The 57,926-nt window shown below is 42.4% G+C and overlaps 1 protein-coding gene across 1 annotated transcript; it reads left to right on the top strand.

Annotated features, from left to right (window-relative positions):
- Nucleotides 1-3,392: 3,392 nt before the first annotated feature.
- On the top strand, nt 3,393-40,024 carry LOC125488080. The gene is made up of 5 exons (XM_048620902.1): nt 3,393-3,667; nt 14,244-14,397; nt 17,256-17,366; nt 28,049-28,232; nt 39,108-40,024. The coding sequence occupies exons 1-5, from the start codon at nt 3,393-3,395 to the stop codon at nt 40,022-40,024; spliced, it is 1,641 nt and encodes a 546-aa protein (XP_048476859.1).
- Nucleotides 40,025-57,926: the final 17,902 nt, after the last annotated feature.

The raw sequence follows: 57,926 nt of genomic DNA, 5'->3' as shown, positions 1-57,926 counted from the left end.
TCCTCTCCACCTGTCCTCTCCTCTATCCATCTTCTATCCGGCTCCCATTCTCTCCCTATTTATTTCAGAACCCCCTTCCCCTCCCCTTTTTCTGATGAAGGGTCTAGGCCCGAAACGTCAGCCTTTCTGCTCCTATGATGCTGCTTGGCCTGCTGTGTTCATCCAGCCCTGCACTTTGTTGAAGAAACTCACAAGTCTGGCAGCATTTGTGGGAAAAAAGCGAAGTTAAAGTTTTGAGTGCACGGATTCTTCACCAGAACAGTTCTGATGAAGGAATTGAAATATGAAGTCTATTCCCTTCTCACAAATAGTACCAGATATGCTGTTTTTTTTTTATTTGTTTCAGTGAGATTTTCCCACACTAATTTATGAATAGAGATATCCTATAATTGCTTATATTCATTTGTGTTTATGCCTATTTTCCTTCATATGGAAATTTTTCTAATTGTGGGAAATGTAGCACCCTGTATTCCATATTTACCTGCTGAAAAGTGACTATTAGATTACAAGTTGTAGGAACAGGCACGTAATCCATATAGCTCTACAAATATTTTGTAAAATTTATGACAGATTTTGTGCTTTGAAACAGTGTATTTAATTTTAAAACTGGACGTGATCTAACTCCTTCTAGTTAAGCTTTGTTGCGAATACAGCTATAAGTCTCTAATCCTGCTCCAAACATCGAACTCTTGCCGCTGATTCTATCCAATACGTGTTCATTGTTGGCCATTTCCACACTTGTGCTACATTGTTGGATGTCTGGCTTCCATAAGTTCTCCACACTACAGATAGCCCTTTCCACCTCCAGAAAATAGTATTTTCTGTCCCTGGTTCCATCTATTTTCTGCTGAAATTCTTTTTTAAAAGGATTCTGTCTCTCGAATTGACAATTCCCATGTTTTTTTTTCAATCAGGTCTCTCACAAAGTATTCATAATCTTGTTGGTATAGAGTTTCTTCCGATGCGTACAATGTGTCCATTTCCTCTCTCTCTGATTGGCCTGTGTTTAGGTAACTTCATGGCCTCGTTCTTGTGCACAATTTGTCCTCCAAATCGAAAACACCTGCAGTTTTGTTGCCCAACAATCTCCAGGTAAGACGCTGTTGCTTGTTGCTTGGCCTATCTCTCACCCCACCAGTCTCCATCTCTTCCCCACATCCAATCATTTCGCCAGCAAAGCCACGTCTTCAGTTGCATCGACCTTCTCTAAAGTATTTTCCTCTCGGCCTATTTTGCTTTTTTAACCTGGTCCTCAACCTCACCTGCTTTTGTCACCTCTGTTGTCATATCTTGCTCTGATTTTCAGTTGAATGAGGACTCGTTTGAATGTCACAGCACTGTAGGACGGTGTATTTTATGATCATAAATGATCTGAATCAATTGTACCAATGTATCAACTGAAGGTCTTCGCTCCAATGAAACCTTCCATATCAAGCATCTCACTCTTTTGTGGATTAGTGAAACTGGTCTTAACAGAACAACTGTTGAGATATGTCTATTTAACATCAGTATGTCATTCTATTGGAGGTGAGAATAGAGAACAATTCAGATGTATTTTTTTCACATTGTTTTTTCTACTTTCTTTCTTGTTGGGCCAGGGATCTGCAGCAACTTCTTTCTATAAGCCCACTGGTAATACAACTTGATGAACGTCTGCCCATTTTCATTCACCTAAATAAATGATTATCTCAGTTTCCTCATCATGGCCTCATTTATTCATCTTCTGCGTACAGTTTTTGGTATAACTACCTACACTTTGTATATTTCTGTTGTAATTCAGGTAATTTCTCTCAAAGAAAAATATCCAATTTGTCCTCCACATTTTTTCGTTTCTTCTTAGCTATTTGATCAAACATATCTTCTGAAAATTGAAGCTCAAATTCTTTACATTTGTTCTTCGGTTTCTCCTTCTGTTTCCAAATATGACTTGAGAACTTGCTACCAGACTGTGAGGAAAATTCCCAGGATATAATTCTTTTAACGACTCAGTTGCCTTATTTTCCACTGACTTTTCAAACCAGTAGGCATCACTCTCGTCTATGACCCAGCAATATCATTACCAAGGATAAACTGCATTTCTGGAACAGAGAATTTCTCTATTGCTCCACCATCACCACCTTTTCCACCGACTTCTCCAACTTCACTTTTTATAATAGAACACGGATCTTCTCACAACGTATTCCACATAATACCACCTTTTCAGGCAATACTCCTTCTGAATTACATATCTCCCCATCTCTGACTTTTCGGGATGCCCTTGACTGAGCACCACAAAATGGTCGATGGCTGCCCAGCAGAACATGGCTGACAATACTTAGAGAGCTTAGGAAAATATTTACTTAACGTAGCCTGCATAAGTTTGAACAATAATAACTTTGTGAACCTCATCTTAAGACAGAATTGAGATAGATTATGCAGCCGCAGTTGCTTACGCATAAGGCATAGATTAGAACAAAACCAGAAGTTGCTGGAAAATCTCAGCAAATATGGGAGCATCTGTGAAGGAAAATCAGTGTTAACGTTTCGCGTCAGGTGACCGTTCCTCAGAACCAGTAGAAGCGAGTTTTGCGGGGTTGCGGGACTATCAGCTTGCAGGCAGTGGACGTGGGTGGGGTGAGGGGGGTGGAATCACCTGATGAAATGTGGACAGTTACCGTAGTTGATACAATGGCCTGATGTACCATGCTGGGGCCATGGTCCAGGGCAAGATGGGAGGAGGTATCCGAGATCTGGCGCTCAGCCTCTCAACGTAGCCATCAATAACCCAGACTACAACAACACCACCCTTATCGACAGACTTAATTTTTTTAAAAAAAGTCAGGTTTGTCTCTTAGCGCATGGAGTGCAGTCAGTTTGAAGGAAGAAAGGTTTGATTGGGTGAGGGGGCAGACAAATTGAGGTGACCAATGGCAAGTCGATAGTGCTCAATGAACAGATCAAGTGCAGATAAAATGCCAGTGGGAGGGGTCCAGGTGGAGGAAGCGTGTTGGAGCTGGGCAAAGGGTCTGCGGGACGTGGAGACAACTGTTGTCCAAAGAAATGGGCACGGAGGCAAAGATGGCAGAAGAGTTTGACGTCATGACTTGCCCGAAATTCATTAAGGTGGGGACGCAGAGGGATAAAGCTGAGCCCAGAACGCTCAGCATTAGAGAGCGGAAGGTTAGGTGGGATGGTGAATACCCGACAGGAGGTGGGGTTGGGGGAGGGGATGGAGTCAGGGAAGGGAAGGGGAGAAAGGTTTCAGAGGGCTATGGGTACCTGTGAGTTGTTACAACTTGTGGGCCTTGATGCCACAAAGCAAAAGAAAATAAAAGTTTCTGGTTAGCCCAGTGAATGAGCCGGAGGATGAAGTGGAACTGCGGCGTAGTGCAGCCCTGAGCCAGCGTGATGCGATGTTGTTGGAGAGAGAAGTCGAGAGTGTGCATGTGACGCCACGTGGCACAGAGTGTGAATCTCAGCATGCCGCGAGAACAACTGCTTGTGGAGCATTGAACATCGCGGAGTTACCTGTGATTCTGCGTGGATTCAAAGCACGAGGCGTGAAAGATCATTCGGAATACAGGTGGAGTGAGTCTGAACGGGAGGCAGTCACTGGGGAATGTTATATGGTTGTGGATACGAGTTTTAGCAAATACCTGGTCAAATACGTGCGTGGACGAAAAGAAAGGTTAGAATGGTAATCCCGTCGGAGAGAGGAGCAGAACTTCTTCAAGGTGGGCATGCCGAGTAGAGATGTGGCTGTGAGTTAAATCCTAAATCAAAACCGAAAGAACTGTAGATGCCGTAAATCAGGAACAGAAACAATCGTTGGTGGAAAAGCTCAGCAGGTCTGGCAGCATTTGCGAAGAAAAATCAGAGTTAACATTTCGGGTCCCGTCAGCATTCTGAGGAAGGGTCACCGCACCTGAAACGTTAACTCTGATTTTTCTTCACAGATGCTGCCAAACCTGCTCAGCTCTTCTGCCAACTTCTGTTTTTGTTCCTGATTTACAGCATCCACAGTTCTTTCAGTTTTTTGCATAGACAAGAACATTTCACTCTGTATTTAATTAGTAAATCTCTATTTATTTAATCAATATTTTACAGTACTATCTGTAGGTTTTAGTTAGGATTCTCCAAATAATCTAGATACAGATTCTGAAGTAGTTATAGATTCACCTATGTACAAAAACATCACTCGAAGTATTAGAGGAAAAGATTCAAATAAAGTTATGAGAACGAACCAGCATGAGACACTAAAAACAGTTCCCATATCATTACAGGGAGAAATGAATCATACATACCGAAAGTAGCAGACTTCAGAATGCGGGGTGAATGAACAGACTGTAAGACACCCAAAGACGAAGGTAGAGGCATCTAGTAAATACTGCAAGAAAGAAACTGCTCAGAATTCGTTTGTTTAAGAATTATAACGTTCTGGGTTAGAACTGATTTGATAAAAATCGCAAAAATCTTTTTTTTTTTGCATTTTGAGCTTAGTAAGGCATTTAAACGGTCCTTAAGCGATAGGCAACAGTCCAATTCAATGGCAGTTAACACAATGCACCTGGCAAATATCTGGAAAGGAATATACTTGAATGCGGTGTCCATTGTGAAGAGTCCCAACAAGGGAGATAAGAGAATCTGATAGACAACACGAAACCATGAACCAATGGTTGAACACGACCCTGTCCATCTCTAGCTGTTCAGTCATATGTTTAGCTTAACTGGAAATATTTGTAATTAATTAATAATGTGATTGGTCTGTAAATGGTAAAGGCGGGATGAAACGAGCACATAAAAATGTATATCTTCCTTTGTTCTGGGTGAAGAGCTTTCTGGATTTTCAGAGGGTTTCTTCCCACCGCTGTAATTTCAATAAACTCTTCGGTGCTGGAAGTGAACCTCTATGTGTCGAGTGAATCATCTGGACATTCCACTCCAATAATAAGATTATGAGGGGCATGGACAAGCATCCGTTCTCCTCAATCAAGGGTTCAATGACAAGGCATCATCATTTTCAAGTCATAGACAAGAGAAAGGATTTCTAAATCTACAGGGTGGGTGCGATTGGTTGGGGGGAGAGAGATCTGTATTGCATTGTCTGGGACGTGGGCTTTGCAGGCAGGCCAGAATTTATTGCCCATCCCGAGTTTTTCCCATTGAGAAGTTGGTGGTCAGCTACCTTCTTGAACAGCTGAATTCCATGTGGAGTCGGTAGACCCTCGGCAGAGAATTCCAGGATTTTAACCCTGCAACAATGAAGGAATGGCGATATATTTCCAAGTCAGGATTGTGAGTGACTTGGACGGGAACTTGCAAGTGTTCCAACGTACCTGCTGCCCTTTTCCTTCTAGATGGAAGTGGTGGTGGGTTTGTTAGGTGCTGTCTAAGGATCTTTGACGAATTTCTGCAGTGTATCTTGTAGAAACTGCACTCTGTTGCTACTGAGCTTTGGTGGTGGAGAGAATGTGTACTTGCTAATGTGGTGCCAATCAAGAGGAGTACTTTGTCCTGACTGGCGTCAATCTTTTACAGTCTTGTTGAAGCTGTACTCATCCAGGCAATTGGGAGTATTCGATAAGACTCCTAACTTGTGTCTTGTAGATGGTGGACAGGCCTAGGGGAGTCAGGAGTTGATGTAAACGCCGAAATATTCCTATCCCCCTGTAACTACTGTCCTTATGTGGCAAGTCCAGTTGTGTTTTTGGTTAATGGTAATTCCAAGAATGTTGATAATGGAGAATCACACGTTTGAATTGCAAGAGGCTATGGTTAGATTGCCTCTTATCGGAGATGGTCTTAGCCTGACATTTGTGTGGCGTGCATGCTACTTGGTCCTTTCAGCGGAAAACTGGATATTGTCCAGATCTTGTTGCATTTGAAAATGCACTGCCACAGTACCTGAGTAGTCGAGAGTAGTGCTGAACATAGTACAAGCATTGGCGAATACCTCTACTCCTGACCATATGATAGTCAACAGATTGATCTCGGGTAGGCGGGTAATGTCTTATGAGGAGAGATTGAGTAGTTTGGGCTAGTACTCATTGGAGTTTTGAAGAATGATACGAGGCTTTAATGAACCATATAAAATTCTGAGGGAACTTGACAGGTTAAATGTAGAGAAGTTATTTCTGCCAGGAAGAATCTAAGACCAGGTTGGCATTTTCTCAGAATAAGACGTGATAGGCCGAAGGTCTTCTTCCGTTTCTGTACAATTCAATGACATTCTCCATGAGAAATGAACACAAAACAAAAGTGGTCATGAATGCAGTGAGTTTTATTCACACAAATGCAGGAAGTAGTGACCAAACAGCTGGGACACAATCCAGGAGACAATGCATTCAGCGTCAGGCAGAGCCTTGGGCTTGTCACTCTTATCCAATCGTATCTCACAAGTGCTTGCAACATTTCAAGAGCAAAAAACACTTCCCATTCTTTTGACTTTATTCTCTGTACACACTCTCAGTCTTCAGCTCCCAATTGCCCATGCCACAACTAAATGTTAAATTTGGTTCAAAAGAGAAGAAGAGATTCCCGAATGACAGAATGTTGTGGCATAGATCAGCCAATTGTGTCTGTGTTCCAGTTTGATTCCCTCAAGCCAGTCGTCTGCCTTCCTCTTCCATCCCTGCACATACCTTCTATCTCAATGCCATCCAATGTTCCTCTTTAATGCCTCCTTCATCGATGCACAGTGCTTCACCTTTCCACTTTGCAATCTGAACAAACTGAGCTACACAGAGGAGCAGGGCTGTGTGGCAGTCTATTCAAAGCCCTACCCTTTCTCCCTGTTATGCAGAGAGCATCATCTTGCCACGCAGCAATGAAGTACCCATTACCCGGAACTGATATTGCAGGCAGCCTAGAGCAGGTTTACCAAGGCTCATCCCAGGTAGGCAGGGACTATCTGATGAGAAGAGATTGAGCAGGGTTGAGACTGGATTCATCAGAGTTTAGAAAAATTAGATGGTGTCTTGTTGAAATACAGTAGATCCGTAAGGGACTGATTCGCTTTTCAATGAGACCATGGCTGATATGATCATTCTCAAACACATTTTACTGTCTTTTCCCCTCGATTCCCATTCCTGATTAAAACTCTGTCTGTCTCAGCTTTGACTATACTGTGCGGGAAAGAATTCCACAGATTCTCCGCCCTTTGAGAGAAGAAATCCCTCCTCATTCTATGTCTTAATTGGATGTTCCCTTGTTCTTCTGGTTCTAAACTTTGCCACAAGGGGAAGCAAACTCTCTACATCTCGTGTCAAATTCTCTATAAGTCATATTTGTTGAAATAAAGTCGCCTCTCATTCCTCTATAACCTAATGAGTCAACCTCTCCTCATAAGACAGTCCCTCCATGGGATCAGCCTCCAAAGCCAGTATATTTTTCTTCTTCTATAAGAGCTCCAAACCTGCTCAGGGTATTCCAGCTGTGGTCTGACTAGTGCCTTGCGCAGCTTTAGCAAAACCTTCCCACCTTCACACTCCATTTCCTTTGAAAGAAATGTCAACGTTCAACTTGCCTTCCCTATTTACTGCTGAATCTTGGGCGCCAACATGTTTTTGCAGGGGGAATTATGCACGAGGACCCCCAAAGTCTTCTGTAGGTTTTTCCAGGTTTTATTTTATTTAAATCATATTCATCTCCTTTATTCATCCTGCCAACATGCATTACCTCTCATTTCTCCACATCACATTTCATTTGCCAAGTTTTTGCCCACTCACGTAGCCTATCTCTCTCACTATGCAGATTATTTGTGTCATTCGCACCACTTGGTTTTCCACTCTTTTTTTGTACCATTCACCTTCGTGCATTCACCTCCCTCATCCAAGTCAGTGAAATACATTGTAAATAATTGTGGTCCCAGCACTGTTCACTGTGGCAATCCATTAGTTGCAGGTTAAAATCCTGAAAATGTACTTCCCCATCACAACTCTATCTTGTTTTCATTCGCCAAGCGTCAATAGAATGTAGGAGCAGTAGTAGGCCATTCGGCTTTTGAGCTTGTTCCGCCATTCAATGTGATCATGACTGATCATCTTACTCGGTACTCTGTTCAGACATTCTCGTCATAGCTTACTTTAACCCTAAGAACTATACAAACTCCTTTTTAGAAACATTCAAAGTTTTGGCCTCAACTGTTTTCTGTGGTGGAGAATTCCACAGGCCCGCCAATCTCTGAATGAAGACATTTCTCCTCATCTCCTCACTGCATCCTTAGACTTTAACTCTATCTTCCTACAGAACACTTTGTCCTGCAGCCAACCTACTGACTCGTCCGGAGATCTAGTGGTTGTACTCAGCTACATTTTGTAACAGTGTGAAGCATTTGGAACCGCCAAAGCTCTGGCACTACTGCCCAATACACAAGAGTATTGACAGATGATGATCAGTCACCATCCTTTCCTTAAACACACTCATCTGTATTCAGCCTAGAATATGTAAATCTTCTTTATCGTGGTATAACTGGTGCTGGAGCGAAAGAGTTAACGAAACCTGTTAGTTTGGAGCTCGTAATTATCACCAGTCTCCAGGGATCTGCATCGTGTTACTGGTCACTTTCCCTCTTATGTTTAAAAAGCCGCTCCTTTCAAGGAAATGTTCCATAGTGTGGGTGGAAGCATCATCTCCACAGTTCGAGGCATCAATGGTTCCAAAGATAGACACAGAGAGAGAGAGACAGAGAGAGAGACAGAGAGAGAGAGAGATCAGAATCTGACAGCAAGAGGCTGGAACTTCAGAACAAGTGATCAGAACCTGATAACAATCAATTGGAACGATACTACAACAGATCAGAATCTGGAAACAATCAATTGGAATAACATTCAACTTGGGGAGAATAGACTGGAATATTCCTTCAATGGATCAGAATCTGGAAACAACGGACTGGGCATTTACAAGTGATTTCAGGAGTCTATCTTGGTATCTTTTCATACTTTCCACGTATTATGATCGCCCCTCATTACGATCTCGAATACAATATCTACTATACATAATTGAATGTTATTACTATCCTATCATTGGTTTCGTTGGAATATCTGGTAAGTCTCTGTATCCAACTATTGCGTTTAAAAGAAAAAGCTACCTTTCAATTCATGAGGCTGTTTGCCACTTGCTCACTCTCCTGCACTCCCATGCAGCTGTCTCCTTTGTTTTGTTGACCCGTTGTATCCTGACATTGGATATGGAAAACTTCTGTAAACATAGAGCATAGAATATAGAACAATACAACACCAGAATGGGTCCTTCAACCGCGAAGTTGTGCCAAACACGACGCCAAATTAACCTAATCAATTCTGTCTTCCAATGGCCCATGTTCCTTAATTCCTTAAATATTTATGAGCTCGTCTGAAATTTTCCTAAACGCCCTTGTTGTATCTGCCTCCACCAACACATCTGGTAGCCTGTTCCCAACTCGTGCTCACTAGAATTAAATATTTCAACTCTGGAAGAAAATTATTCTGACCATCAAACTCATCTTTGTGTCTCCTAATTTTATGGGCTTATATCAAGTCTTCCCTCAGCCTCCGCCACTCCAGAGAATCAACGCGATTTTTTCATGTCTGTCCTTATAGCTCGTACCCTCTAAACCAGGCAGCATCCTGCTAAAATTTTTTAGCACCATCTCAAAAATATCCACATCATTCCTGTAATGTGGCTTCCGGAATTGAATGCAGTACTCTAAGTGTGGCCGAAACAAGGTCTTACAAAGCTGCAACATGAGAACTTGACTCTCGTACTCAACCCATGATCACTAAAGGCAAGCATGTCATACGCCTTCTTTACCATCCTAGCTGCTGCTTGTGTGGCTACTTTCAGGGAGCCATGGACTTGAACCCCAAGATCCGTCTGTACATCAGTGATATTCAGGTCCATTAACTGCATACTTTTACTTAACATTTGATCTCCCAAAATGCAGCACCTCACCCTTACCCGGATAAATCTCCATCTGCCATTTCTCCACCCAGATCTGCAAATGCTCCACAGTCTGCTGTATCTTTTGACAATCTTCTGAATGAACCACAACTCCAAAGATCTTTGTATCGTCTGCAAACTTATTAACTCACCCATCTAAATTTTCAACCAAGTCACTTATATACAACACAAACAGCACAGGCCCTAGTGCAGATCCATGCAGCACACGTTTAGCCATGGAGCACCTGCCAAAAAAGACACCCTTCCACCACTACCCTCTGTCTTCTATTGGCAAGCCAATACAGTATCCAAGCGGCCAAGTCACCATGGATCCCAATCATCTTAATCTTCTGAATGATTATACCACGAGGGACGTATTCAAAAACCTCACTAAAAGCTATGTAGACAACATAGACAAGTTTACATCGATCACCTTCATCACCTCCTCGAAAAATTCATTCAAGTCAATAAGGCATGACCTGACCCGCACAAAGTCATGCTGACTGTTGCTAATTAGGCCATTCTTTTCCAAATGCGCATAAATGATATTGTGAAGAATTCTCTCCAATAGCTTCCCATACAAAGATGTGAGGCTCGCCAATCTATAGCTTTTTTTGTTATCTCTATTTCCCTTCATAAACAGAAGAACAACATTGGCTACTCATTAGTCCTCCAGGACTTTTCCAATGGCTAGCGACTATACAAAGATCTTGGTCTGTGAAGTGCATGAGGGAGTTATTGTGTTTGGATAACCCCAAAGTCATATAAGCATGTTCTTTCATCATTCTGAAAAGTTTGATTCGTGTCTGCCTTTAATATTTACTTTTGGGTAGATCGAAGTTGTCCACATCAGAGCAGAATGTAACATTTGTTCCTTGACAACTGGCTCCAATCTTACTTCATTTTGAGCTTGAAACAGGCTGTTCCTATTCTTTATATTTGTATTACAGGCTGAAAAATCGAAACAGAGAAAATAGGAGCAAGAGTAGGCCAATCAGTTCTTCCAGCTTGCTCCAGCAGTCAGAATGATCATGGTTGATAATGCAACTCAGTCCTCTGTTCTCACTTTCTCCTCATACCCTTTGTCCCCTTCGGTCCTAAGAACTTTATGTAACTCCATCATGAAAACATTCAGTCTTTTTGTCTTAAACTCTTTCTGTGGCAGACAATTCCACAGGCTCACCACTCTCTGGATGGAGGCTTTTTCTCAATATTAGTCCTACTCTTTATCCTTAGAGTCTGACAGCCAGGACTCCCCGATTATTGGGAACATCCTTCCTGCGTTTACCTGTCTAGTCATTTTCGAATTCCACCCCCCAACCCAACTTTATTAACTCTAGTGAATATAGTCGCACCATCTCAGCAATTAGTCTCATATCGTCTCATATTCATTAATCTCATATCCTCTCCAATATGAGCTCGAAATTGTCACAGTCTTCTTTGGTTCAAAAACCAAATGAAACAACATCTGCACATTTGCAAACTCAAACTCAACTCTTTAGAATCTCAGTTGACCACACTTCAGTCACAAAGATGCATGAGCAAAACTCATCGAACAAATGGTCACCCCCCAGCTGATTAATGTTGTGTTCACTTGTCAACATTCATTCCCTCTGTGACTGTACCTCAATGTGAAGATCCTCTTTATTATTTGTGCATCTTTACAAATCCCCAATGCCAATCTCCTGCCCATTTTCAACATTCCTGTGCCTTTTGTCAAAATCGTTGTTTCTCTAAACATTATTTTTATTATTAGTTCTCTTCAAGATTTGCCCCACTTGGGGTATGCGCTGGTAAGGTGGTAATGACACAATTAGAACGATCTAGAATCCGAGCACAGGTTGGACATGAAATGACATGAAACTCACAATGACCATAAGAACGAGGAGCAGGAGTAGGCCATTTAGCTTTTGAGGCTGTTTCGCCATTAAACACCATCGTGGCTGACTTCATCTCGGTCACAATTCCACTTTTCTTCCCGTTCCCTTTTGCCAATCTCTCCATAAATATATGTCCACCTCCTCCTTAAATTCGGTCAGGATCCCGGTGTCCACCATACTCTGTGGTAGAGAATTCTACAGAATTCCCGTTAGGGGAAGCAATTCCTCCTCATCTCTCTTTTAAATTTATTTGCCTTGAGCCTAAAACCATGACATCTTGTTCTAGCCAGCTCCACAAGGGGAAACTTCCTCTCTAAACTACTATATCAATCTGTTTTAGCATCTTCTAGACATCAGTTAGAACTGCTGTCATCCTTCTTAACTCCAGACAGTATAGGCCTGAACAACTCAAAGCTCCTCATGCGACAAGCCCTCATCTCTGGAATTAATTGAATGAACCTCCTCTGAACTTCCTCGAATGCAATCACAATCATCCTTCAGTTTTGGGAGAAAAAACTAGACACGATACTCCAGTTGTTGCCTCACTAATGCCTTGTACAGAGAAAGCAACACTTCCCTATATTAATAGACCATTATTTCAGCAAAAACAAATACCAGAAATTACATTCTCACACTGCATGACCTTCTGTATCTGTGCACAAGTGTTCTGCAATTCATGATATCATGTTAGGTAGTGATATTTGATTTCGATAAAGACATGTAAATAAAGACTAGACTCATGGTCACCCTTTAATTATTGTCAACTATCACAAAATAACCCATCTTGTGCCCCACTGATGTACCTCAAGAACAGAAATGTTGTCCTCTTAACCTCACCTGCATCCTTAGGGAAGCGATTGAAATGATGGTCCCTATTGTTAATAACCCATGAGACATACAACCCATCATTAAATGGTTAACAACCTTTATTTTAACTTCTTTACTTTTCTTTAATTCACGGGTGGGACATTGGTGCGCCTGGCTAAACCAACATTTATTGCCTGTCCCTATTTGGCCCTTTTAGAAGGTGGTGGTTAGATGTTTTCTTGAAGCTCTGCAATCCGTGTTCTGTCGTCAGATCTGAAATGCCCTGAGGGAGGGAATTCCAGGATTTAGATCCAGCGACAGTGAAGGAAAGGCGATACACTTCCAAGTCAGATTGATGAGTGGCTTCGACAGAAACTTGGAAAGAGCTGTGTTCCCATCTATCTGCTCCCCTTGTCCTTCTCAATGATCATTATCCTGGGTTTGGTAGGTGTTCTATTGTTACAGCCTTGGTGAATATCTGCAATACATCATGTAGACAATTCTCACTGCTGCCGTTGAACCTGAATGTTGAGGGGGTGCGGGGAAATGTTAGTGGATGTGGTTACAATCAAGCAGGCTGCTTTATCCTGAATGATATCAAGGTTCTCGAGTGTTTTGGACTTCCACCCCTTCAGGCAAGTGGAAAGTCTTCCATCGCACTCCTGACTTGTACCTTGTAAGACGGTGGACAGGATTTGGGAAGGAGTCAGGAAAGGAGGTATTGTCTGCAAGATTCCCCGTCCCTGACCTGCTGTGGAATCTTTCACAACACAGGACTGCTGAGGCAGTGCCATTAAATGTACTTCAGGCTGATATCTTGGAATCAAGTGTTAAGGAGAAAAGGCAGAAAAATCGTGCTGAGGGTGATCAGATCAGCCACGATTTCACTGACAGTAAAAAAAAATGGGGAAGCAAGTGTTGACGATGACAAAGACACGTTCAGAGGGTGGGACAACAGCTGATAGATGAAATATAATGTGGGGAAATGTGACATATTGCACTTTTGGGAAGTGGAATAAAGGAGCTATATATTACTTAAATGGAGAGATTGATAGGCTGAATGCCTCTACTTGGTACCAACTTTATTGAAGACTTTCCACTTTAAAATGCTGCTCATCCAATCATATCCTGTTGCCAAATTCGATTCTATTGTTCCCCTGTGAACAACAGTTACTCCTTTGTACATGAACACTGGGTGATACCACAAAAGACAATTTGCCTCTTAAAATGCAATTGTTATGTATCAATATGTTTGCTCTGTGTCGAAACATAACACAACTCAGTAAGTCCTCGATTGAACTGATATTATTACCACTACCTGTATGTAATGTTACCGTCCTTATTTCCCTTCCTCGCAGTTAACCTTCTCACAATTAGGATTCTGTCTCGCAGAAGATGTGGTCTCTCTAATTGCATGACATGTTATCTGATGGCCATGGCAGTTTCAGATCTACTGGTCATTATCTTCGATCTGACTTTGAGACAGTTGCCAACACTTTATCGAAGAACGTTCTCCTCTCTGTTGGAATTTCCCGTATGCAACATTCATGCTGTCCTGCTTTATGCAGTCACTGACTGCTCTGCCTGGTTCACCGTCGCGTTCACCTTTGATCGATTTGTGGCCATTTGTTGCCAAAAGCTGAAAAGTAAATATTGCAGTGAGAAAACGGTGGCCGTGGTCCTGGGGACAGTGACTACAGTGAGCAGCTTGAAGAAAATTTTCTGGTACTTTGCATTAACGAGCGAGTATCAGCAAATGAACTTCCCCTGGTTTCGTGCTGCATTGGACAATGTTCGGTCGTCTCCGGTCTGGGTAACAGTTCAGTTCCTCCACAACATACTAACTCCATGTGTTCCAATTCTATTGATTTTACTCCTCAACATCTTCACAGTCAGACACATTTTAGTGAGCAGCAAATCCCGCAGGCAACTCCGTGCTTCCAGCAGTAAGGAAACTCACAAAGACGCAGAGATGGAGAGTCGATGGAAATCCATAATTTTATTGCTGGGTATTTCCGCCAATTTTATCTTGTTATGATCAACATTAATGATTTATTCTCTCTGGATGCGGATGTACAATTTAGGTTTAAAATCTGTGTGGATCGACAGTTATGTGCAGGAATTGGGTTTTATGTTGCAGCTCCTGAGTTGCTGCACTAATACTTGTGTCTACGTCGTGACACAGAGTAAATTCAGAGAATAGCTGAAGAATATGCTTAAATGCCCTTTCACCATAATTCTTCAATGCCTGCAATGAGGAGAGAAAAATTCTGAGAGAGGTGCCAGTCTTAAGCAACGGTTCTTGATAACTGTGTATTCACCTAAAATACTTTAACATCCTTTAAGAACCTTTAAGAGCGCTTTATAGGTATTCAACCATCACAAGGCTTCGGATCATTCATTGCACAACACCATAAGGCCATTGTAAGGCTATTCAGCCTTAGGAATCTGTTCCACCATTTGATATGAATAAACCTGATTTCATCTCGGTCTGAGCTCCACTTCCTTCCCCGCTGTCCACAACGCTTTAGTCCATTACAGATTAAGAGTCTATCCATGCACAAAATCAATTTACTCAATGTTGCCTCATTTCACCACACTCCAGAACAGTGAAGTCATTGACAACACATTGAGACAATTAATTCCGCCTCATCTTTTCTAAATCTACTGTCCCTTGTCCTAAAAGTACGACCTATTATTCTAGATTGACCGTACATAGGAAACGACGACTGCACATCTACTTTGTCAATCATATTTAGCAGCTTATCCTCCTCAATTAGATCGTAGAATCCCTACAGTACAGAAAAATGCCCTTTGGCCCAACAAGTCCACACTGACCCTCCGAAGACCATCCCACCCAGAACCATTTCCTTACCCTTTAATTCCCTTGGCTACACATCCCTGAACACGATGGGCAATTTAGCATGGCCAATCCACCTAGTCTGCACATCTTTGGGCTGTGGGAGGAAACTGGAGCTCCCAGAAGAAACGGGGACAATGTGGAAACTCCACACAGATATTCGCCCGAAGGTGAAATCGAACCCGGGTCCCTGGCGCAGTGAGCCATCATAACTCCACAGAGTACAGGTCTGAACTTCCTCCAATGCAGTAGCATGCTTTCTCAAATAAGACGATCAAAACTGTATACAGTACTCCAGATGCAGCCTCACTAGTACCTGGTACAGTTGCAGCAACATTGTCCTGTTTTTACATTCCAGCCCTTGAAAAATAAATCCCAACATTCTATTTGCCATTCTTATTCCTATCTTTTCCTGCATTCGAACTGTCTGCTGTCATTATGCCTTGTAATTCATTTAATTCACAAGAGGAAAGTAGGGCGTGTCATTTGAAACAAAAGAATAAAGAGCTTTTTCTTCGAATGAGACATCAAGGTCTCCGATTTTCAACTCTCAGTAACGCCGACAATTTCTAAATAATGTTTGATGAAAGACGGCTGTGGTGAACTTCCGGCTTTTTTTCTCCCATCACACTTGACCCCTGGGTCAATCTAAAGTCTATCTCTCTCGGACTTGAAGATACTGATTGACTCAGACTCCAGTTCTGTCCTTTTGAGGTGGGGTAGGAGAGGTGGGGAATGGGTTTGTGAGGGTGGCGTGGAGGGAAGATTTCAAAACACTCATGATCCCCAGGAGACGAGATATCGCCCCATTTTAATCTCAAGTTGCATTTCGAGCCTATGAATCGTTTTAGCCACTCGAATGTCTTGCCACCTAGGGCTCATCTATCTTTCAATCAGATCATGTCTGAATCTCTTGAGCTGCATTGACCCAGTTATGTCCAACCTTCGCTCATCAGGCAACCCCTACTCATCGGCAAATTAAAAGGGGTTTCTTCCTTTTGCAATGACCTCACCCAAATCTCAATTGCGTCTGCACTTATAGATAATCGTGAAATCGGCCGACTCAGAGTGTTATGACATACCTTTCGGAGCTGGTGAGACTTGAACCTGGGTTTCCTCGTCATGACATCGAAGCACTACCACTGCACTACAAGGCCTCCTCGGAGATGCAAGAAACGAGAGATGTCAGCAATGTAGAGGTGAAGTTGTAAGGATTTTGAATCAAACTCTTCGGATGTGTTGTGCAACATTTCCAGCACATATGCAAATTGCACCCAGGTGTTCTGCTTTGGAGACAGGAACACCACAACTGCGCCACAATCATTCGACTACCGCGCCTGTATGTTGACATTTGATGAATCGTGATCTACAAAGTTTATAAAATCATGAGGGCTGTAGATAGTGTGAATGATAGTTATCTTTTTTCCTAGGATCGGGAATTTCAAGACTTGGGGGTGTGCATATTTAAGACGAGACGAGAGAGATTTAAAAAAGATATGAGGAGCATTTTTTTAAACAGAGGATGTTTCTCGTGTGGAATGAACTTCCTGAAAAAGTGCTGTATGTCCGCACAATTACAGCGTTTACAAGACATTTGGATAAGAACATGCAAAGGAAAGGTTTAGAGGGATATGAAGGAGGCAGGTGGGATTACTAGAGCTTCAAATTATGTTCGGTGTGGACTGGTTGGACTGAAGGGTCTGTTTCTATGCTGTATGACTTTATTACTCTCGTGTCCCTCTGTACTGTAGCATTCTGCAGTTTTCCAATTAAATTATCCTGGTTGCCCCACTGTGTATGTCTGGTTGCAGCTCCACTCAGACCGCATGGATCAGTTAGAGGAGAAGTTGGAAGCGCTGAGGAGCATACAGGCGGCAGAGAGTGTGATAGATCGTAGCTTCAGTGAGGTGGTCACATCGCAGGTACAGTCAGGTAGATGGATGACTGCCAGCAGGTGGAATCTCCTGTTACTAAATCCCTGCTAAACAATTTCCAGTTTTGGATATAGGTTGGGGTTGGGGGCGGTGATAGCCTCTCAGGAGAAAATAGCCATGTATTTGGCACCATGACTGGATGTGCTGTAGAGCTGGATATGGAAAATCCAAAGCGAGCAATTGTGACAGTGGACTCTCAATCTGGGGCACAGAGAAGTGTTTCTGCAGCCGCAAACAAGGCTTCAGAATGATGTGTTGCAAACATCACCACCGCACCACCTCCACCCCTCCCCCCACCACCCCCCACCCCCCACCCCCGCCCAGTGCCAGGGCCAAGAACGTATCGGAGCATTGCACCATATTCTCAAGGGTTAGCGTGAGCTGCCAGAGGGCGTTGTACATGTTAATACCAACTACATAGGTGAAAAAAGGGATGAGGACCTGCAGAGTTAGGCAGGAGATGAGAAAGCAGGACCTCAAGGATATAATCTCTGGATTGCTCCCGCTGCCATGTGCTGCTGAGAATAGAAACAGGCGGATAGGGTATATAAATGTGTGGCACAGGAGCCGGTGCAAGGAGCAGGAATTCAGATTTGTTCGACCATTCGGATCTATTCTGGGGCAGAAATGACCTGTACAAAAAGGACAGGTAGCACCGCACTGAAGGGGGGCCAATATTTTGTTGGCAAGATTCGTTAGAATCGAGCAACTGGGGAGAGGGGAAACTGATCTAGCAGGAGGATGGGACCCAAAGCTGTCGTGAGGCAAGAAAGAAGGTTGACGATGGTACAGCTGTTAAGAGAGAAATTTAAGTAAATAAGGCAGGCAATAACGTGGCAGGGAACGAGTGAAGACTTCTAATTAAGATGCTTTTATTTTGATGCAACAGACTTGACAGGTAAGGCAGGTGAACTCAGGGCATGGATGCGAACACAGGACCTAGAGGTCATAGCTATTACAGAAATACGGCTAAGTGAGGGACTGGACTGGCAGCTAAATGTTCCGGGTGACAGATGCTATAGGAAGAATAGAAGGGGAGGCAAGAAAGGAGGTGGAGTCGAGTTTTTGATCATGGAAAACATCACAGCTTTTCTTAGAGAAGATATTCCTGGGGGATTCATCCAATGAGCTATATGGGTGTAACTGAGAAGTAAGATTGGGGTGATCAAATTGATTGGATTGTAGTATAGTCCCCTGAATGGTTAGCGGGGAATTGTGGAGCAACTATGTACGGAGACCAAAGGTAGCTGTAAGAAAAACAGGATTGTAAAAGTAAGAGATTTTAATTTTCCAATGGAGTCTGCCATTTGTTAAGATCTTGGACGGAGGAATTTGTTAAGGGTGTATATGAAAATTTTCTCAATCAATATGCAGATGACCCTAGAAGAGAAGGACCAAACTCGACCTCTTTTTTGGGAAATAAGGCAAGGCGATTGGCAGAGGTGTCTTTGGGGGAGCACTTTGGGACCAGTGACCATATTTTTATTAGTTTTCAAATAGTTATGGAAAAGGATAGGTCTGGTTCACAAATTAAACTTCTAAATTGGGGCAAGATCTTTTTTAATAGTATGAGACAGAAAAGTTCAAATGTTGATTGGACGGGTCTGTTTGCAGGTAAAGCAATGTCTGGCAACTAAGAGGCTTTCAAAAGTGACGTAACGAGAGTTCAGGGGCAACATGTTCCTGTCGGTGTGAAGGGTAAGGCTAGTAGGAAAAAGAAACACTGGTTGACTAGAGATATAGAGACGCTGGTCAAGAAACAGAAGGACGCATATGTCAGTATAGTCTGCTGGAATCAAGTGAATCCCTCTAGATTAGGGGGTGTAGGAGTACACTTCAGAAAGAAATCAGCAAGGTAAAAAGAAGACTTGAGATGGCTTTGGTAGATAAGGTTCAGGAGAATCCAAAGACAATCTACAATTATCATAAGGGCAAAGCAATAACTCGAGAGTGAATATGGACCCTTGAAGAACAATGAGATCGTCTATATGTGAAACTATAGGCGATGGGTTAGATCCTAAATGAATATTTCACATCAATATTTTCTGGGGAGATGGAAGCTAGGGAACCCGGGCAAGTGGATTTTGATGCCTTGAAAAGAGTCAACATTACAGAAGTGGAAATCCCCATCACCTGAACAATTGTGTCCCAGGACTTTGTGAGAAGCTGGAAAGAAATTGTGCGATCCCTAACACAGATATTTGTGTCATCGAAAGCCACAGGTGAGGTGCCAGAAGACTGGAGGGTGACTAATGTTGTGCGATTATTTGAGAAAGGCGACAAGGAAAAGCCAGGCAACTACAGGTTGGTAGGCCTAATATCAGTGGTAGGGAATTCTGAGAGACAATATTTTTACACATTTCGAAAGTCGTGGACTGATTAGGGATAATAAGTATGGCATTGTGCATTGGAAATCGTGTCTCACAAGCTGTAAGTTATTTTAAAGAGGTGGCCAAGAAGATATATGAGGGCAGAGTGGCAGACATTGTCTACTTGGACATGAGTAAGACATTCAACAAGGTTCCACATAGTAGGCTGATAAGTAAAGGCAGATCACATGGATGGATTGCAGGTAGTGATAATCAACTGGATAAAAATTTGGATGACAGTAGGAGACAGTGGGTGATGATAGAGGGATGTTGTTCAGACTGGAGGCTTGTGAGCAGCGGCGAGCGACAAGGATGAGTGCTAGGTCCACTCCTGTTCATCATTTATATAAACAATTTGGATGAAAATTTAGGAGGCATCCTTAGTAGGTTTGCGGTTGTCAGCAAAGTTAATGATATAGTGGACAGTGATGAAGATATCTAAGTTTTCAACGGGATTTTGATCAACTGGCCCAGTGGGCCGAGGAATGGCAGATGAAGTTTAGATAAATGTGAGGTGTTGTATTTCGTAAAGACAAACCAGAGGAGGACTTACACAGTTAATGCTAGGGACCTGGGGAGTGTTATTGTACAGAGAGATCGAGGGATGCGAGTACACAGCTCCCTGAAAGTAGAGTTGCACGAAGACAAGGTGGCAAAGAAGGTGCTTAGCATAATTGTCTTTATCGGTCAGGGCTTTGAGTATAGGAGTTGGGACGTTATGTCAATGCTTTGTGGAACGTTGGTGAAGCCACTTGTGGCGTGCTGCATGTAATTCTGATCACCCTGGTACAACAAGAATGGTATTAAACTGGAAAGGGTGCAAAAATGATTTACAAGGATTAAACTGAGACTAGAGTGTTTGAGTTATGAGACGTTGGATAGGCTGGGACATTTTTATCCCTGGAGTTGGGGAGGCTGATGGTTGACCTTATAGAGTCTTATAATATCATTAGGGGCATAGATAAGGTGAACAGTCAAGGTTGTTTCCGCAAGTCCAAAGCTAGAGTGCGTTCATTTAAAGTGAGAAGGGAAGGATTTAAAAGAGACCTCAGGGGCATTTTTTATTTTTTTTTCACACAGAGTGTGGTGCGTATATGTAAAGATCTGCCAGACGAAGTGGTAGAGGCGGGTGCAATTACATTAGAAGACATTTTATCAGACACATGGTCAGGAAATGTTTGGAGGGATGTAGACCAAATGCAGGAAGATGGAACCAGTTCAGTTCAGGAGACCTAGTCGGCATGGATGAATCATAGAATCCCGACAGTGTGGAAACAGTCCATTCGGCCCAACAAGTCCACACCGACCCTCAGAGCATCCCACCTAATCTATACATCCTTGAACGATATGGGCAAGTTAGTACGACCAATCCACCTAGCTTGCACATGTTTTGACTGTGGGAGGAAACCGGAGCACCCTAAGGAAACCTACGCAGACATGGTGAGAATGTGCAAACTCCACATAGGCAGTTGCCCGAGGGTGGAATCGAACCCAGGCCCCTGGCGCTGTGAGGCAGCAGTGCTAACCACTGAGCCACCGTGTTGGACTGAGGGGTCTGTTTTAGTGCTGTATGACTCTATGACTGTAATTTCAGGCGGTAAAATCTTGACCTCATTTTGTTTCCATTTCTTTGCTCCGTTCAGTTTGATTTATTTCAATCAGAAATACACCTGCTACAGGCACACCTTTGTTTCTCTGTTTCTCTTCTTGCCAAACACCATTCCCTTTAACCGTGGAGTACACACTCTTCTGTCATTCAATCTCTCCTGTATTCCACCCCCTGTCACTGACCTTCCTTTTGACCTTAACGAACCTCATCACTTGCTCAAAACCTGTCACAACGCTAACTTGTCCTGATGAAAAGTCATCTATTCGAATCTCTGTTTCTCTTTCTATACAGATGCTACTTGATTCGGTATATTTTATGACAAAATATTTTATTTTTATTTTAGATCTTTCTGCAGAATATACTGCACATGGACAACTGGTTATTAACAATAGTTTTAGAAAGCGGGCAAATGAAACTGAGCGAGATAATTGTTTCTTCTCCTTCCAGTTATTAGCCAAAACCTTACAACGAAAACATGCACTTGAAAAAATTCGAAAAAATGTTGGTAACGTGACAACTCGCTATCTGTTTTCCTCGAAGTGGTTAGACTGCCCCACAGGAGCACAATGTTCAGGAAATAAAGACAGCCCTTTGGAGTGCAAAATCATTGTTTAATATGACTTCCCTCTTTATCTGCAACATCTATTTTCGAGAATAAAGCAGAATAGACTTCATTGAATAGATTTTGAATCTTCCCAGTTTCTCAGCTGCTTAATGCATTGTGTTACTGATTGGTACATATCAGATACTCTCAGGGGACACTGCCTGTCAGTAATCATAGTAATCAGCTCTGTACAAATTCAGGACTTCCTTAATCTAAACAATACCTTGAACATCCTTGCAGTGAACTCACTGAGAACTGAATCTTTGTGGTCACCAAGATATTGCTATTTGATGATATTTTGTAATTTACTATGATTCTTATCAGCAAAATCAGAATTAGACCATTTGGCCTATTAGTTTGGTGTGGAGGACACAGTGACCTTGTACAGAGACTGACTCGCCTTTTGACTTACAGCCTTCACGCACACTAAGATCCGAGTCCCCATAAATTGCCTGCCTCACTCTCAGTGAGAAAGATGTTTAATCAACCGTCTACTCACACCCCTTGTCGCCTCCCCCCAGTTTGGAGAGCATGGTAGTGATATTCAGGAGAAACTGGAGGCAGCAAGATCTCACTGAATTACCTAACAATATATCCTGTGGCACTGAGTCCAAATCTACTCCAATCTGGGAGCAGAGCAGTGAGATTCAGGGAAAAAGAGGTAAAAGAGAAAGGGAGAGAAAAAGAAATGGACGAAGAACAACAGACAGGAAGGGAGAGAATGAAAAACAGAAAGAGAGAGAGGGAGAACCCAGAGAGAGAAAGAGAGAGAGAGGATACAAAGGTGGGGAAGAAAAGCTACGGAGAGAAACAGCTCCTCAGTATTTGCCTCTGAAAAGCCTCATTTCATATATATCCTCTGTGGGGTGCACATGCCATCATGCCCTTCGCTGTGCCACATACTTTGTGGCATCTCTCCTCCCTTTCTCAGTCACGCACACATCTTTCCTGTCCATCGCGCTCTCCCACCCCACCCTCTTCTGCCTCAGCCTCTCCTATACCTTCAGTGTATCAAACCTACTCGCCCTCGTGAATAGGGCTATGACCCCTGTCTAATTGCCCTCCCCTATGCAGATTCATTGCTCCTCCTGAATTGCACTACCTATATTTCTGTCACGACACACACACTGTAATTAAAATGCCTGCTATATCCCCATCTGTGTACAATCCCACTCGTGTAAATTCCGTGGGAGCGCTGGAGTTCTACGGTATCACATTTACAATTCAGAAATGTAGAGATCAAAACCCCAAGGAGCGAAACTGCATATACTTATTATGACTCCAAAACAAAATCTGGGACTAAATATCTTGAAGTAAATACCTCACATCCTGACTCCCCAAAGCCTGTCCACCATGCACAAGGTAACAATTAGACGTGCGATGGAATACTCTGCTCATGTAGAGGGGAGCAGTGAAAAAAAAAGCATTGAAGACGTTTAGCACCATCCAGGGCTCAAAAAGAATAGCAAAGTCAATCTGGCAAATACCACCCGATCAATCCAATCTCGATCACTAAAATGTGAAGGAAAGTGTCATCAGCAGTGATATCAAGCTGCACACATTTGAAACAAAACCTGCTTAGTGATACATAGTTTGGATTGTGCCAAGTCCACTCAGCTTCTGACCTCATTAGAGACTCGGTTAAAACATGGAGAAAAGGTCAGAATGTTAAAGATGGGTGAGTGTTGAACATCAAGCCTGCTTTTGACCGAGTGTGACATCAAGAAGCCCGAGCAAAACTAGAGTCAACAGGAATCTGGAGAATCTCTCCGTTGGTTGCTCTCACAGCAGGATCAAAGCAAGATGGTTGGGGTTAGTGGAACGCAGTAATCACAGCTGCAGTATATCTGTGCAGAGTTCCTCAGAGTTATGTCCTGGGCCCAGCTATCTTCAGCTGCTTCATCAACAACCTTCCTTCTATCACCAAGTCAGAAGTGGGGATGTGTGCTGATAATTGCATAATGTTCAACAGCATTTGCAATAACTCAAATACCAAAACAGTCAATTTTCAACTGCCATGAGACCTGTATAATATCCAGGCTTGCGACAAAAGTGACAAATAATATTTCAGCCATATAAATGCCACATAATAGTCAACCCGAACAAGAGAGAATCAAAAGACTTCTCTTTGACATTAAATGGGATTGCCATCGCTGCATCTTGGCTTGAGAATTGTCATTGACCGGAAGCTGAACTGGACTGGCCAAATTAATACAATTGTGAAAGAACACGCCAGAGGCTAGGAATCTTTTCGGCAATAACTCACTTCCTGAATCCCAGAAGCCTGACCACCACTTACAAGACATGGCTTAGCATTATGACAAAATACCTCCCACTTGATGACTCCAGCTCTAACAATACTAAAGAAGTTTGACACCGTTGGAGAAAACAAACATTCCTCTTGCTAGCTATCATATCCACAAACGTCCATTTTTTTTTTTTTTTACCACTGGTATTCAGTAGCAGCAATTGGTACCATATGCTTGGTGCACTGTAGGGATTCACCAAAGCTCCTTGCACAGCACCTTCCAAATCTATGACCATCTAAATGGTCTTGGGGGACAGATAAATGGGAATATCACTATCTTAAATTTCCCTTGAAAGCCACTCAAGATCCTGATTTGGAAATATATGGCCATTGCATCAGTATCTTTTGCACAATGAATTGAATGAATGAATTAGCTTTATTGTCATGTCCCATGAGCACAGTGAAAAGTTTACAAGTCCCCGTTCATGGTGGCATCTTAGGTACAAGTTAACTCGATGCTGTTTCTTGACCACATTTCTTCCGGGACAAAAAAAGAAAAAAAAAGAAACAAAATAGAGCCAGCATTACAGACTCTAGGAATATTGGGAAAAAACAGAGAAATAAAAAAAGTCAAAACAACGGTCCTTCCAACCCAGTTCAGGCTGGCATATACTTTCCAGTCCACGCCAGGTCTTGATTTCAGACCGGTCCGGGTATCACTTCGAGGCTCTTGAGAACGGGAAACCACTCTGGAATCACCTTGAGGCTGGAAGTCCACGCTGTGGCCGCGTCAGTCCCAACAACTGCCACAGACCGCTGAAGACCGCTACTTAATCACTGAAAAACTACCACGCTCGGCTGAGAGACAGCCACGTCTGGCCAGGAGACAAATACAACACCTTTCACCCCAACCTTAAGTTAACCTCGACCATCTCTGATACCTCTCTCTCCTTCCTGGACCTCTCTGTTTCCAACTCTGGCAACAACCTCGAAACCGATATCCATTTCAAGCCAACCAACTACCACAGCTACCTAGGATACACATCCTCCCACCGACCCTCCGGCAAAAATGCCATCCCCTATTCCCAATTACTTCGCCTCCGCTGCATCTGTTCCCAGGATGAGGCATTCCACTCCTGAACAGCTCAGATGTCCTCGTTTTACAAGGGGCGTAACTTCTCCCCCTCGGTGGTCGAGAACGCCCTCGACCGTGTCTCCCGCATTTCCCGCAACTCATCCCTCACATCCCCTCCACGCAATAACAACCAAAGCAGAATCCCCCTCGTCCTCATGTACCACCCCACCAACTTCTGGATCCAACGCATCATCCTCCGACACTTCCGAGATCTGCAATCCAACACCAAAGACATTTTTCCCTCCCCACCCTTATCTGCTTTCCGGAGGGACCACTCTCACCGTGACTCCCTTGTCCGCTCCATACTCCCCTCCAGCCCCACCACACCTAGCACTTTTCCATGCAACCGCAGGAAGTGTTACACCTGCCCCTACACCTACCCCCTCACTCCCATCCCAGGCCACAAGAAGACCTTCCACATCAAGCAGATATTCACCTGCACATCTGCTAATGTCGTATACTGTATCCGCTGTTCCAGATGTGGCCTCCTTTACATCGGGGAAACCAAGCGGAGGCTTGGGGACCGCTTTGCGGACCACCTACTCTCGGTTCGCACTAAACAACTGCACCTCCCAGTCGCAAACCATTTCAACTACCCCTCCCATTCCTTAGACAACATATCCATCCTGACCCCCCTGCAGCGCCACAACGACGTCATCCGAAGGTTGCAGGAACAGCGCCTCATATTTCACTTGGGAACCCTGCAACCCAATGGTATCAATGTGGACTTCACAAGCTTCAAAATCTCCCCTCCTCCTACTGCATCCCAAAACCAGCCCAGCTTGTCCCCACCTCCCTAACCTGTCCTTCCTCCCACCTATCCCCTCCTCCCATCTCAAGCCCCAACCCCATCTCCTAACTAAGATAACAATAGTAGAGCTGGATGAACACAGCAGGCCAAGCAGCATCAGAGGAGCAAGAAGGCTGAAGTTTCGGGCCTAGACCCTGAAGAAGCTGTGTTCATCCAGCTTTAGACCTTGTTATCTCAGATTCTCCAGCATCTGCAATTCCTACTATCTCTGAAACAAGTTTAACCCCATCTCCTAACTACTAGCCTCATCCTGCCCCTTGACCTGTCTGCCCTCCCTGGACTGACCTATCCCCTCCCTAACTCCCCACCTACACTCACCTTTACTGGCTCCACACCCGCCTCTTTGACCTGTCTGTCTCCTCTCCACCCATCTTCTCCTTTATCCATCTTCTATCCGCCTCCCCCTCTCTCCCTATTTATTTCAGAATCCCCTTCCCCTCCCCCATTTCTGAAGAAGGATCTCGGCCCGAAACGTCAGCTTTCCTGCTTCTCTGATGCTGCTTGGCCTGGCTTGTTCATCCAGCTCTACACCTTGTTATCTCAGATTCTCCAGCATCTGCAGTTCCTACAATGCCAGACCTGCAGGTTGGCACCCCAGGCCGAGACGATGCCTCACTGAGTCTGCACTGAGGCAGGCAGTCTGAGGCCAGGAGTCTAACGCCGAGAGTCCTCCCTTTCGGCATTTTAATTCTAGCTGCATCACATGGACAACAGCGGTTCAGGAAGGCATCTTACCAACACCTCCTCAAGTGCAACTGGTGTTGAATCATAGATGCAAGCCCAACCAGCGATGCCAACGAATGAATTAGAAATAAAAATTTTGTTTAATCATGACTGTTGCTGGAGACTGAGTTTTAGGTTTTGGAGTGAATGGATACAGCTAGGACTTTTCTTGTTATTAAGAGATGAAGGGTTATGCTGCTTGAGACATTCCACCAGTCTTTCGGAGGCACACTTTACATACCAATTATCACACAGACATTGACATTCATATGTCACCTTAATCAGTTATGATATTGATAGAAAAAAAAATATTAAAATTTACTTGTATCTGGTCTGAAGAATACTTCGAGTCGTAATTATATTATTTTCATGAAAAAAGATGATATTTGGAATGGGAGTATACAGGTGAAGAATAATTGGAAACAAGAAACAGAAGGTGCTGGAAAAATTGAGCAGGTCTGGCAGCATCTGTAAAGAGGAATTAGAGTTAACGTTTCAGGTCGGGTGGCCCCTCCTCAGATGTGAAGGTAGATAGGAAAATGTCGGTTTCTATGTAGAAGACAGGGTTTGGTGAGGGAGTAAGGAGTAAACAGTTGGTGGGGATAGAGCACAAAGAGAAAGAAGAACATTTGGACAGACAAAGGAGTGAATAACGATCTCGCTGGGAGAGTGAATAGCTATCAATGGAGACTGTTAGTGGCTAACAATAGGTAGTGTGCAACAGCAGATTATATGATACCAAGGCCTGGTGTGTGTGGTAGGGGATAGGACATGGGAGAGTTCAGGTTCTAAAGTTGTTGAACTTGATATTGAGTCTGGAGGGCTGCTGGGTCCCAAGAGGAAAGTGAAATGCAGCTCTCCCAGCTTGCACTGAGTTTCGCTAGAACATTGCAAAATTCCTAATTCAGAGCTTTTGATCACGGAACAGTGAGGTGTGTTAAAATGGTAGGCAACTGAAATCTCGGGGTCGTTTCTGCAGGCAGAACGTAGATATTCTGCAAATTTGTCAGCTAGTCTATGCTTTGTTTCCCCAATTTAGAGGAGACCACATTGTGAGTAACGAATGCCGGAGACTAAGTTTTGTGAAGTGCAGGTAAAGTGCTGCTTAACCTGGAAGGAATGCTTGAGTCCTTGGATACTGTGAAAAGAGGAGGTAAACGGCCGGTTGCAGGGGAAGAAGCTGAGGGGCTGTGGGGTACCATTGGGTGTGAAGGAGGAGTGGACCAGTGTGTCCCGGAGGGAACAGTGCCTGCAAAAGACGGACAAGGAAGGGGAGGGAAGTATGCGTCTGGTGGTGGCACCTTCGCGGGAGGTGACGGAAATGGTGGTTCATGATCTTCTGAACGTGGATGCTGGTAGGATGGTAGGTAAGAACAAGAGGAAACCTATCACTGTTGCGGGAGGGAAGGGGTTGAGTGTGGACGTGTGGGAGATGTGTTGGACTCAGTTGGGAACCCTGTCGACAACAGTACTGGGGAATCCTCAGTGGATGAAGAAGTTGGACATTTTGGAGGCTCCCGTGTCAATTTTGGCCTCATCAGATCATATGCGCTGAATATGGAGGAACTGGGGAAAAAGGAAAGGAGTCTTTACAGGAAGCAGGGTGCGAGGATGTATAGTCCCAGTAGCAGTGGGAGTTGGTGGGTTTACTGTGGATTTTAGTGAACACTTTATTCCCAGAAGTGGAAACAGAGGTATCAAGGAAGGGAAGGAGGAGTCAGTAATTGAGCAGGTGAAAATGAGGGTAGAGTGGAAATTGGAAGAGAAATCGATAATCTTTTCCAATTTCAGTCGAGGGATGGAAAAAGCGCTAATGATATCATCAATATATTAAATAAAGAGTTGTGGGAAGGGTCTGGAATAGGACTGGAACAAAGAATATTCCACATAGCCCACTAAGAGGCAGACAAAGCCGGGGTCTGCCCTTATACCCATGGTAACGCCTTTGACCCGAAGAAAATGTGAGGAATGAAAAGAGAAGCTGTTCAGGGTGAGGATGAGCTTGGCCAAGTTGAATAATGTGGTGGTGGGTCAGGACGGTTCAGGCCTTTCTTCCAGAAAGAAGCAGACAGAGTTGAGACCATCCCGGTGGGGGACAGACAAGCAAAGGGATTGAACGTCCATGGTCAAGAGGAGGCAGCTGAAGCCTGCAAACTGAAAATTCTAAAAATGACATAAAGCGTCAGAGTAATCGTGGGTGTAAGTGGGAACAGACTGGACCAGGGGAGAAAAGTCCGAGTCAATGTAGGAAGAAATGAGTTCTGTGTCGCAGGAGCAGGCAGAAACAATGGGTGCTCCTCGGCTGTCTTCTTTGTGGATTTTCTGAAGCAGGTAGAAGTGCGGAGCTGGGGACAATCAGTATCAAGTCAGTGGTGGGGAGATTATCAGATGAACTGATGTCAGTGACGATAGTTGATACAACGTCCTGATGTTCCATCATGCAGTCATTGTCTCGGGAAGATAGGCGGAGTTATCTGAAAGCTGGCATTCAGCCTCTGCAATATAGAGGTCACTACGCTAGACTGCAACATCACCACCATTGTTCACAGGCTTAATAACAAAGTTAGGGTTGGATCTAAGCATATGGAGTGCAATCAGTTCAGAGGTAGACAGGTTGGATTGGCTGAGGTGGGGCAGACAAATTGAGATGGTAAATGTCACGTCAATAGTTCTCAATGAACAGATCACGTGAAGGCAAAAGACCAGAGTGAGGGGTACAGGAGGAGGGACAGTGTTGGAGCTGGGCGAACGGGTCCATGGGATGGGGAGAGGACTCTTGACCAAAGTAATTGGCATAGATGCAAAGGCAGCAGAAGAAGAGTTTGACGTCATGTTGTGGCTGAAATTCATTAAGGTGTGAACTCAGAAGAATAAAACTGAGACCTTTGCTGAGTATAGAAATTTCAGCATCAGAGAGTGGCAGGTTATGAGGGATGATTAACACCCGACAGGATGTGGGGTTCGGGGAGGGTATGAAGTCAGAGGGAAGGAGAAGGGAAAAAGGCTCCAGTGGGCCATGTGTATCTCTGAGTTGCTGCAAATTGTATCATCTTGCAGCATTGATTCCTGCTTCCTGTAAAGACTCCATTCCATTCTCCCAGTTCCTCTGCCTCATCACATGTGTTCTGATGAGCCCAACATCGAAATGTCCACTTTCTTCCTCAACCGAGGATTCTCAAGCACTGTTGTTGACAGGGCTTTCAATACTTTTATTAAGGATTTTGTTCAGGGGGCAGGAATATGGAGCTTGCGTGGCAGCCCAGACATCGTCAGCATAAACGCTTATGAGAATTTGTTTTTGGCACGTCATTTGTGCAAATATTGAACTGTGTATCAGTCATCTCTGAGCTTTTGTTCATCCATCGGCCAGTCAGTTCCACGCACTTTCCTTTTCTTCAAGATGTCTCTGAATTTTCAGTCGAGGGAATATTTTTAAATATTGCGTGCAGTTTTGGCCCCTGTACCAAAGGAAGCATGTGCTATTGTTGGAGGGAGTCTAGGTGAGGTTTGCAAGAATGATTCAATGAATGAAGGTCTTGGCATACAAGGAGCAATTGTGGATTCTGGATCTGTACTTGAATGAGTTTAGAATGATGAGGTAGAAATCTGATTGAAATTTACAGAATACTGAGAGGCCTGGATAGCATCAACGTGGAGAAGACGGTTCCACGAGTCGAAGAGAATAGGACCTGAAAGCAGAGCCTCAGAGTGACGTAGGGACCCGTTAGAACTGAGGTGAGGAGGAATTTCTTCAGGCAGGGGATGGTGAAAATGTGAAACACATTGCCACAGAAGGCTGTGAAAGCCAAGTCATTGGTTGTATTTAAAATAAAAAAAAATACGTTCTTGATTATTAAGGTTACAAGGAGCAGGTAGGAGAGCGGGTTTGAGAAAACATATCAGCCGTGATCGAATGGTGGACTTAACTCGATGGGCCAAATGACCTAATTCTGTAGCTATATCTTATGATCGAATCGGATCGGAAGCTCCCTGGACAGATTTAAAAGCCGTCCATTGCATCGTTCTTTATTGGAGGTGGTGGTGAGGTCTAGCAGCACTTTATTCGTATTATGATCTTTTCAAAAACATTTTCAATGTTGTTTCTGAGTGCAATGTGTTGTGTTTAGTGATCTGAACGTGAAATTGCTGTTTACTGCGGCTACTGATCTGTTTACTATAGTTACTAAATTGAGCAATAATTACATAGAAACGTAGAAAGTATGTGCAAGAAGAGGCCATTACGCCCTTTGAGCCTGCACATTCATTCAATACGATCACGGCTAATCATTCAATCTCAGTATCCCATTCCCGCCCTCGCCCCATACCCTAAAAGGATCAATAAGGGCCATAAGGGCCATGTGCAGCTGCTTCTTCAATATATCTAATGTACTGGCACCAACAGCGTTCTGTGATTGAGAATTCCACAGGTTCACACCTCTATGAGTGAAGAAATTCTTCCTCATTTCAATCCTGAATAGCTTACCCCTTATCTTAGACTGTGGCCCCTTGTTTTGGGCTTCCCTAACATTGGGAACATTCTTTCTGCATCTAGCCTGTTCAGTTCAATCAGGATTTTAAATGTTTCAATGAGATCTCCCTCATTCTTCTAAATCCCAGCGAATACAAGACCAGTCAATCCATTATTTCTTCATATGTCAGTTCTGCTATCCTGGAAATCAGTCTGGTGAACATTCGCTGGAATTCCTCAATAGTAAAAATATCCTTCCTCGGACTAGAAAACCAAAACTGCACACTATGCTCTAGATTTGGCCTCACCAAGGTCCTGTATAAGTGCAGCAAGACATCCTTGCTCCGATACTCAAATCTTCTTGCTGTGAAGGACAGCATGTCGTTAGCTTTCCTCACCATCTGAAGCATCTGCATGCCAACATTCAGCATCTGTTCCATCATGACATCCAGGTCTCGTGGCACGTCACCTTTTCCTCAACTTCTGCATTCAGATAATATTCTGCTTACTCGTTTTTGTGACCAAAGTGGGTAACCTCATATTTATCCACATTTTATTGCATTTGTAAAGTATTTGCCCACTCAGCCATTCCGTACAAGTAATCCGGCAGCCTCTTAGGATCCTCCTCACTGCACACACTGCCACCCAGCTTAGTGTCATCTATAAATTTGAAGACGTAGCATTAAATTCCTTCGTATAAATCGCTAATGTATATTGTGAATAGCTGAGGTCCCAGCACTGAGCTCTGTGGCACCCCACTCATCACTGACTGCCACTCTGAAAAGGACACAATTATTCCACCTCTCTGCTTCTTGGTTGCCAACCAGTTCTCGATCCATGTCAATACATTACCTCTGATACCATGAGCTTAAATTTTCCTTACTAATCTCTTGTTTGAACGTTGTTAAAAGCCTTTGAAAGTCTAGATAAGCAACATCTACTGATTCACCATTGTGTACTGGTCATATTCTCAAAAAACCCAGACGATTTGTCAAGTATGATTTCCCTTTAATGAATCTATGCTGACTCGGACTGATTTTGTTCCTGCTTTCCAAATGGTCAGATATTACATCCTTAATGATTGACTCCAGCATTTTCCCACCACCAATATCAGGCTAGCTGGCCTATAATTCTCCATTTTCTCTCTCTCCACTGTTTTTTTTTTAAAGAGTGGACATACATCAGCTATCCTCCAGTCCATTGGAACTCTTCTAGAGTCTACAGAATGCTGGATAATGATTACAAATGCATCTGCTATTTCTAGGACCACTTCATTAAGTACTGTGGGATGCAGACCATCGGGCTCTGGGGTCTTATCAGGTTTTAATCTCATTAGTTTCCCCAACAGCATTTCCTGACTATTAAAAATTTCCTTCCATTCCTCCTTATGCTTGACCCTCTGTCTCCTAGGTTTTCCTGAAGATTATTTGTGTCCTCCTAAGTGAAAACAGTTTGAATTAAAATTAGAATCCCTACAGCATGGAAACAGGCTATTCGGCCCAACAAGTCCACACCACCCCTTAGTGCACCCCACCCAGACCCATCCCGCATAACCCACCTAACCTGCACGTCCCTGAACACTATGGGTAATTTAGCATGACCAATCCATTCTAGCATGCATACCTTTTGACTATGGGAGAAAACTGGAGCACCCAGCAGAAACCCACGCAGACACAGGGACAACATGCAAACTCCACACAGACAGTTGCCCGAGGATGGAATCGATCCCGAGTCCCTGACACTGTAGGGCAGCAGTGATAACCATTGAGCCACCATGCCACCCTATAGGTTTTTCCTGACAATTGGTGATGGATTTATGGTCATCATTAGACTCTCTTAAATCCAGGTATTTATTGAATTCAAATTCCACCATCTGCCATGGCAGAATTCAAACCTGGGTCCCTGGAACATTATCTGGGTCGCTGGGTTAACACTTCAGCGATATTACCACTAGGCCATTGCCTCCCCTCGCCCAAAGTATTTGTTCAACTGTTCGCCATCTCTTTGTTGTCCATTATGAATTCATTTGATTCTAACTGTGAGGGACTACATTTGTCTTCAATGGTCTTTTTTTACTTTCTTTTCACTCATCTATAGAAGCTTTCACATTCAGTTATTTTTTAATGTTCTCCACAAGCTTACTTTCATGCTGTATTTTCCCTTTCCAAATTAAAACCCTTGTCCTCCTCTGCTAAATTTGAAATATTTCCCAATCCTTGAGTTTGCTGCTTTTTTTGGCCAATTTATATGCCTCCTCTTTGGCTTTAACACTGTTCCTGATTTACCTTGTTAGCTATGGTTGAGCCACCTTCCCTGTTTTATTCTTATGTCAAACAGGAATGCACAATTGTTGAAGCTCATTCATCCGTTCTTTAAATGTTTGCATTGCCTATCCACCGTAAACCCTTTAAGTACCCTTGGCCATTTTAACCTGGCCAATGCATGCCTCAAACCATCAAAGTTAGCGTTCCTTAAATTCAGGACCCTAGTTTCAGATTTATTTGTATCTCTGTCCATTTTAATGACGATTTCTGCCATATTATGGCCACACTTCCCCAAAGGCTATTGCACAACAATGTTGCTAAATAATCCTCTCGTTGCACAATGCCTAGTCTGGGATGTCATCCTCTCTATTTGGTTCCTTGAAATTTTGGTAGAGGAAACCATCCCTCATATATTCCAGGAAATCCTCCTTCATATGTAGATTGAAGTCACCCATAGTAAAAGCTGTACCCTTACTGCATGCATCTTTAACTTCCTGCTTGAAACAGTCCTCCACATTACAACCACTGTTTGGTGGTCTGTACACAACTCCCACTAATGCCTTTGTGCCATTGTTGTTCCGCACCTCACCCATACTAATTCCACATCGTCCAGTCGAATGTGTTCCCTAACTTTTACGTTAATTTCCTCTTTAATCAGAAAGACTACACCACCTCTCTTTCCATTCTGCCTGCTTTCCTGAAAATTGAATAACCCTGGACGTTGACTTCCCATCCTTAGTCACCCTGGAGCTAGATCACTGCGATCCCAATTACATCACATCCATTAATAACCGTTTGCGCTGTTAACATGTGTACTCTGATGTTTGAAGTGAAACAATAATTAAATGATGCTCAGTTGAGAAAAAAAAGGGTTTGCTTGTTTGTAAAGGTCACAGAAACAAGGAAATGTTAACGCTTTAGTCGATAAAACATAAACCTGACCTGAAGTATATTTCTTACAGAAGGATCAAGCAAGAATGGAAATCGTCACGCTCAAGGAATCCCACTTTACACACAATGTCCTTAACAATACCATCACCATTACGGAGCAGATCCTCTGCCACCAGCAGGGCAGAACTAGCAGAGCCATGTAATATACTGGCAAGAGAGTGTTGTCCCGGAAGTGCTCAACGTTGGTGCTGGTTCCCGTGAAATCTAATGATATCAGGATAAAAGCGGCCAAGAAAACGTTCAGCTAACTACTACTTAGCACATCCAGTGAATCATATCTTCTCTGTTTGAACACAGCATGGAGGGTACAAAGGGCAGAGAATGTATTCTCAGTGGCTGGCTTCATGGTCCATAACGAAGAATGGCTGAGCAATTCCACTGCTGATGGAACTGGTGAAGTCCGAAAGGGAAAAGTTGCTAGACTGGCTGTGCGGCAGGTGGTGAGGGAACCAACAAACCGAAAACACATACTTGACGGCACACTCACCAATCTGCCTTCCACAGATGCATTTCTCAATGACTGTTTTGTTAAGAATAGACACTGCATTGTCCTTGTGGAGAGGAAGAGCCGTCTTCAGATTTTATAAACCTTCCATCATGTTCAGTCGGTCGACCTCTGTGCTAAAGGATAGACTTCAAACAGTTCGAGCAAATCGCAACGAGATTTTCCACGATGCCACCATCAGCAGAAGAATCATATGTTGCAGGACTTATATGGAAACTGTCACCTCACAGTCCAGCATATCAGCTTCTCTACTATTAACATGAAACCAGGTGATCCACGCATGTTCAATGAAGGATGCAGAAGGCGGCACCAGTCATATCCAAATATGAGGAGATAACGTGGAGAACCTGTAGCACAAAAAATATTTGCATTCGAGATAGCATAAGAAGCAACAGATAGACGGGGATAAACGATTCTACAACCAATGAATCGACCTAAGCTCTGCACTCCTGATTTATCTTCACATGAGAGGTGGTGCGCAATTGAACAATTCACTGTAGGAGGTGCCTCAGCCTCAATGAAAGTGTGAAACTGTCCATCATTGAAAGAGATAGTGTTGAACTTATTGGAAAAAAGAACTTCAGCCAGAAGTGCTGAGTGTGGATGATTCATCACGGCCTTCTCCTGCAGTCCTCAGTGCCTCAGATGCCAGTCTTCATTTTGAATCACTGCAAGCGATGTCGGAGAGTCAATGGAATCATTGGGTAATGCATAGGTTACGGATCCTGATAGCATTCCAGCAATACAATTAAAGTTGCCTGTTCCAGAAATTTCTAAACCCCTAAACAAGCTGTTTTAGTTCAGCCACAATATTCTTATCTACCCGATAATGTGGAAAATTGGCCATGTATATCCTACACATAGAATTGGACCAATCAATCTTCCGATGCAATCAGTCTACTCTCAATCATCAGCAAAGTGAAGGAAGAGATCAGTAACAGTGCTATCAAGGAGCACTTACTTCACAATAATCTGATCATTGATGCTGACTTTAGGTCCATCAGATCCTGACCTCATTATCTTCTTGGTCCGAAATAGACCAAAAGAGTTAAATTTAGAGCGGACTGTGACTACCCTTCATATCATTGACACATTTGATTTAGTGTGTCAACAAAGAGCTCTCAGCGCACTGGAGTCAAAGGGAATCGGGGGGGATTTCTCTACTCTTTGGTATCATGCCCAGGACAAAGGAAGATGTCAGCAATTGCTGACGTTCAGCCATTTGAGCCCCAAGATATCTCTGCAGATGTTCCTCACGGTCGTGTCCTAGTCCTAGCAATCTTCAGTTGCTTCATCAATGACCTTCCCTACATCATAAACTAAGAAGTATGATGTTCGCTGATGATTGCACGGTATCCAGTACTACCCATGACTCCTCAGACCCTGAAGCAATCCATGCACAAATGCAACAAGATCTGAAGAATATCTAGGCCTAGGCTAATAAGTGGCAAGTAACATTCGCTACACAAATGCCAGACAATGCCCAGCTCGAAGGGTGGAGAATATAACAATCATTCATTGGCTTTCAATGCATCACAATCACTGAATCTCCAGTTAACAGTATCTTGGAGATTACCGCAAATCAGAGCGGAATTGAACTAATCATATAAAGACGATGGCTACATATGCAGGTGAGAGGCTAAGAATCTTGCACAATAACTCATCTCAGGACTCCCCAAAGCATGTCAACCATCTACAAGACACTGTAGCAGTGTGAAAGAATACATCTTCTATTTTTTTTTCCCCGGATCAGTGCAGCCTTATTACTTTTTAACAATATTCAGCAGCTTTCATAACTCTTCAGGTGCTGAAGCAGTCCATGGTCAAATGCAGCAAGACCTGGACAATGTTTAAGTTTGTACCAACAAGTAGCAAGTAACATACCGTTGCACGCAAGTGCCAGGCAATGACCATCGCGAGCAATAGAGAAACTCTGAGCAAGTTCTGAGGAAGAGTCACTGGACCCGAAACGTTAACACTGATTTATCTTCACACATGCTGCCAGGCTTGTTGAACTTTTCCAGCAATTTCTGCTTTTGTTTTTGACTAAAGGGGTGGTGGACCGCTAGGGTTTGTAGGCAAACACAACCACAACGGTCTTTTTTTAAAGACTCCTATTGGTGCAAGAATGAAACGTTGAGGTAACTTTAAAGATGTGTAATTTGTTGAGAAACATTTCATTCATACATTTCATAAACGTGATCACAAGATGTTGACTTCCAACAAAAGATATGGTAGAGAGAAAAACGTGATTACGGATGAAATCATGAGGGATAAACCAGACAAGGAATAATTTGGTGCAGCCAACTAATTTCCTCATGGATGAGGTAGGTGATGTTTGGTCTGTGAGAAAATATAAATCTTTTCGCTATGAACGGAGCAGCTGGAAACTCCTCAGTAGTATGTTTGTGTGAATGAAATCACATGACTATCGGTGTGATTCTACCTAGAATCTTATGCGACCAAACAGGCTGTGAGCTAACATTAAACTTACTGTAGGCAGGCCTCGAGGAGGCTTCACGTCATGCAGTCGTGGGCTTTTCTGTGGAATAAAATGATCTACAGGGGCGGAGACGCACAGTCACAAAGCAGAAGCATGAGGGAAAATTCGTAGAGTATTACAGCTTCGCATAAAAAGCTCGAATAACTGGTAATTCTACGTATTCAGTAAACTATAAAATGAGTCTGGAAAACTGCATTAGACAGGCAAAGTGATAGCTGAGAGTGGGAGACAGTGATTCTATAAAATGCAGGTAAAAGAATCAGGACGCCCATTAAGATTGAACATAATCCTTCAGGCCCTGAGCAATTATTAGAGGCAATGAGTTACACTGTCGTTGAAACAGTGAATTGTTTGTCGATTGTCATGGACAAAATATATCAGACAAAAGAGTCGGTGAAGGTACATGAAGTGGTACTAATGCACAGGAAACGACGATATAACCCAAAGACCAGCTGCATGAAACTCAGCTTTCAGAGAACACAAAGACCAGCTTGGCCAAGTGAATGCAAGGATATGAGAAGTTTGGGATGTCGGAGAAAGAACGGGTACCAAAGTGGGAGATTCTCAAGATACAAGAAAGGAAGAGCGTAGATGCTTCAGAAGGCGTTGGCCTGAAGAGGATTATAGAGATATAATAAACTGTCAAAAGATTTCGGGCCCCAGAAGTTAGCCACAGATAGTGACAGGCTAATTCGCATGAGAAGAACTCCCATTGCCACTTCAATCAGCATATAGTAGACTTTTTGCCCTTTGAATTTCTTGTTTAGTTCAATCTACTCCTTCCGTCAAATGGGAAAAAAACCTCCCTAACTACATTTGTTAAATAACTGCAACTACTGTGAGTAAATTAACTGATTAATTCCCCGAAGGTTTGATGCACGTATAAGTATAGATTCTCGTTCATTGCCACGGCCGTGGCTAGTCAGAGTACTTCCGCTCTGACAGACGTCAGCCACTGTCACACAAAATGGGGAAGCCTGCAATTCTGCTGTTGAAAGAGATTTACTACCCAATACTTGCATCTGTTGCTGTTCCCTGTGAGTTGATTCATTTTTTATACTATTTTTTCCCGAACTAATCAGTTCAGAGATGTTTCACACACCTCTGCAGCAGGTGGGACTTATTCCATGATTAGCTGGTCCGGGGTAGGCGACCATTGCGCAACACGAGGGCCTCTTGAGTCATTATAATCTCTCTGTGTTGAACTCTGTCACTTCTCCTTGTTTATTCAGCTCATTGAGTCAAGCATCTAATTTCTTTCATGTCAAAGTTTCATAATAACAAATTTTGAGAACAAGTTGATCGATCTTGCGTTCTAATATCTGCTTTCTCCTCATCTTGCTGGTGTGATAAGAATGTTGCTTGATGATCCTGTGTATTTTTGGACTGGCTTGTTATCCCGTACAAACTGATCAAGGCGACAGTTAACAAAATACTTTGGGCATATTATTGAAATGGATTCACATTATCCTATTTCATTTGCCTCATACGTTGGTATATAATTCACTGCTGTTTTCCTTTTATTTTTCTGTCTCACAGCGAACTTGGCTACAATTTGGATTCTTTCACAAAGAAAATGTGGCCTTTCTAAGTGTGTCATTGTTTACATGTTGGCCATGGCAACAACAGATCTACTGGTGCTGATCAACAATGTGATACTCTATCACATCTTCAGTTATCACTTTCCTTTGTCATTCCTGTCCTATACTTCTATTTGTAGACTCATTATATACATGACTGCTTTCACTCCAGATTTGTCTGTTTGGTGCATTGTCTCCTTCACATTTGACCGATTTGTAGCGATCTGTTGCCAGAAGTTTCAAACAAAGTATTGTACCAAAAGGACTGCAATTATGCTGCTAATAGCCATCACGGTTGTGATCGTTTTGAAAGAAATACCAGTTTTGTTTGCTTATGAACCTGAGAAAATTATTAACAAAATACAGTGGGGCTGTCGGTCAGATGCAGCTTTTTTTGCGTCTTCTGCAGGTATAGGGTATGTTTGGTTTTACAGTGCCTGTGTCATTTGGATTCCCTTTACTCTGATTATCCTGTGTAATTCATTAACTGTCCAACGTATTGTATTGGCAAATAGAACCCGCACTGGACTCCGGAGCTCCAAGAATAGGAATCAAAGAGACTCAGAAATGGAGAACCGCAGAAAGTCCATCATTTTACTATTCTCGATATCAGTAAGTTTTCTCTTGCTTTGGTTGACAAATGCCGTGAGTTTAGGCGTTACCAAATTGACAGGCACCGTTTATTACCGAGGCAAGTTCACAAATCCTGCATTTATAGCCATCGAATTAGGAAATGCCTTGAAATTTTTTAGTTGTCTTCTGAACCCGTTTATTTATGCAGCGACTCAAAGCAAATTCAGAGCAGAGCTGAAAAATATGGTTAAATTTCCATGGATATTATTTGACTGCTTTGTTAGGCAGAAGCCTACAAAATGAATACTGCCAAGCAAATGGTTCTGCCCAACAATGTTTTAACTTCACGGATTTATCCATCATAAAACATCCTTGTTTCTGGTAAAATGAAACATGATTCATTTCGACATTCGTTTATTTTGGATTCCCCATGGTACCTTTAATGTAGGTATTGTTTTCTGTTTTTCTCATTCTTTGTTGAGTAAACGTAACCTACTCCCGTAAATACAGCACATCCTGCATTTAGATATAAGATAACCTGCTGATTCTGGATTTGAGCATCCTGGAACCACTGAGATCGAAGACATTTGTTTGAAACCATCAAACAAGTTTCATTTTCTATTAAAGAACGGTACGTTCAGTCCAAAATTCTTCGTAATGCTCTCGGACACCGGATCAGAATATTAGAGGCTGTGGCAACATTCTAGGGAAGAGCTCATCAATGAAATATTTGACGTGACTCTTTTCACACGACTGATGTCGTTTGGAGGAAACAGTCCATACTCAGTTGTTATGGGCCCTCAAAAGACAACCGTCAAAAATACCTTAAGAGTGTAGCCTCGGCACTAACAATTTCTTATTTTAAAGGCAAATGACGGCAGCAACCAGGAGGCTGAAGCCTCCAACTCTGCTGAGACCCCAATAGCATTCGATGCTACCAGAAATCCTGATCTGTGAGAGGTGGCCACATGCATTCAGGTTGTTAAACAGAAAGGCCTCCTAAGCTGTTTACCCAGCTTAGTATCTCTTGTTCAATCTCTCTTAAAAGAAACTAGGATAAAATACCCTCTTAAATCCGCAGCATCGTCACACCTTACTCCTTTTAAAATAGAACTGTCAGTACACAATGATCGCTTCATTTAAAAAAATCCTTTAGTCTTATTCTAATATTCCACCACAATACGTGTACATTACATTTACTCTAACCATGCAAGCATTCATCCTACGAAATAAAAACCGAATGAACTGCAGATACTGTAAATCAGGAACAAAAACAGAAGTTGCTGGAAAAGCTCAGCAGGTCTGGCAGCATCTGTGAAGAAAAAGAATCAGAGTTAACGTTTCAGAACCGGTGACCCTTCCTCAGTTCTGTCATCGATGGCGTGGGAAACTCCCCAAAAACCTTTGTTTTCACATTCCGTGGGGTCATCTGTCCGTGCCCAAAACCATGGCCCAGGAATGTGACTTGGGCTTTTACAAACTCACTCTTCGCCAGATTGATCGTCAAGCCTGCCCCCTCCAAAGTCAATCAAACAATTCTGATAGATGCTGCAAATGTTCATTCCAGGTGTAACTAAAACTCACAAGGTCATCAATGTACACCACATAATTAGTAATTCAGAACAGACTTTTTTAGCTAGTCTTTGCAGTGTGGTTGGCGTATTTTTCATACCAAATGTCATGACTTTAAATTGGTACAGTCCATTCTGTGTCACGAAAGCCGAAATTGTCTTTGCTCTTTCGGATAATGGTATCTGTCAATATCATCTGAATATGTCCAACTCAGAAATATAAGTTGCTTCTCTCGCCTTCTCAATAGCGTCTCCCAAATGAGGAGTACAATATGAATCCGACTTTGCAGCAGCATTGAGTATGTGATCCTCAAAACATAACTGTTCGTAACCATATGGTTTTCACACCAATATTATTGGTGGGCTCCAGTCACTGCAACTCACTTAGATTATGTTGTCTTTGAGAATGCGTTCACTCTCTTTTTTTGAAACTGCACCAACTTAAGCATAATATTGCTTAATTGGAAAAGATTTCCTACGCTTAAATCTTGCAGAATGAGACTTGTACCTCGCAGCTTATTCCCACATATCTCCCCATGTGATTGTGATAACTCTTCCAGGTCATTTCGATTTTGCTCTGGATAGTAACCAAATAATTTAACCCAATTTTTGAAAATTTCTTCATTGACCAATTTAATTTGAGGAATGTCCAACTCAGAATCCTCTAGATTTGGTTCTTCATTTTGTATTGTAACCAGTACACATTCTCCTTTTACTTTCCTACCCCATCTAAATGCGTCATACGTTCCATCCATTTCCAATGCCCTTATCCACGTATCAAAAATTACTTTGTTTAATCCTTTCACTCTCAATATACTTTTGACCAGAGGCCCTCCTTAGATTGCTTAAATATTGTCTTTCGGCTTCTTATATTAGCTCATTTGCATTTAAGATGGCATTTGTTTTCATTCATGATACTCCAAGATACTTCCTTAATTTGAGGCAAATGCCTCTCTAGCTCTACCTATCAAATTTGTTTGGATCGACAAATACCCACATAGTCATCGGCCACTTCATTTGTTTCACCACTTTCTCAAATGAAATGAAAATCTTTGCAAACCTCTAGTCGCATTTAGACAATGTTTGGACATATTTAAACAAATCCGCAGCAGGCCTTTAGCTAAGATGACTTTGCTCGTCATAATTATCCTTCTTATGAACCTTCATCCCCGCCCTTTTAAATCGATTTTCCTTTCTAATTAACGGCTTCTGGAGTTCACACTCTCTCTTTCCGCTTTTCTTCTCTTTTTCTTCTGCTCGAGCCTTCCTCTCCATTTTCTTTTTCCTCTGCTTTTTAATCGCGATTCAAACTGGTTCATTTCGATTTTAGTTTTTATTTATTCTGTCAAGGCTGTTCTTTGTTTAATTTTTGCTTTTTTTTCCCCCTGCCATTGCCTCTAATTCAAGTTGCTTCGTTTGTAATTGAAGTTTAGCCATTTCCAATGGCTCCAATCACATTCTAGGAAATTGCAAATGCTGTGTGATTGTTGCAATTAGTTACCCTTTTCTCGCCGACACGGATAAACCCAACTCCAGCTTGTTTGCCAATTTGGAGAGCTTTGCCTTGTTCACCTCTTATAAAACTCACGAAGTGACTTCTTCCACATTAGAAATGTCTTTCAGCGACTGAAAGAGCCATTACTACACCAGGCATACCTTGTTTAAACAAACCGAATTCAACACCTGAAATAAAAGAAGCCAACAATTTCCACTTGCAGCCATTGAGTCCAACAATCCTAAACCCAACCTGAAATTAGGAATTTTGATCCCAATAAGAGCCCCCAATTTGATATGGACTTGACCAGAATCTCCTCAAAATTTTTTTGAGAGGGTAGCCTAGGCCCGAATTGTTCCTTATTTTAAAGCCAAATGTAAAGTGTCTGTTTAAGATGCAATGCGACTAGTCAAACGACTCGACGTTAAGCAAAATGCAAATTATTTAAACAGTAGTTAAAATACAACCAAACAAAGACGAATTTAAAATAGCCTAATTTCATTAGAATCTTAACATAATAGTACTAACCATAATTCTCACTAATTAACTTTTCCAATGTTGTAACTTTCCATAAACACATCCCTTGGCAAACAAAAAGGAAAATTCAGACACAGATACTCACACGCAGTTCTCCAATTCAGGAAGGAAAAAAAAACATCAAGAGCAAATTCAGAGACATAAACGCCAAGAGACATTCACTGAAGCTTCAGATTCTGTTGAGACCCTAATATCTCCTGATCCTATCCAGAAACCCTGATCTATGTGAGCTAGCTGCACCCATTCAGGCTGTTAATAAAAGGTCTCCCAAGCTGTTTAACTCAAGTGGACTCAACTAGCCATCTCTGTGCCTCTCGCTCAATCTCTCTCTTAAAAGAAACCAAGTCAAAATAACGTTTCTTTTTTAAATCTACGGATCATCACACAATCCACCAATGTCACACCTCATTTCTTCAAACTTAAGACATTTCTTAAAATTGGAGTATCCCATTCATTGAAACTTCAGTACCCTTATCATTCGTGATTTGTATGGCGCCATTCTGAGTAACATTATAAAAATATAAAATGCTGCAGAAACTCAGTACCAATGAAGAGAGGATCCAGTGTTAACATTCTGATTTTTTTCTGATGAAGGGTCTAGGCCGGAAACGTCAGCCTTTCTGCTCCTATGCTGCTGCTTGGCCTGCTGTGTTCATCCAGCCCTGCACTTTGTTGTCTCTTAACATTTTGATTGCAATGACCCTCCTTCAGAATGTTACAGCACGTTGCATCTGTTTCAAAATAAATGAAACAATAATGCAGTAAATGAATGTTTTGCATACCGTTATTAAGTCTTCTGCTTGACCTTAGTTGCAGCACCTCAAAAGGAATATCACCAGATATTCTGATAGAATCAAATATATATTAATTAGCTGGTAATAAAATCAGAAAATGCTATGGGAACTCAGTAGGTTTTGCAGCATTGGCCGAGAAATAAATGCATAAAACTTTGAGACCAATTAACTTTTTTTTTCCAGCAGCTTTATAGATGAACATTTCCACTCCGTGAGAAACAAATATACACTTTTTGTCATCTGAAGTGCTTTCTAACCCTGTCATGTTATAATTTTAAAATAACATCTACAACATTGAAAATTTTCTCGGTTACCTTGTCGTTATTTGCCAAAAATATTGGAGAAAAAGAACGGCTAGAATAAACAACGAACTCTAGGAACCAGACATCACATTTCCAGAAAGTGCATTTTGTGATCAAACGTGAAATCAGTCCGTGTTTCTTTTTCTAAAACAGACATGCGTAGACTACAAGTGTAAAGGATTGACGAGGAATCTTCGGAACACCAATGCTCACTAGGACAACCAAAAACCGAACTCCAATTTGTAAAAAGTTTTGGAAAAGCAAAAAGTGCGAATTTCATTTCCCACGTAAGTGACGAAATGACAACGGGTGTACAAATTAACGAAAGAAAATTATCAAAGAAATATAGGGAACCAGAGAGCTTAACCAAAACTTTCGTATACAAGGGTACATGGATTGTAAACTGCACTACAAAGTATCTCCTTGAGGGAACTAGGTCATAGTTTGAAGCATAGGATAACGAATGTAGGTTTGTACATTTTATACAGTCATTGATTCCTTTGCGGCTATAAACAGATGACTGAAATCTACGAAAGCTCTCCGTGGAGCAATTCAGCCAATCCCATTACCCCGCAGTTTTAGAATAAAGTGACTCACAGCATGTAGACTTCACTGTCTAGACCCACATTTGTTGCCCAAGTTGCACTACTGAGCACTTAAGAGTCAACAACTTTGTTGCTGTTCTGGATTCACATGATGGACAGACAAATTGGAGACGGCAGTTTCCTTCCTTAAAGGACATCCGTGAACCACATGCTTTTTTTTCAACAAAAGTCCTTCATTCCAATCTTTCCCCCATTTTCTCATTGAGTTCAAATTCCTCAATCATAATTGTGCTGAAAAAGATTAATTGGCCTTGAAACGTTGATATGTCTCCACAGATGCTGTCAAACATGTTGAATTTCTGTAGCATTCTCTGTTTTAACTGTGTTCCAGTTGAGATCATTGATCTTTGTGTTGGTTCACACTTGTGGAAATCGAGTTCCACATCTTTACCATTTAGGTCATTAAAGAAGTTCTTAACTCCACACTTCAGAAATATACTTTGTTATCAATTTCATTAACATGACGTCAATAGGATAAACCCTCATCTACATGGAGATCATTTATACAAATCCTTCGGAAGAAAGGTCACCTAGAATACTCTGACAATTCCAGACAGACGTTGTATGTGGTAATATTCCTACTTATTCATATGTAGGTAGAGATGATGCTACATCCCTATGTAGTTTTAACTTCAATTCTCGCTTGCCAGTTCTCCCGTGACTAACGTAGTAATCTGGAGGTTGTTATCTTTGAGGGTCTGTATTATCATTGGCTGTGTTTTTTGCTGACACCGAGGAGCATGTGCAATATACTTCAGGGAGATGCTGGCTCATGGAAAGGTGCATCAGATTTGTTGAAAATGCTTCAACCATGAATGGATAAATGACTGGAAAGACTCTGAGAAGCATTATAAATGATCATTTAGAGAGTGGTATATTAGATGGCATTAAAATGAAGATTAAAAGTTCCGGATTTCAGAGTTGCGATCATTCAGTTTCACTAACTTAAACATGAATGGACAAGTGGCGAACCTCCCCTGGTTTTGTGATGTAACAATTGGTGACATTACTCTTGGATTTGGGTCACAACCGAGTTCCTGCACCACTTTCTAACCATTCCATTTCTCCTGATTATACTGCAAAATGCTATCACCGTCTGGCACATTTTAATGACCATCAGAGCCCACAGGAGACACCAGCTTACAGCAATCTGAAGATGCAGAAAGACACTGATATGCAATGCCAAGACAAAAGAAAGTCATCACCTTACTGTTTGTGCTCTCGGCCAATGTTATCCTGTCATAGTCAATGTTAATGTTGAACTCTGTACGGTACAGATGAATGGTTTGGGGTGTCAGTCTTTTTACCTATATTACTTTGTGTAAAAATTGGGTTTCATGCTGTAACTCCATAGTTGCGGCATAAATATCGCAATTTATGCTGTGATCCAGACTTAATTCAGGCAGCAGCTGAAAAATATGCTGGAATATCCCTTTACTCCAATTAATCAATCAAACAATCAAATTCACTAATTAATCAATCAGTCCATGATTTTCTCATTTCAATTCAAATTTGCAGCATAGAAGTAACCTGTCGTTATGGTAACAGACTGAGGGTCCTGCCAGCTTGTCCAATCTTATCACACAGGTTAGGGTGCATATTTCAATGTTTTTTCTCGACTCCAGGGCCATGGGGAAACGGCACCATTCCGCTTACTCTGTCTATAACTTCAATTAGTAAATAATAAAAATGTCCATTTAAAAGTGATAAGCAACAGCGCTAACTGATCGTTTTGTCTTTTTCTTTAAGAAGCTGACCTGGATAGAGACAGACGTGGCTGCAAGTTAAGGCCCTCAGAGAACGGGAGGGGACCGGAGACGAGCTCAGGAGTTAGGTTGAAATAACGTTATCCTTGCTTTCACCTCTAAAAACATCAACTCTCCCTTCAGAATGCCGTCCTACCCATTGCCCCACCACACACGAAAACTTTCACTTTCTTTCCCTCTTTCACTCCTCCTCCGAGGACCTCATTCCCTTTTCCTCATTCTCCTTAATTCTTTCTTCCTCCCTGTTTCTTCTTCACACTGTCGCAGTACCTATGGCTCTTCTGCTCTCCAAATTTCCTCTCTCTCTCCACACCTCTATTCCTCTGGCCCTCAGTCTATATTCTTCCTTCTTCCCTTTCCATCTTTTTTTTTCTGTTGTTCTCCCTCCCTCTATCTCTCTAACGCTCTCCCTTCCTCATGCCCTCTTAAATTATTGTCTCTCTCTCACCTCTTCTATGTGTCCCTTTCCATCCTTGCTTCTTCTCTGTCTCTTTTTTTGTTCTCTTTCTCTACCTCTCTCTCTGTTTCACCCATTGCCTCTCTTTCTCTGTTCTTCTGTCATTCAGACACAGTCCACACAGCCTTGTGAGTTAGGAATCTAGCTCTGCCATCTTGATTGTGTTTCTGAACGGGACTGGGATTCTGGGTGGGAAGGACAGAGCCTTGTTTTCCAATCACTCACTCTGGCCTTGTCAGTCTGAAGGGGAGCTGGAAGCTAAGTCATTCATTCCATGTGCTGGATATAGACATGTAATCAAAAAGGAAAGTTACAGAAGAACCATCGGGGAAAAAAAAATAGCAGTGTAGATATGATTCCCATTCAGTCTCCCCCTATGTTGGCGGAAGGGAGAAAGACAATGGTCTCCCTATAATGTTGTACATTCCTTCAGACAACTGATATAACCTGGGTGTCAACTTTTAGCAGGCTGCCATTGTCTGGTGTCATGGCCTCCACTTCTGGTCCTGGGGGATGAGCAAGTCTTGCTTGTGCACTTTCCCATCCAGGAAGATGTCCATGATCATGTATGCAACACGAAGTCGGGACATGTTCTGTTTTTGAGAATACAGCACATATTCTGATAGATGTCTTTCATTCAGATTTTTGAAAACATTATTCCCTTCCCCATTGTAAACATTATTTCTCATTTTCACTAGCCAAGAGACAACCTGACATTTTCACATTCTCAGAATAGAACCTGATGGACAATGTCAAAAGAACCACCATCACCACCACTGGGTATATCCTGTCCCACCGGCAGGACAGGTCTACCAGTTGTGGTGGCAGTGCATTATAGATTTAAGAAAGGATTTACCCTGGAATTCCTCAACATTGCCTTCAGAACAGAAAAAAAAATCACATGGTAACAGGTCAAGACGGGTCGAGGAAACTTCCTGCTCATGGACGTCTACCACCCACCTCAGCATCCCCCAGTAATAAAACAGTTCTCTTCGATGATGAAAACGAATTGGAGGATGCACTGAGATCTGTGCTGAACTCATGTTGTAGTTTAGCAGTTTTCAAATGTGAGTATATTTTTTAATTGATCAGACCTGCCCAAGCTTGAAAGTATTCAGGCTCCAATTAAATCTCAACACCTAGTGTATTTTATCACCTGGGAATTGTCACACATGGTGTAATCTGTTCGCTCAAAGGTAACAAAAAACAATTTCAGTCTTCCCATGGAGTTCCCCGAATGTATAATATTAATGCACTGTCAACGGAACATTTCAGAATTTAACTCCGAGATATTGTCTGCACTACTATGCAACAGAGAAAATGCACAGTGCGGTACAACTTGTCAGGAAAATATATTATACGATCCTTACTATGATTGGTAGTCCTTGTAAGTGTTAATCAATATGAAGTTACTTAATTCTCAGTATGCATTGGCTTCTGATTAACAAAGAAACTTCACACGATGCTTGCTGCCAATGCTAATACCAGCACCATAATATCATTACTTATGCCGAATTTCCAGATTTATGTATGCAATATTATTCTTTTGTTCTCTTAATGCCTGTCTGACTCAACTGTCTCCCGCTCACAGACTTTTTTTTCCATGTGTGAAGTTTTGGATTCAATGTAACATTGTGTCCTGTAAAACCAGGTACAGGAAGAGGAAACTCTTTGAGAGTAGCTACTTCTAGGAGTTTATCAAAGTCAAATTGCACTGAGAGTGGCCAAAAATGGTTTACCACACCTAACAGGAGTGACCTTTTGTTACTGAAAGACACTGTTGTTTAGATTTGCTCTCTATGGAGGTGATTATCTTGAATCAAACAGACATCAGAGACTATGTTCTTGTTGGATTTCTGTCATTGTTAAATTTTATTTAGTGTCGTTCGTCATTTTACCCTTAATCTAAGTAGGTGCAGTGATATAGTGATAGAACTTTCTCATCCTGATTAATATACTTCCAAGTGCACAATTCTACGAATTCTAAGGCACGAGTCCTGCCTTATAAAGAATCAACGTTAACATACAGATATCAACACAGATGATTGAGATTTCTTAATACTCAAGATTGAAAATTAGCAGGATATAAACTGGATATCGAAGATTTATAATCCTCAATCAAATCTGCATCACTTGACTCTGTCTGCATAGCGTTTCATTATTATCTCCCTCAGTTTGTGTCAAAGGTTTCCCATCCCTTATTGTCCAAGCAGTATCAAAGGCAATTCTCATCATTCACGAATAAATCAATCCTTCTTTTGTATTGATTCCAGCCTTGGGCGACTGTGTGGAGTTTGCACATTCTCCTTCTGGTGCTCTGGTTTCTTCCCACAGTCCAAAGATGTGCAGGTAGGTAGATTGGGCCATGCTAAATTGTCTGTAGTGGCCAGGAATACGCAGGCTCGGGAGATTAGCCACAGGGAATGCAGGATTATTGGGTAGGGGGAGTGAATCTGGGTGGGATGCTCTTGGGAGATTCGGTGTGGACTTGTTGAACCAAATGTCCTGTCCACACTGTAGGGAGTCTATTAACCAAATCATAGCTTAAAGGTCTCTATTTGAACACCACACAGAATTCCAAAACAATAGAAGAATGGCAATGACTGCTTAATGTTTGCCAATTCATATTACCTCTCTCTTATGGAACTTTGTTAATATAGGATATGTATGCCTAATCAATAGATCATACACGTTTTTTTCTGCTGCTTTGAAAATCAAAAACCTAGCTGTTGCTCCAGCAGTGTCATTGTTTGTGCCATATGAATTCATAAAACCATGCTCATTTAGTGATCTTCCGGGAGAAATGTGTTTTGGTTCATCTCCACCATCCCATCAAACTCATTCTTATGTTTGCTTCCAGAACTACAGGGATTGATCAAAGGCAAATGGGCTCAAGTCACACAAGAAAATATTGAGCATGAGGAAATCATCCGAACCTCTGAGCACTTCCTACCCCACAGAACATTTTCCAAACTACTCATTGAATGGTGTCATCAGCAGTTATCACAGCTGCTTGACAGTGACAGGGACACATTTTCAATTCCAGCCTCTGGTGACTGCCTGTGTAGAGTCTGCACATTCTTCCATGTCTGCATGGGGTTCCTCTGGGTGCTGTGGTTTCATCCCACAGTCCAAAGATGTGCAGCTTAGGTGGATTGGCTGTGATAAAATATCCTTAATGTCCACGGATGTGCAGGCTAGGTGGATTAGCCAGGGAAACGCAAGATTGTAGAGATGGATGGATCAATGAATAGGATGCTCTTCAGAGGGATGGGGCAGACTCGATAGGCTGCATGGCCTCTTTCTGCACTGAGGCACTACATTGGAATTCCCTCCCTAATGACTTTGAGGGACAACCGACATCAGGTGTACTGCAGCAGTTTAAGCAGGCAGCAGCGCCACAGTGGTTAGCACTACTGCCTCACAGCGCCAAGACCTGGGTTTGATTCCACCCTCGGGCGACTGTCTCTGTGGAGTTTGCACATTCTCCCCGTGTCTGCGTGGGTTTGCTCCGGTTTCCTCCCACAATCCAAAGATGTGCAGGTTAGGTGGATTTGCCATGCTAAATTGCCCGTAATGTCTAGGCTTGTGTAAATTAGGTGGATTAGACATGAGAACTGCCGGGTTACAGGAAAAGGGTAGGGGAATAGTTCTGCGTGGGATGCTCTTCAGAGGGTGGTCTTGTTGGGCCGAATAGCCTGTTTCCGCACTGTAGGGGTTCGAGGAAAAAGAAACCAGCTTACCACCACCTACTCAAGGACAACTTGAGATGGGCAATAAATGCTGGCCAGCCAACGACCCCCACATCCCATAAAATAAAAAATGGGGTATTCCGTGTTCTGACATTCATAATGCTGGAATCGTTATAAATTCCTAGTCATGTGTATTTAAAAAAATCTGAGCAGCAGCAATTAGTGGCCTTCAGGTTATACCTAATCCTTCTTCAGGTGTTAGTGAGAGAGGTAGTATCAGACACAGAATTTATAAGCAAAAGATCAAAGGGTCACCCACACGCATTCACTTTCTCTCTAACCCCCTCAAACACACTCTCTCTCTCTCTCTCTCTCACACACACACACACACACACACGCACACACGTGTAAATCTATGGGGAGAATTCTATTTTGTTCAAACAACACACAATTTGTAGACAATCAGTCAATGTGGCGTTTTATAAATTTCTACTTTAGAAATAAAATCAATTTGACTCCAAACCAAAACGCAAACAGATTCTAAACAAGGTCTCACACCTAACATGCATTGTCACCTCTTCTTTACGCTGATAAAACCTTTAGTTCACTGAGGACAATGACTTGAAAGGAATTAGGGGATTTACATATACATATTAATCAATTAAAAACCTTCTAACTGATTATAGATTTAACAATATCTTAGGCTTGTTTAATACGTCTTCATCAGCGGTGTGATCCTTTGAGGTTTTACTTATAAATTCTTTGTTTGATACTACCTCTCTCACTAACACTTGAAGAAGGAATGTGGCCCCGGAAACTTGTGTTTTCAAACAAACTTGTTGGACTATAACCTGGTGTCGTGTGATTTCTGACCCTGTCCACTCCAGTCCAACATCGGCACTTCTGCATCATTTGAAGGACGAGTAACATAAATTACAATTTCCTCCAAACAAGCAATTATAAGTGTTAGTATTACTACACGGTACACCCACTCATTACATTGTTGCACCTTTATATCCAGGTTAATGGGCAGAGTGATTGTAGACCACACGTGAAAGATGAGTTCTCAGAACAGATGAAAGAAGTGTTGCTCCAGATTACTAAACAAAGAGAGTTTTGAGAGATACAAAGCGGATAGCAAAGGACACCATGTTGAAGTAGAGAATGAGGAAGGTGCTAGTATTTTGGTTTGTGCTACCAATTGGTAATACTAAGAAGCTTGTTCTCCAAAAAAAAAGAAATCACTGTGAAACCTACAACATTAGCAGTAGAGGAACACAGAAAACGTAAAGTAAGCTGCAAATATGTTTCAAGGGAGGGACCGGCCACGCAAAATCATCTGCGACGACAGAACCAATCAGAAGAAAGATCAAACAGTAGAAGACGGCGGTGTATCGGGTTTCGCGGGGGTGGGGGGTATGCGGGCGGCATGGGTGGGTGGGTGAAGGTGGAGGATATAAACATCTGCCGACGAAAGACAAACTCCAAGAAAAAAAAGCGGGCAGACACGAAGAAACATGGTAAACTTCTAAAAGGCAATCTAGAAAACAGCAAGAAATCAATGGCAGACAACATTTGAAAGAAAAGTTGAAGTCTGTTGAAATAAAAATGAGAATATAGCTGGAAAATGGAGGTGGGTGTAAAACAGAAAATCAGCACGGGTATCTAAGGAGAAACACAAAAAAAAAGGTTTAAAGAAGCGAAGGAGTCGATTTATAAAGTTGGTATTTTTAAATAAAAACATATAAATCACAGGGAAAGAAATGTGTTCCTGTTTAAAAAAAATCTCAGAGCATGGAAGAATCGTATTAAAATTCTGAAAATCAAAATACAACCAACAAACAACTATAAAATAACATCTGTATGACCCCCATAGATTCACAAGTGTTTCTTAAAATGTAGATGTGGCAAAGAATGAAAATCAGGATTGCTTCTTGAAATGGATTAAACCAAAGAAAGGAGGGAATAATACATAGAACACCCAAGAAGGAGTGAAGAAAAAAAGATGGAATGGCTACAAGTCAAGTACTTATGGCGAACAACAATCAGGAAAAATTCCAAACAGAAAGGAAAGGAATAAAAAAAAGATAAATCAGTGTGACAGGTTGAGATAATTGAGGAAGTATGAATCTACCATCTGATTATGTCGGCACTGCCAGAACAGAGCTACTGAAAATTGTTCGGGCTGAAGGTGGAGCGTGGGGAGAAGGTGGGGGAAGGGTAATTACACACACTTCAAGGCAAAGTGTCGTGAGATCAGTATTGAAAGGAAGGAGTCAGATAGATGGAAGAAAGAGCACGAATGGAATATTTCCATAAAGAGAAAGGGGGAAAATTATCTGGAGAATATGAAATTGATAGAATATGAATAGAATATGAAATTGATTTTCATCCATCTGAAACAATAGTTTGAACATGTGGTAGACTTCTTGGAGTTCACGCCAAGAGCTTACAAGAATGAAAGCATGTGAACAATGAACCTAGAACAAGAAGCAGGGGATGTGGTCAGTGTAGATTGTTGATCCAAGACCAATTACATCAAGGATTAACGCAACAGAGCTTTCAGTTTATGATTGTTATGGATGTTTTAACTGAACAAGTGAGGTGAGCAGTGTGAGACAACAAGGTGCAGAGCTGGATGAACACAGCAGGCCAAGCAGCATCATAGGAGCAGAAAGACTGACGTTTCGGGCCTAGACCCTTCATTAGAAATGGTGAGCAGTGTCTTCGTCACATATGTTCACTTAACAGTAGACTTTGTGGATGGCATGTTGAGAACATGCTTGGGTGGCTAGAGAACTGAAAAACAAACGGGATACATGCATGTGAAGATCAGTAAACCTGAAGACCGTATATGGACTGGGCTTGTGTGAGACAATACAATTGGGTTTAAGGGTGATAATGAAGATAAAGATAATTTCAGAGAGAGTGCAAACTGCCGATGCTGGAGAGTCTGAGATGACAAGGTGCAGAGCTGGATGAACACAGCAGGCCAAGCAGCATCAAAGGAGCAGGAAAGCTGACGTTTCGGGTCTGGACCCTTCTTCAGAAGGTAATTTCAGTTGTTTCAGCGACCTGGAATTATGTGTATTAGAATATAAATGTTATTTATTCTTTATTCATTCATGGAATCAGGGCATCGCTGGGTAGGCCAGAATTTATTACCCATCCCTAATTGCCCAGAGGCCACTTACGTGTATAAAGTTAAGAAATTGAAAATAAACAATGGACCAATCGGTTCATTGAATCAGAAAAAGGACAATCATATGTTTTATGGTCGCACATTATCGCTGAATGTGAAAGGAATGAAAAAATACATTTGTAACCCGACTTTGTTAACCAATGTAGAAACTTGGGCGACAATGAGAAGAGATAAACCACGCCTGAGTAACAACGATACTGAGAAGCATTAATGCAAGTTAAATGGTCAGGAACTGATACAGCAGTCAAAACACCGAAAGGACTGTGGATATTGGAAACCTGAAACAAAAACAACATTTGCTGGAAAATCTCAGCAGGTCTGTCAGCATCTGTGAAGAGAAATCAGAGTTAATGGTTCTTCAGAACTGATGTTAGCTCGGAAAATGATTATTTTATATGTACAAAAGATGGGACGTGGATCTGGGGGGAGGTGGGTAAACGGTAGGTCGAGTTAGAGAAATAGAGGGAAAAACAGTTGGACAGACAAAGGAGTGGTTAAAGGTCAATCTTGGGGAATGAGTGGCTGCTAATAGGGACTAAAAGTGTCTGACCATGTGTCTTGTGTGGAAACAGCCCACGTCATGTCAGGGTCTGGTGTGTGGGGTTGCAGAAAAACATTAGGAACGCTGTTCAAGCCTTAAAACTTTTCAACTCTATGTTAAGTCCAGAAGGCTGCAGGTTCCCAAGTTAAAAAAACGAAGTGGTTTTGTTTCAGCTTGCGCCGATCTTCTCTGGAGTACTGCAGCAAGCCTGAGACAGAGATATTCGCGGAGCACACGTTGCTGTATTGAAGTGGCAAGCAACAGGAAGCTCAGGGTCATCTTTGCGGACAGAACGTAGGTGCTTTGCAAATTGGTCACGCAGTCTGCACTTCGTTTCCCCAGTGTAGAGGAAACCACTTTGTGACCAGTGAATACGGTGATTGAGTGAAGTGCAGGTAAAGCGCTGCTTCACCTAGAAAGTACGCCTGGGGCCTTGGATGGTGAAGAGGGAGGAAGTAAACAGTCAGGTGTTACATCTTCTGCAATTGCAGCAAACAGTGCCGTGAAGCTGTGTGGACGTATTGGAAGTGAAGAAGGAAAGGACCAGGATGTCCCAGAAGAAGCAGTCCTTGTGGAAGGCTGACAAGGGAGGGGAGGGGAATATGTGAATGGTGGTGGCGGAAATAGCAGCTAATGATCCTGTGGATGTGGATGCTGGTGGACTGGTAGGTGAGAACAAGGGGGAGCCCTATCGCTGTTGAGGGAGGGAAGAGAGGGCATGAGGGCAGGAGATTGGTCAGACCTGATTGAGGGCCCTGTCGACAATGTCGCTGGCGAATTCTCAGTTGAGGAAGAAGGTGCACATTTCAGAGGCCCCCTTATTGAAGTTTGCAACATCAAACCAGATGCGATGCAGACAGAGGAACTGATAGAATGGAATGGAATCCTGACAAGAGACATAGTGTGAGAATGTATAGTCAAGATAACTGTGTGAGTCAGTTGCTTTGTAGTGGATATTGGTGGATAATGTATCCCCAGAAATGGAAACACAGGTGTCGAGGAAGAGAAGGGAGGAATCAGAGATTGACTAAGTGAACGTGAGAACAGGCTGGAGCATACTTGTTCTGAAGAAAGTGAGAAGAGTTAAAAGAGAAGTTGTTCAGGGTTAGGAGCTTGGAAAGGGAGAGTAGACGGGTGGATGGGGACCATTCAGGTCTTTTCTTCCAGGAAGAAGTGGAGTGCCCTGAAACCATTCTAATGGGAGATGGACATGTAAAGAATTGCACGTTCATGGTAAGGAGCCTGAAAACTGGAAATTCTGAAACTGGCGTAAAGTGTCAGAGGAATCACGAATGTAAGTGGGAATGGATTGGACAAGGGGACAAAAAAATCGAATCGAGCTAGGATGAAATGAGTTCTGTTATACAAGAGCAGGCTGAAACAATAGTTCCGCCTGTGTAGTCATGTTGGTGGATTTTGGGAAGGAGGTAGAAGTGGGCTGTGCATGGTGAGGAGACTATGAGCTTGGAGATAGTAGACGGGAGGTCACCAGATGAAATAAGGTTAGTAACCATTGTGGACACAATGGCCTGATGTTCCATGATAGGGTCATGGTCTATAGAGAGATAGGAGGAGGTATCTGAGAGCTGGTGCTCAGCTTCTGCAATGTAGAGGTTTGTACGCCAGACAACACCCTTGGCAGCAGATTTAATTAAAAAGTCAGGGTTGAATCTGAAAGCACAGAGAGCAGTCAGCTCAGAGAGAGACATAGGTTGGAATGGGATGGGGGTGCAGAGGAACTGAGGTGACAACTGTAACGTTGACAGCTATTGATGAATAGGTCAAGCGTGGGTAAAAGTCCAAAGGCACTGGACTAGGTGGAGAGAGAGAGCGGAAAGTGTGTGAAGGGGTATACAGAACGGGGAGAAGATTATTGGCAAAAGAAATGGGCACCAAATTGAACCAGTACATCAAGTTTCATTGAAGACTATGGCATGGAAGAGCGCAAAGGTGGACATACTCAATTTATATGACATGTTTTGCACAAAGCAACTGTGATTGTACGAATGATGGAGATGAACCAGTCAGGAAGATGCAGAATAGATGTAAACGCAGCAGCACTGAAAGAAGAATAGCTGACTAAAACAGTGCTGGACCAATAGGGTTTATAAACAAGCACAACCACCACAGTCTGTTTTTTTTAAAATCTCTTATCAATGCAAGAATGAAATGTTATGGTAACATTTAAAGATGTGGGATTAATTCAGATACATTTCAGTCTTGCACTTCATTGACGTGATCACATTGTGTTGTTTTCTGCAATAAAAGACATGGTAGAGAGTAAAAACGTAATTTCGAATGAAATCACGAGGGACAAAGCAGATTGAGAAAAAATTGGAGCAGCTGGCTAATTTCTTAACAGTCGAGGGAGGCGTTGTTTGCTATGTGAGAGAAAAAGATATATAATTGAACGCAGCAGTTGTAACCGCCTCAGTAGTATGTTTCTGTGAATCTTATCAGACCAAACAGGTTGTGAGCTAACATCAGCTTTAGTGTAGGCATGCCTTGTGAAGAATTTACTTCATGTAGTCGTGGGCTTTTCTGTGGAATAGAATGTCCTACAAGGTACTGATGCACATTCATAACACAGAAGTATCAGAGAAAAGTCGTGGATGGTTACAAAGGTGTGGTACCAGTACAACACTGTAATTTGCCTGACGATTTGGAAAATTGCCCAGGTATATCCTGTAGATAAAAAGCAGGACAAATCCAACACGACCAATTACCACCCCATCAATTATCGATTCTCAATAAAGTGTTGGAAGGTGTCATCAACAGTGCTATCAAGCAACACCTTCTCAGCAATAACCTACTCAGTGACACTCCGTTTAGGTTCCACGAGGACCACTCTGTTCCTGACCTCATGACAGCCTTGGTTCAAGCATGGACAAAAGAGCTGAATTCCAGGGGTGAGGAGAGAGTGACAGAAGTTGACATCAAGGCTGCATTCCACCGAGTGTAGCATCAAGGAGCTTGAGCAAAACTGGAATCAATGGGCATTGGGGCAAACTCTCCAGTGGTTAGAGTCATACCTGACACATAAGAAGATGGGATAACAAGGTGCAGAGCTGGATGAACACAGCAGGTCAAGTAGCATCATAGGAGCAGGAAGGCTGACGTTTCGAGTCTAGACCCTTCATCAGAAATGGGGGAGGGGAAGGGTGTTCTGAAATAAATAGGGAGAGAGGGGGAGGCAGATAGAAGATGGACAGAGGAGAAGATAGGTGGAGAGGAGACAAACAG

This window comes from Rhincodon typus, chromosome 49 (assembly GCF_021869965.1).
Source record: "Rhincodon typus isolate 14 chromosome 49, sRhiTyp1.1, whole genome shotgun sequence".
Lineage (NCBI taxonomy): Eukaryota > Metazoa > Chordata > Chondrichthyes > Orectolobiformes > Rhincodontidae > Rhincodon > Rhincodon typus.
This window is presented reverse-complemented; position numbering and strand designations above follow the sequence as displayed.

What these genes read in the sequence shown, in the direction of transcription:
- LOC125488080 (XM_048620902.1), top strand. Translation starts at nt 3,393, where the DNA reads ATGTTGTTGGAGAGAGAAGTCGAGAGTGTGCATGTGACGCCACGTGGC. An exon ending in GTGAGGTGGTCACATCGCAG is followed by an intron (nt 17,367 to 28,048) that starts GTACAGTCAGGT and finishes GGCCGGTTGCAG; the next exon opens with GGGAAGAAGCTGAGGGGCTG. An exon ending in TCTTCTGAACGTGGATGCTG is followed by an intron (nt 28,233 to 39,107) that starts GTAGGATGGTAG and finishes TCTGTCTCACAG; the next exon opens with CGAACTTGGCTACAATTTGG.